The sequence below is a fragment of the Triticum aestivum genome, chromosome 2D (genome assembly GCF_018294505.1).
Source record: "Triticum aestivum cultivar Chinese Spring chromosome 2D, IWGSC CS RefSeq v2.1, whole genome shotgun sequence".
Lineage (NCBI taxonomy): Eukaryota > Viridiplantae > Streptophyta > Magnoliopsida > Poales > Poaceae > Triticum > Triticum aestivum.
Window position 1 is genome coordinate 130,743,669 of NC_057799.1, and position 53,621 is coordinate 130,797,289.

Consider the following 53,621-nt stretch of genomic DNA (forward strand, 5'->3'; position numbering starts at 1 on the left):
ATCATGGAGTTTCGTGGCATTTGGACTCCGTTTGATATTGATTTCCTGCTATGTAAAAAACATGGAAAAAACAGTGGCGCTTGGCACTATGTCAATAGGTTAGTACCAAAAAATGATATAAAATTACTATAAAATGATTATAAAACATGCAAGATTGATAATAAAACAGCATGGAACAATAAAAAATTATAGATACGTTGGAGACGTATCACCCGCCCACCGAACACAGGGGGACAAAAGAAATTCCCCCCTGAGGTGAAAATAGTGAATATGATATATGTCACGCATATTCCGAAGAGGGAGCGCAAACGCGCGCTAAGGGACGTCTACGCCGTAGAGCTTGTCACCCCTAAATTCAACCCGTGGTCGGCTTGTCTGATCACCTTCGATTGCAGGGACCACCCGACCAGTATCCGTTATGGAGGTTCGGCAGCCATGGTCCTCGATCCAATCATCGACGGATACCATCTCACTCGAGTCCTGATGGACGGCGGCAGCAGTCTTAACCTGATATATCAAGACACTATCCGTAAAATGGATATTGACCCGTCAAGAATCAAGCCTAGTAACACCGCCTTTAAAGGAGTGATACCCGGCGTCGAGGCCCGCTGCACGGGTTCCTTAACATTGAAAGTAGTCTTCGGTTCACCGGATAGCTTCCGAAGCGAAGACTTGATCTTCGACATTGTCCCCTTCCGCAGTGGTTATCATGCATTGCTCGAACGAACCGCCTTCGCCCGCTTCAATGCAGTCCTGCATTATGCTTACTTAAAGCTCAAAATGCCTGGACCCCGTGGCATTATCACTGTCAATGGAAACATGGAGCGCTCCCTCCGTACTGAGGAGCACACCGCGGCCCTTGCAGCCAAGGTACAGAGCGGCCTCATCAAGCCAAATAAATAATCGGCCATCAAGGCCCCGGACACTATTAAGCGAGTCCGGCCTACTCTTCAGAATGACAGCTCCGTCGATCCAGAGTTCGACTAGCAGTTTTGCCTCCGTCGATCGCCAAACATATCCATGGCATATGTACCGCGCGTGCATAATTACGCACTCAAAATACCCTGGGCAACGACGGAGGCACAATGCGGACAAGGTCTATAGTGCGGCTCGACCCTATTTGACCTTAACCTTTCTTCTTTGATCTTTTTTTTCATACCACAGGTGCACTAAAACCTAGCTATTCCACGGTCGTGCAAGGGCTCTTTCCGGGCCCGTTTTTGTATAAATGATCGTGGACCGCTCCTCTCAAAGGATTTTTTTCACAAAGGCGAAAGCGGAGCAGATGTGTGGCAGGGCATCAATGAGATCTTCAAGACCATCTTTTCTTTAGGCCCCGTATACAGCTCCCCCTTGTGTACAAATTTCGGCATGTAAAATAGCCTTGATCCTTATGGCATCATCTGTAATAGCACGTTTTGACGTATCAATCAGATTATAATGGAAACAGTTATTCACCAATCCCTGTCCGGTATTGGTTTATTCCACAAATTTGTATTCCTTCTTTGCGTCGGATTACCATATATACTTCGGTACGGCTTAAATGCCAGGGGCTCTATTCGGCCACACATATTTTCAAAAAGTCTGAAAACTTTTAGAGTATACTTCGGCGTCCCGAATATTGCATTATATGCATCAGCTCCGAATTATGTCTTTGGTGAATAGTTGGGTTGCCCGGCTCCTGTGGTTACTACCTTACGTTCTGCTTGTTCGGCTAGGGTAGTAAAGGGAGAAATACTGCGAGTGTGTTTCTGGTTCGTCCGGTCAAGCACCTCAGTAGAGAAAGCCGAAAACTGACTGTCATGATATGGCGAGAGCTGGTCTGTGATTCGGCGACTTACTATAAATCTCTTGCGATTTCTTCCGTATTATATGAAGGACTGGCCTTCGTCCAGTCATGCGCCTAAGGCATCCCGGTTCGGATAGCCGCATACGCACCAGGGGCTAGTACTTAGTCCCGCCGTCAAACTCCTATGGCTACGTGAAAGTGATAAAGCCACATAGTCTGATTGCCTAGTTCGCTGCGCAAACACCTCCTTCACGGACCAAGACGTTGGGTCAAGTGTGATCGTGTGCTATTCCGAACACCCCCGTAGCATCTACGTGGGGGCTGAAGCCGACAACTGGCAAACTCTCAGGGGGAAAACGGCCGCACAGGAGGAAAATAATTTCAGATATAAGCATGCATATATTACAGGCCTTGGTTCATAACACATAGTCTGGATAAATATATTACATTCACTCAAACATGATATCCTTTGAGCATTGGCCCTCTACTAATCGGGCACCCTCCAGGACATCGTCAAAATACCGCTCCGGCTTGCAGTGGTCCTTGCCTTCGGGTGGGCCCTCGGTCGCCACAACGGTGGCCTTCATCTTTGCTCAGTGCATCTTGACACGAGCAAAGGCCATCCGCTTACCCTCTATGCACGCCGAGCGCTTCACGGCTTCAACCCCGGGCAGCGTGTCGACGAGTCGCTTCACCAGGCCGAAGCAGCTGCTAGGAATGGGTTTGATTGGCCACAGCCGGACTATGACGTCCTTCATGGCCAAGCCGGACATCCTATGCAGCTCCGCAAGTTGCTTCATCTGGTTGTTCAAAAGCGCCGGGTGTTCCGGTGCCAAGAACTGCGACTAGAAGAGCTTCTCCGTTGAGCTCCCCTCATGGGCTCTGAAGAATTGCGCGGCGTCGGTGGCACTCCTCGGAAGATCCGCAAAGGCATCTGGAGAACTCCATAGTCGAGTGAGCAAGGCATATCTCTGACCCCCAAATATACTCTGCAAGAGAAAGGCTTACCAGTCGCTATCTGTTCGGCCTGCCGGATCTCCTCCCGAGCACCCCGGGCCTCGGTCCATGCTTCTTTAACCTCCTAAAGGGCCTTGGCGAGATCGGCCGCTTGGGCCATATTCTTCTCCTCCAAGGCCTCGCACTTGCCGGCGGCGTCCTTGAGCTCTTGCTCCACCTCGGCCACCCTCTCCTCGTACTGGTGGCGGGCGACCTGTTCGGTCTTTAAATCCACAGCCGCTTTGTCAGCGGCCGCTTTGCTCGCCTTCGCCTGCTCTTTGGCTTGCGCATGGGAGCTCTTGAGGGTCTCAACCTCGGCCGCGCTACCTGCAATCATATTCATCGCAATGCATGAGCTTAACTCTGAATTTATATATCACTTCAGGCATACATGAGCTCTTTTAAAACATACCTTGCGCCTCATCGAACCGCTTGTTAATGCGGTCGATATCATCATCAACCAGCTTCAGCTTCCGCTTGAGTTCGGAAACTTCAGCTGCCTGGGTGGTTGCCGCCAACAGGGAAGCCTGTTATCAAAATAGAAAAGTCCGTCACCTCTTCCGAATACTATGTGATCCTCTGTTCGGCTTTTTTCAATACTGAACACAGTCTCAGGGGCTACTATCTATATACATGCATATTTTTCTTCATATGAAAAGCGTCTAAGAATATTACGTCGCATACCTCGAAGCCTGTTAGCAGGCTGGTGAAGGCTTCGTTCAGCCCGCTCTTGGCGGACTGTGACGCCCCCGATTTGACCGTACACTAATCATGCACGCAAATGTGTATGATCAAGGTCAGGGACTCACGGGAAGATATCACAACACAACTCTACAACATAAATAAGTCATACAGGCATCATAATACAAGCCAGGGGCCTCGAGGGCTCGAATACAAGTGCTCGATCACAGACGAGTCAGCGGAAGCAACAATATCTGAGTACATACATAAGTTAAACAAGTTTGCCTTAAGAAGGCTAGCACAAACTGGGATACAGATCGAACGAGGCGCAGGCCTCCTGCCTGGGATCCTCCTAACTACTCCTGATCGTCGTCAGCGGCCTGCACGTAGTAGTAGGCACCTCCAGTGTTGTAGGAGTCGTCGTCGACGGTGGCGTCTGGCTCCTGGGCTCCAACATCTGGTTGCGACAACCAGATAGAAAGGAAAGGGGGAAAAGAGGGAGAGAAGCAACCGTGAGTACTCATCCAAAGTACTCGCAAGCAAGGAGCTACACTACATATGCATGGGTATATGTGTAAAGGGGCATATCAGTGGACTGAACTGCAGAATGCCAGAATAAAAGGGGATAGCTAGTCCTGTCGAAGACTACGCTTCTGGCCATCTCCATCTTGCAGCATGTAGAAGAGAGTAGATTGAAGTCCTCCAAGTAGTATCGCATAGCATAATCCTACCCGGCGATCCCCTCCTCGTCGCCCTGTTAGAGAGCGATCACCGGGTTGTATCTGGCACTTGGATGGGTGTATTTTATTCGGTATCCAGTTCTAGTTGTCATAAGGTCAAGGTACAACTCCGGGTCGTCCTTTTACCGAGGGACACGACTATTCGAATAGATAAACTTCCCTGCAGGGGTGCACCACATAACCCAACACGCTCGATCCCATTTGGCCGGACACACTTTCCTGGGTCATGCCCGGCCTCGTAAGATCAACGCGTCACAGCCCCACCTAAGCACAACAGAGAGGTCAGCACGCCGGTCTAACCCTATGCGCGCAGAGGTCTGGGCCCATCGCCCTATGCACACCTGCACGTTGCGTACGCGGCCGGAAGCAGACCTAGCCTAGTGGCGTTCCAGTCCAATCCGGCGCGCGCCACTCAGTCGCTGACGTCAAGAAGGCTTCGGCTGATACCACGACGCCGGGATACCCATAACTACTCCCGCGTAGATGGCTAGTGCGTATAGACCAAATGGCCAGACTCAGATCAAATACCAAGATCTCGTTAAGCATGTTAAGTAACCGCGAACGCCGACCAGGGCCAGGCCCACCTCTCACCTGGGTGGTCTCAACCTGCCCTGTCGCTCCGCCACAAAGATCCACTTGCGGGTACTCCTACGAGCCGACCTGACTTTAGTCATCACATGTGTCATGTATAAAGTATATAAGTATATACCCGTGATCACCGCCCAGGTGATCACGGCCCGATAGTATAGCACAGCAGACGGACAAGGATGTAGGGCCACTGATGGAAATCTAGCATCCTATACTAAGCATGTAGGATTGCAGGTAAAGGTAACAACAGTAGTAGCAAGGATAGGCTATGCATCAGGATAGGATATCGGAAAGCAGTAACATGCTACACTACTCTAATGCAAGCAGAATAGAGAAGAGTAGGCGATATCTGGTGATCAAGGGGGGGGGCTTGCCTGGTTGCTCTGGCAAGTAGGAGGGGTCGTCAACTCCGTAGTCGAACTGGACAGCAGCAGTGTCGGTCTCGTAGTCTACCAGAGAGAAGAAGGGGGAAGAAACAGTAAATACAATGCAAACATAAGCATGACGATGCGTGACATGACAATGAGCGGTGCTAGGTGTGCCCTAACGCGACAGTAGGTGGTACCGGCGAAGGGGGGAACATCCGGGAGGTATTCCCGATGTTTCGCGTTTTCGGACAGACGGACCGGAGGGGGAAATTTGCTAGTTCGATAGGTTAGGGGGTTGTGGTGGATGAACGGACTGCGTATTCGGATTCGTCTCGTCGTTCTGAGCAACTTTCATATAGAAAACATTTTCATCCGAGTTACGGTTTAAAAGATATGAATTTTCAAAGTTTATTTGAATTTTTGGAACTATTTAAATTAAGCAAAAATGAATTATGACGTCAGCATGAGGCAATGCTGACGTCAGCAGGTCAACAGGTCGGCTGACCAGTCAAACCAGACAGGTGGGTCCAGTGGGACCCACATGTCAGCCTCTGTTAGTCTAATATTAATTTAAACTAAACTAACAGTCTAATTAGAGGGGTGGGCCCCATATGTCAGTGAGTGATTAGTTAATCTAATTATTTTTATTTATAAAACATTTTTCTTTTTCTCTTTTTTTTTAAATTTTGCGGCGGGGCCCGCACAACTGGGACCCACGGGGCGCACTGGCAGTGGCCCTGGGGTGGCCCCAGGCCGGCCACGTCGGCGGCCGGCGCCGGAGCAACTCCGGCGACCAAAACAGCGGCGGCCCCTCGCCGGAGTTGGCCGGAATCGCGCTACGGGGCTCGGGGAGGAGCGGAGCTAGGCCCATTCGAAAGGGCTCGCAGCGCCGCATCCAGGGGTGGCCGGGGCTTCGCCGGACTTGGCCGGAATCGGCGCCGGCGAGCGGCGGAGGCGGCGGCGCGCACGGGTGCCCGACGGAAACGAGGCTACGACGGGCTATCGAGCAAGCGGAGGGGCTGGGGGGCATCTACGCGAGGTGGGGAGTGCAACGGGCTTGAGCCCGTGACCAACAGGTCACCGGAGCCTCGCCGGCGGCGAGCTCCGCGGCGCGGCGTTCGGGCGCGCGTGGGGAAGCAGCTAGGGGGCGCGCGAGAGAGAAAAGACAGGGGAGGAGGGGGGAGAGGCTCACCGCGCGGCACACGGAGGCCGGTGAGAGGCTTAGGAGCAGCAGGTCGGCGCCGGGGAAGAAGGGGGTCGCCGGCGTCCGAAGTTGAAGACGAGCTCGGTGTGCTCGTTGTAGGGGCTCCGGTCTCCAACGGGCTGCACCAGACGAAGCAGCGGGCGACGGCGGTCCTTGGAGACAACGTGGGGCGGCGAGGTGGGCACGGTGGCCGTGTGAACGACGGGAACGGCGGCGACCGCGTCGGGCGTGGGGAGGGAGAGATCGGCGCGGATCTGGGGGGGAAAGAGAGAGGCGCAGGGGCCGAGAGGTGAGCGGGGGGCGAGTGGGAGAGAGGCCCGAGGAGGCGGGGGGAGCTGGCGTCCTTATCCTCCCCGTCGCCGGCGAGGGGGTGCGGCGGGGACTGCCCCTGTTCCGACCCCGGTCGGGGGGAACAGGGAAGGGGGCGAGTGGGAGAGGTGGGCTGGGCCGGGGGTCGGCCCAGTCGGGCCAGGGGTCCAGTGGGGGGGGAGGGCCTCCTCCTTTTTTTTTCTTTGTCTGTTCTGTTTTCTGTTGTATTTTCTTTTTATTTATTTATTTTCTTTTCTGTTTTATTTCATTTAAAAGTATTTAGGTATTTTATAAAAATGTGTTTTCTCCACCATAATTATCAGTGCAATTTCTGGCATGGCCCGAACATTTTTGTTTAAATTTTTGAAAACTTTTATTTTCCACTTTAAATTTAATTGAAGTTTGAATTAGGAGTTTGAAAAGAAATGTGTTCCAAATGTGATCAAGCCCTGTTTAGCAACATGATTAGCTTAATCACAGAGGGTTACTGTAGCATGATCCTCAGGGTGTTACAAATCTCCTCCACTACAAGAAATCTCGTCCCGAGATTTAGGAGGTAGAAGGAAACAGTGCGGGGTATTCTTCGCGTAGACGATCCTCTCGTTCCCAAGTGGCCTCATCTTCAGAATGGTGCGACCACTGGACTTTGAGAAACTTGATCGCCTTCTGACGCGTGCGGCGTTCAGCTTGGTCGAGAATACGGACCGGATGCTCCTTATAGGAGAGGTCTTGCTGCAATTCGAGCACTTCATGATCCACAGCTCGGATTGGATCCTTGAAGCAACGGCGGAGCTGTGACACATGGAACACATCGTGAACCTGAGAAAGGTTCGGCGGTAGCTCCAGTTGGTATGCCACTTTTCCACGCCTTTCGAGAATAGTGAATGGGCCAATATAGCGAGGAGCTAGTTTGCCCTTGATCCCGAAGCGGTGAGCACCCTTCATAGGTGTGACTCGAAGATAAGCCTTTTCGCCAGGTTGATAGACCATGTCTTTATGATGACGGTCATACTGACTCTTCTGACGTGACTGAGCAGTCTTGAGATTCTCACGAATAATGCGGACTTGTTCTTCGGCATCTTGGATAATATCCGGACCGAAGAGTGGACGTTCCCCAGTTTCTGACCAGTTCAGAGGGGTTCGGCACTTTCGTCCATACAACACTTCGAAGGGGGCCATCTTCAGACTAGCTTGATAGCTATTATTATAAGAGAACTCAGCATACGGGAGAGATTCCTCCCATTTCTTGCCGAAGGAAATAACACAAGCTCGAAGCATATCTTCGAGGACTTGGTTGACGCGTTCAACTTGCCCTTGCGATTGAGGATGAAACGCAGTACTGAATGACAGATGAGTTCCCATAGCTTCTTGGAAACTTGCCCAGAATCTTGAAGTGAATAAGCTGCCACCGTCTGAGCTGATAACCAATGGAATACCGTGGAGTGAAACAATCCTGGACATATAGAGCGTTGCCAACTGGCTAGCAGTGATCGTTTCTTTGACTGCCAGGAAATGTGCAACTTTGGAAAGCCGGTCAATGACGACAAGAATAGCATCATTACCTTTCTGTGATTTGGGAAATCCAGTGACGAAGTCCATCTCAACATGGTCCCATTCCATTCAGGAATAGAGATAGGTTGCAGAGTTCCAGCAGGCCTTTGATGTTCTGCTTTGATACGACGGCAAACGTCACACTCAGCAACATAACGAGCAATGGCTTGCTTCATATTAGACCACCAGAATCTCTGACGGATGTCTTGGTACATCTTTGTACTACCAGGATGGATACACAGAGGCGTATCATGAGCTTCTTTCATAACTTCCTGTGTCATATCCAGGTTTTTCTCTGCACATGGCACCACTAGGCGGCCCTTGAAGTATAGGGTGCCATCTTTAGCAATGGTGAAGAATGAGGGCTTTCCTTCTGCGAGGTAGCGCTTAATCTTGTGGGCTTCAGAGTCATACTTCTGTAGCCTTTTGATGCTATCCACGAGATCTGGTTTAGCAACTAGGGTATTGAGGGAACCCTGGGTAACAACGTGGAGGTTCACCTTGCCAAACTCCTTAGGAGGGGGAGTGAGTGCACCCGAAGGAACAATATGGAGGTTCAGCTTCCTGAATTCTTCAACAAGCGAGGGCTGAACTTTATGAACCTGGAGGTGGTTGCAGTAAGACTTGCGGCTCAAGGCATCAGCCATTACATTAGCCTTGCCTGGCGTATAGGAAATACCCAAGTCAAAGTCTGCAACAAGCTCCATCCATCTCTGTTGACGGAGGTTCAGATCTGGCTGAGTAAACAGATACTTCAGACTTTGGTGGTCAGTGAAGATCTCGCAACGATTACCGAGAAGGTAATGTCGCCACTGCTTCAGCGCATGAATGACAGCAGCAAGTTCGAGGTCATGAACTGGGTAGTTCTCTTCGTGAGGGCGCAATTGCCGAGAGGCATAAGCAATCACTTTGCGGTCTTGCATTAGGACACAGCCTAATCCTTGACGGGAAGCGTCGCAGTAAATGACGAAGTCCTTCTTAGTATCAGGTGGAGCTAGAACTGGAGCAGAATCAACTTGTCTTTGAGTGCTTGGAAACTTTCCTGACATTTGTCTGTCCATTGGAACTTGACGCCCTTATGCAACAGGTTAGTCAGAGGCCTGGCGATCTTGGAGAAGTTCTCGACGAATCGACGGCAATAGCTGGCGAGACCGAGAAAACTTCTGACTTGCTTAACGTTCTTGGGAGGAGTCCAATCAAGAATAGCCTGAACTCGCTCGGGGTTGACGGCAATACCATCCTTAGAGATGACATGACCAAGATAGGTTACTTCCGGTAGCCAGAATTCACATTTGGAGAACTTGGCATATAGTTGATGTTCTCGTAGCTTTTCCAGCACAAGTCGAAGATGTTCAGCATGTTCTTCTTCGTTCTTGAGAATACCAGGATATCATCCAGATAAACCACGACGAACTTGTCGAGGTAATCCATGAATATATAGTTCATCAGACGAGAGAAGGTGGCTGGAGCATTGGTTAAACCGAAAGACATGACGGTGTACTCGTATGAACCATAGCGAGTCACGAAGGCGGTCTTTGGGATATCCTCTTCGCGAACACGGATCTGATGGTAGCCCAACCTCAAGTCGAGCTTAGAGAACACTGACGAACCCGCCAGTTGATCATACAGATCATTGATCCGAGGAAGAGGGTATTTATTCTGAATGGTAGCTTGGTTTATAGGACGGTAGTCTTGAACTAACCGGTTTGTCCCATCCTTCTTCTTGACAAAGAGAGAAGGTGCTCCCCAAGGAGAGCAACTTGGGCGAATGAATCCTTTGCGAAGAGATTTGTCGATTTCCTCCTTAAGCTCAAGGAGTTCATGCGGCGGCATTTTGTAGGGTCGCTTGGCTATAGGAGTGGTGCCTGGTTTCAAGTCGATGATGAATTCGACAGCTCTAGCAGGGGGAATCCCTGGAAGTTCTTCAGGGAAGACGTCGAGGAATTCACGCACGACGGGAATGTTTTCAATGCCCTCGAGTGGTGCAGCGTTCAATGCATTCAATGCATAGAGCCTTGCCTCGGCATTTTGCACCAGATGAGCTTGGTAAGCAACTATTTCATCTGAAGGGTGTAGCAGATGGACGGTCTTAGTGGCGCAAACTATAGAAGCAGTATGCGCTTTCAACCAATCCATACCCAAAATGAGGTCGATGTTAGACGTCTTCAGGATAATGGGAGAGGCATAGAATTCCAGCCCTTCGATTTCCACGGGGACATCGATGCCAACCAAGGAGGTTTGACACTGTCCCACGGGGGTTTTGACCAATACAGAGGTGTTCATCTCCTCACATTTAACGTCGTGCTTGTATGCAAAATCTTCTGACATGAATGAATGCGATGCACCTGTATCAAATAAAACGGATGCTGGTACTGAATTTACGAGGAGTGTACCCATCACAGTAGCAGGCTGGTCTTGAGCTTCGTTGAGATCAACGTGGTTGGCATGAGCACGACCATAAGACTTAGCATTGTTGTTGCGGGGCTGATTGTTACCACGGCCAGTTGCTGGAAGGGCCAGTTGATTCTGGTTCTGGTTGCATTCTTTAGCACGGTGTCCTGGTTGACCACACCTGAAGCACAAGCCATTATTCGGAGTGGGAACAGGAGCTTGGGATGGTGGAGCTGGAAGTCTTGACTGCCTAGATGGTGGTGGAGGCAGACGAGGTGCAGCATAGGTCTGCCTTGGGGCAGATGCATTTGGACGGTACATGCTGTTCGGGATCCATATCTTACGCTTCTGTGAGGGCGGGCCCGAAGATGAGCCCGTGTCACGGTTGCGCCTGTGAGAGCTCTGGTATTCCTGCAGACCAGTTTCGACATTGATGGCCTTGTTCACCAAGGTGGAGAAATCAGCAAAGTCATGCACTAGAAGTGCGAGCTTGATGTCAGCTTGAAGGCCATCACGGAACTTCTCCTGTCTGCGTGCATCAGTTGCAATGTCTTCTTCAGCATAGCGGGACAAGTCCAGAAACTCCCGCTGATAAGCTTCGACAGTTTTGTTGCCTTGGGTGAGGTTGCGGAACTCACGCTTCTTCCGGTCCATGACTCCTTGAGGAATGAAGCGGGCACGGAAAGCAGCTTGGAAGTCTGGCCATGTGATGATTGTTCCAGCTGGCAGAGTACGCCTGTGGCTGTCCCACCATTGAGCTGCGGGTCCCTTCAAGAAGAAGGAAGCAAAGGTGACATAGCTGGCAGGGGCTACATCAGCAGACTCCATCTCATAGGTGATGTCACGGAGCCAGTCATCAGCATCCAGAGGCTGAGTTGAGCTGCGGTAGATGGTTGGGTTGAGGCGTATGAAATCTTGAAGAGTCACTTGGGCTGGCTGCTGGTTCATATTGGGGCGAGGAAACTGAGCCATCATATTTTCCATGAATTGGCGGTTCAGTTCAAACTGTTGGATCATACCAGCCATGTACTCAGGTGGTGGTGGGGCATCGCCACCACGACCACGACCACCTGGTCTAACCATCCTGCTAATATATAACAGGGGTAGTTCAGCATTGAGAAATTTGCAAGACAAGAATCATTCATGATGAAACATGCATAACGAAAGGAGCACGATAGCTACTACATAGTAGTCGGCATAACTTACAAAAGGGGTCATGCATAGAGTTCAGTACACAGAGTTCAGTACATAGACTAAAACATCATAGGCGGCACACAGGCTCGCGGCGACTGCAACTAATACTACAAGCAAGCCTACATCAGTCCCAAGAGGTACTGTGGAGGTAATCGTAGCCCGACAGCTGGTAGTGAGGCAACGGATAGCCCTCCACGTCAGCAGACTGGGGGCCGCGGATACTCAGGTGTAGAGCCCGACGCTCAGGTGGCAGAAGAGGACCAAGTGCGGGAGAGTAGCCTCCCACCTCTGGCCAACCGACACCGTGGGGCATCACGGTCCTGGCTGGGTAGATCGCAGTACGCGGTACCTGTCCAGATCGGACAAAGGGGTGCAGCAGCGTCAGAGCACGGTAAAGGTGCTGACGGGTGGTGTACATCTCGTGGCGAAGAGCTCGGTTAGCTCGATCCAGCCCATCAGCATGCAGAACCAGGTGCTGATGGTAGAAGGGCTCTCGGGTGACAGTGGAGTAGGCAGCAGTATAGTATCCCTCCGCACCAACATCAGATGCGATAGCAATGTGCCTGAAAGGGGAGGTGTCCAACTCCTGATACTCTCCACGAAGACGTGTCAGAGCAGCATAGGCAGCATCGTGGACAGCCATATCGATGGTCACACCAACACCATGTGCGGTGTGCAGCACAGTAGTGGAGTCGTACTCCCGAGAGTAGAGGTGGACGATGGCACGGTACTGCTCCTGGTTAAAGTCCTGGTACTCCTCGTAGACGGTGTACTCAGGGTGCCAGCGATAACCCAGATAGGTCATCATCTCAGCTAGCACCGCAGGTGATCCCGAGGCACCAATGGCCATCGTGTGGCGAACGACCTGCCTCGTGGGTTCCATCTGAAAGCAAAGACGTTTCAAAGGAGTCAAATGACAGTGTGTGAATTGTTCAAAATACTACTCTAAGAAACAACTATGGCTTATCCAACTTTGGGGTGAATGCGGTCATGGGATCCTAGTGTTAAAGTTAGTAAATTCGTTTAACCCGAGTAGAAGAGAGTTCAGAGTCCCAGAGTAAAGGTCGAGGAGTAAAAGATACTAGTACCACCCAATGGCGACGTGGGCCCGTAAGACACACAGCCATGTTAGTAAAAGTTTTGTAATGTCTAGACTCGACTTCGGCCAAGGAGTGTGGAAAGGGGGATTCCTACAGGCAGTCGGCTCTGATACCAACTTGTGACGCCCCCGATTTGACCGTACACTAATCATGCACGCAAATGTGTACGATCAAGATCAGGGACTCACGGGAAGATATCACAACACAACTCTAAAACATAAATAAGTCATACAAGCATCATAATACAAGCCAGGGGCCTCGAGGGCTCGAATACAAGTGCTCGATCACAGACGAGTCAGCGGAAGCAACAATATCTGAGTACAGACATAAGTTAAACAAGTTTGCCTTAAGAAGGCTAGCACAAACTGGGATACAGATCGAACGAGGCGCAGGCCTCCTGCCTGGGATCCTCCTAACTACTCCTGGTCGTCGTCAGCGGCCTGCACGTAGTAGTAGGCACCTCCAGTGTCGTAGGTGTCGTCGTCGACGGTGGCGTCTGGCTCCTGGGCTCCAACATCTGGTTGCGACAACCAGATAGAAAGGAAAGGGGGAAAAGAGGGAGAGAAGCAACCGTGAGTACTCATCCAAAGTACTCGCAAGCAAGGAGCTATACTACATATGCATGGGTATATGTGTAAAGGGGCATATCAGTGGACTGAACTGCAGAATGCCAGAATAAAAGGGGGATAGCTAGTCCTGTCGAAGACTACGCTTCTGGCCATCTCCATCTTGCAGCATGTAGAAGAGAGTAGATTGAAGTCCTCCAAGTAGCATCGCATAGCATAATCCTACCCGGCGATCCCCTCCTCGTCGCCCTGTTAGAGAGCGATCACCGGGTTGTATCTGGCACTTGGAAGGGTGTATTTTATTCAGTATCCAGTTCTAGTTGTCATAAGGTCAAGGTACAACTCCGGGTCGTCCTTTTACCGAGGGACACGGCTATTCGAATAGATAAACTTCCCTGCAGGGGTGCACCACATAACCCAACACGCTCGATCCCATTTGGCCGGACACACTTTTCTGGGTCATGCCCGGCCTCGTAAGATCAACGCGTCGCAGCCCCACCTAAGCACAACAGAGAGGTCAGCACGCCGGTCTAACCCTATGCGCGCAGGGGTCTGGGCCCATCGCCCTATGCACACCTGCACGTTGCGTACGCGGCCGGAAGCAGACCTAGCCTAGTGGCGTTCCAGTCCAATCCGGCGCGCGCCACTCAGTCGCTGACGTCAAGAAGGCTTCGGCTGATACCACGACGCCGGGATACCCATAACTACTCCCGCGTAGATGGCTAGTGCGTATAGACCAATGGCCAGACTCAGATCAAATACCAAGATCTCGTTAAGCGTGTTAAGTAACCGCGAACGCCGACCAGGGCCAGGCCCACCTCTCACCTGGGTGGTCTCAACCTGCCCTGTCGCTCCGCCACAAAGATCCACTTGCGGGTACTCCTACGAGCCGACCCGACTTTAGTCATCACATGTGTCATGTATATAGTATATAAGTATATACCCGTGATCACCGCCCAGGTGATCATGGCCCGATAGTATAGCACAGCAGACGGACAAGAATGTAGGGCCACTGATGGAAATCTAGCATCCTATACTAAGCATGTAGGATTGCAGGTAAAGGTAACAACAGTAGTAGCAAGGATAGGCTATGCATCAGGATAGGATATCGGAAAGCAGTAACATGCTACACTACTCTAATGCAAGCAGAATAGAGAAGAGTAGGCGATATCTGGTGATCAAGGGGGGGGCTTGCCTGGTTGCTCTGGCAAGTAGGAGGGGTCGTCAACTCCGTAGTCGAACTGGACAGCAGCAGTGTCGGTCTCGTAGTCTACCGGAGAGAAGAGGGGGAAGAAACAGTAAATACAATGCAAACATAAGCATGACGATGCGTGACATGACAATGAGCGGTGCTAGGTGTGCCCTAACGCGACAGTAGGTGGTACCGGCGAAGGGGGGGAACATCCGGGAGGTATTCCCGATGTTTCGCGTTTTCGGACAGACGGACCGGAGGGGGAAAGTTGCTAGTTCGATAGGTTAGGGGGTTGTGGTGGACGAACGGACTGCGTATTCGGATTCGTCTCGTCGTTCTGAGCAACTTTCATATAGAAAACATTTTCATCCGAGTTACGGTTTAAAAGATATGAATTTTCAAAGTTTATTTGAATTTCTGGAATTATTTAAATTAAGCAAAAATGAATTATGACGTCAGCATGAGGCAATGCTGACGTCAGCAGGTCAACAGGTCGGCTGACCAGTCAAACCAGACAGGTGGGTCCAGTGGGACCCACATGTCAGCCTCTGTTAGTCTAATATTAATTTAAACTAAACTAACAGTCTAATTAGAGGGGTGGGCCCCATATGTCAGTGAGTGATTAGTTAATCTAATTATTTTTATTTATAAAACATTTTTCTTTTTCTCTTTTTTTTTAATTTTGCGGCGGGGCCCGCATGTCAGTGGCTGGGCCTGCCCAGTCAGCAGTTGACTGGGTCAACCCAGTCAACTGGGACCCACGGGGCCCACTGGCAGTGGCCCTGGGGTGGCCCCAGGCCGGCCACGTCGGCGGCCGGCGCCGGAGCAACTCCGGCGACCAAAACAGCGGCGGCCCCTCGCCGGAGTTGGCCGGAATCGCGCTACGGGGCTCGGGGAGGAGCGGGGCTAGGCCCATTCGAAAGGGCTCGCAGCGCCGCATCCAGGGGTGGCCGGGGCTTCGCCGGACTTGGCCGGAATCGGCGCCGGCGAGCGGCGGAGGCGGCGGCGCGCACGGGTGCCCGACGGAAACGAGGCTACGGCGGGCTATCGAGCAAGCGGAGGGGCTGGGGGGCATCTACGCGAGGTGGGGAGTGCAACGGGCTTGAGCCCGTGACCAACAGGTCACCGGAGCCTCGCCGGCGGCGAGCTCCGCGGCGCGGCGTTCGGGCGCGCGTGGGGAAGCAGCTAGGGGGCGCGCGAGAGAGAAAAGACAGGGGAGGAGGGGGAGAGGCTCACCGCGCGGCACACGGAGGCCGGTGGGAGGCTTAGGAGCAGCAGGTCGGCGCCGGGGAAGAAGGGGGGTCGCCGGCGTCCGAAGTTGAAGACGAGCTCGGTGTGCTCGTTGTAGGGGCTCCGGTCTCCAACGGGCTGCACCAGACGAAGCAGCGGGCGACGGCGGTCCTTGGAGACAACGTGGGGCGGCGAGGTGGGCACGGTGGCCGTGTGAACGACGGGAACGGCGGCGACCGCGTCGGGCGTGGGGAAGGAGAGAGCGGCGCGGATCTGGGGGGGGAAGAGAGAGGCGCAGGGGCCGAGAGGTGAGCGGGGGGCGAGTGGGAGAGAGGCCCGAGGAGGCGGGGGGAGCTGGCGTCCTTATCCTCCCCGTCGCCGGCGAGGGGGTGCGGCGGGGACTGCCCCTGTTCCGACCCCGGTCGGGGGAACAGGGAAGGGGGCGAGTGGGAGAGGTGGGCTGGGCCGGGGGTCGGCCCAGTCGGGCCAGGGGTCCAGTGGGGGGGAGGGCCTCCTCCTTTTTTTTTCTTTTTCTTTGTCTGTTCTGTTTTCTGTTGTATTTTCTTTTTATTTATTTATTTTCTTTTCTGTTTTATTTCATTTAAAAGTATTTAGGTATTTTATAAAATGTGTTTTCTCCACCATAATTATCAGTGCAATTTCTGGCATGGCCCGAACATTTTTGTTTAAATTTTTGAAAACTTTTATTTTCCACTTTAAATTTAATTGAAGTTTGAATTAGGAGTTTGAAAAGAAATGTGTTCCAAATGTGATCAAGCCCTGTTTAGCAACATGATTAGCTTAATCACAGAGGGTTACTGTAGCATGATCCTCAGGGTGTTACACGGACTGAACCTTCTCAACCACCACACCCATCAGGGTGCGGTGCTCCTCCACGATGGAAGCACATCGCAGTGCCTCCACCAGAGCGTTTGGCGCCTCTAGATTAGTGGAGGTCGCTGCCGGAGTTGGTGCTCCCCCTCCTTCAAAGGGGGTTGCTCGCTCGATTCCGGAGCCATATGGGTCTCCGGAATAGTGTTCGGCTGGGGGCCGGACTGGTCAAGGCCCCCACCGTCGGTCTCCATGGGGGTTGCACCCCGCATGTTCTCGGCAGCCAAGGCCTCACCCTCAGGCGCCGTATTGGCAGCCTTCCTCACCTCTCTGTGGCCTGAAGAGGCCCTTCGGGACAACACTTCGGTGTCATCCACGATGGCTGGCGGAGAGGCTTGCGGAGGCGTCTCGTTCTCCACCATCTCCGGTGCCAGAGAGTTTCCCTCAGATGATGATGGTTGGGGGAGGTCGCGGGCCGGACTGAAACACACAACATAATATGTTATATTACAATTATAAAAGACCGGATATCTGTAAAGTATCCTTTGTCACTTACGATGTGGCCAGGGGCTTTTTCCTGGGGCGCCTCTTGGGGGTGTGTTGGGCATCCATGTCCGAACCATCGGAGAGGGTTATCTTCTCTCTCTTGGACGCCCCCTCCTCCAGGTCTGCGGAGGCCGCTCTCTTCTTTTTCCTCCCCTTGAGGGGAGAGTCACTTTCCGCCTCCTCCTCCTCTTCGTCTTCATCTCCCTTGTGGGAGGAGGGGACTTCGGTCTCTCCGGACACTGCGTCCGAAGTACCTTTACGACGGAGGCCGGCCTTGGTCTCCTTGCTCTTCTTCTTGGCCTTCTTCTCCAGCGTCTGTGAGAGGCACCAGAACCAGCATCTTCGAGAGCTGGGGCATGGCCGGGTCTTCAGGCAGCGGTGCCGGACTCTTGATCCGCTCCGCCTTCGCTGTCCAGCCCTGTGAGAGGGACGGAAAACTCATTATCCCTAAGAATTTATGGACCAAAGTATATGTTCGGATAAAATACTTACCGGAGTGGCCGGATTCGCGCTGTCGAGGCCGATGTCTTCAGTCTTCTTTGGCCACGTTTTCTGGGCCTTGAAGAGTAGCTTCCAGATCTCTTCGTGCATTGTGCCGAGGAAGCGCTGAAAGGTCCAGGGACCTTCCGGATTGAACTCCCACATATGGAGAGGCCGGTGTTGGCAGGGGAGGATCCGGTGGAAGAGCATCACCTGAATCACGTCAGTGAGACTGGTGTTCTTGCTTATCATGTTCTTGATGCACTTTTTCAGCGTCATCACTTCCGCGGTCGACCCCCAGTCCAGACCCTTGTTGGTCCATGACGCGAGCCGCATTGGGGGTCCGGATCTAAACTCAGGAGTGGCCGCCCATCTGGCGCCGCGGGGTTCGGTGATGTATAACCACTCCTGTTGACACACCTTTACGGTCTCCACGAAGGCCCCTTTAGGCCAAGTGGTGTTGGGGAGTTTGCTCACCATGGCGCCGCCGCAGTCCGCATGCTGCCCTTCGACCACCTTCGGTTTCACATTGAAGACTTTTAGCTAGAGGCCAAAGTGTGGGGGGATGCGGAGTAGCGCCTCGCACACGACGATAAACGCCGAGATGTGGAGGAAAGAATTTGGGGCTAGATCATGGAAATCTAGCCCGTGATAGAACATGAGGCCGCAGACAAAGGGTGGAGGGGAAACCCTAGCCCGCGAAGGAAGTGAGGGATGAACACAACCCTCTCGCCGGGCTCCGGGGTGGGGATGACCTGCTCCTTGGCAGGGAGCCTGTGTGCGATGTCCGCAGACAGATACCCCGCCTCCCGGAGATCCTTTACATCCTTCTTCGTAACGGAGGAGGCCTCCCACTTGCCTTTCGAGCCAGATCCGGACATGGCCAGAGAGGTTGGCGGCGGTGGGAAGGATCAAAGCTTGGGAGCTGGAGCTTGAGATTGGAAAAGCAGGAGAAGGAAGAAGGCGTGGGGAGAAAAGAGGGATCTTTATCCACTTATATAGGCAGTGAATATCAAACGCCCCCCTCAAGCCTTAAAACTCGCCTGTTCCCAAGGGGCCGTGCGAATGGCACGATTGGATTACCCAAACCCGTATTGATGAGGATCTCGCAATAAGCGGACACGATATCTGTTTTGACAAGACGTGTCAATAGAGGCCGCGCCTCGAAACGCGAAGCGGGAGGCAAAAAACGGTTCGAAATGTTAAAGAGCCCAAACGTGGCGTTTCACTGAAAAAGTTGTCAGTTGACAGACATTATTTTGATTAAGTATTTCGCCTTCGTGGTTGAGGGTTGTGACTATAATGCAGAGCCGGATATAATTCTTTTATTCAGAAGATTGCTTTGAAGTGTTCGGGAGGAGGAACCCGCCTTGCAATGCTGAAAACAATCCGCGTACCGAACATATCGTCATTGAAGACTGGTTCAGGGGCTACTGAAGGAGTCCTGGATTAGGGGGTCCTCGGGTGTCCGGGCTGTATGATATGGGCCGGATTGATGGGCCGTGGAGATACAAGGTAGAAGGCCTTCCTCCGTGTCTGGATAGGACTCTCCTATGCGTGGATGGCAAGATTGGTGTCTGCATATGTAATTTCCTTCTTCTGCAAGCCGACTCTGTACAACCCTAGGCCCCTCCGGTGTCTATATAAACCGGAGGGTTTAGTCCGTAGAGGCTATCAGAATTCATATAGACTAGACATCTAGGGTTTAGCCATTACGATCTCGAGGTAGATCAACTCTTGTAACCCCTATACTCATCAAAGTCAATCAAGCAGGAAGTAGGGTTTTACCTCCATTAGGAGGGCCCGAACCTGGGTAAACATCGTGCCCCCTTTGTCTCCTGTTACCTTCGATCATCAGACGCACAGTTCGGGACCCCCTACCCGAGATCGGTCGGTTTTGACACCGATAGTCGGATCTAGAAGAAGTTCGACTACATCAACCGCGTTATCAAATGCTTTCGCTTTCGGTCTACAAGGGTACGTGGACACACTCTCCCCCTCTCGTTGCTATGCATCTCCTAGATAGATCTTGCGTGAGCGTAGGATTTTTTTTGAAATTGCATGCTACGTTCCCCAACAGATTTAACACCGCTGCTCCTCTTGTCCCCTCCAGCCAGCACTTGCTCCAAAACGATGCCACCAGGAGGGAGAACGACACCAATGTCACCGTCATCGTCCGATTCAGTAGATCCAGATCTAGGGTTTCCCCTGGAACATACTGATCGAGTTAACGTGACCTGCAATGACGATGCCTCGAGAAGGGAACAACGCCAGATAGCTTAAACAACACCTTTTTTCGTAAATGCAAATGGCATGCACATAAAGGTAATGTTTTCTAAACATTTTAATATCTTATTTGCATTTTATGAGTTTATATAATTTGCTATGAATTTTTAAAGTATCAGTCAAATGATCAAAAGGCACTCAAACGACCTTGGAGACAAATCTAAGGGCAAAACTTAGCAAAGCCGAAGAATAAGGACAAACCCCACGGACTAGCACAACTGAAGGCAAAAATGTAATTGTCCCTTGGTTTTGTTTTTACTCGCCTCATATTTGCTCTCAAGTGAAAATACTGGGTATTTTTGTCTTGTGACACACCCATTTTGCCCTTTGCTTCCACATCACTTCTTCCCTCCAGTATAGTTCCGTGAATTCCTCTTTGATTTTCAGCTTGTGTAGCGATAGCCCAACCCGAAAGTCATCTTTTGATCCGAGCTCATATGCTCCCGCATGAACAGTAAAATCGAAAAAATATCAAAAAAAATTCAAAAAATTCCAATTTTTTTTTTGAGAGAAACATTGACAAAAGTTCTAAGTGCCTGCAAAAATTCATCATGAAATCACATTCCTATAAGGCGTGGCAAAAAAAAACAAATTTAGTGCTTCAAAATGCTTTTGAAAGTAGCTTTTTCGGAGTACTATTTTTTATTTTTTTGCCATGCCTTCTAGGAATGTGATTTCACGACGAATTTTTGCAGGCACTTAGAACTTTTGTCAATGTTTCTCTCAAAAAAATTAGGAATTTTTTGAATTTTTTTTGATATTTTTTTGATTTTACTGTTCATGCGGGAGCATATGAGCTCGGGATCAATTCCTCCGCGTCCCAGCCCAACCCTGCGTTGTCTGTTATGTAGTACCTCCAGGTCACGGCGTCTACTACTGCAACGACCACGACTCTGATGGTTCATTCACTACGATCTAACTATTGTTATGGTTTTATTATACTTATATATGTCGTGGTTCTAATTAGTGGTCTAATTGGGCGTTTGAGCTTGTTGCATGGGCATGGGCTAAATAAATTGGATAATCCTATTAGATAACCTCGGATAATCCTATTAGATAACCTCAGATAATCCGCAAAAATACCGGAAATCCAAATTCGTCGGATATTATCAATACCCTATCCGCTACCATAGCTGTCAGATATCCAATGGACCAAAATCCGTATCCACATCCATATTCTCAAAAAACAGATGCGGGTGCGGATTCAGAACGGAAATTATCTGTACCATCTACATCCCTACATGCCAGACATGTTCAATGAGGGTCGAGGCGTGCTGAGTCGTACCGGCCCAATTGGACAGGTCTCTCCGCATTTGTTTCGTATGAGATTAGGATATGGGCCGGAGGAAAAGAAGCCCAACAAACAATGCACACCACCACCACTGCCTCCCACCCAGAGAGCCTGGCCAAATGGGCTGTGCCAACTAGGTCGGCCCAGCAGCACGCATGCACGACACGACATGGGCTAAACGGGTCGTGCCCAGCACACGACACGCCAGGGGCCGTGCCTTGGGGGGCTGGAGGCTGGGAACAAGGGCCAGCATGTCATGACCTGTTTATTTATTTATTTATGTTTTTTATATCTATATCTATACCGAATAATAAATAGGTTATTGCTTCTGGCGGTATGTCATGAAAATTGCACCCAAAGTTACAAAATATTACCCACCAATGCCACCTATAAGTGATAAAAACGTTTTACACACGAGAATCCCCCTACCTGGGCCGGCCCATGTACTAGGAACCTCCTATACCGCGCTCTGGGCGTTGGGAGAAGATGCAGCACGCCCGTTTGGGCAGCCCCATGTCCGGGCGACCTGTTTTTAAAACTTTGTTTTTTATTTTTCTTTTTCTTTTCTGTTTTCGTTGTTTCTACTTTAAATAATTTGGTGTTTGAAAAAATTTCCATTTTTTTAAATGAGGTTTTTAAAATAAAATGTTTAGTAAATCATAAAATTCTTGTGGATTCAAAAAATGTTTGCGATTTTGTAAAAAAGTTTGCTTATTTGAAAAATGTTCAAAAATTAGAAAACTAATGCTCGAAAATAAAAAATGTTCATGATTTTTTTAAAAGTTCGTGTATTAAAAATGTTAATGAATTTGAACAAAACTTTGCCAATTCAAAATATGTTCATGAATGGAAAAATATCCTAAAAATTCAAAAGTTGTTCATGACTTACAAAATAGTTTATTCATTCATAAAGTGTTCGCTTATTAAAAAAATGATCATGCATTTCAAAAAACGTTTGTTAATTCAAAAAAATGTTCGTGAATTACAAAATTATTCCACCAATTTGCAAAAACTGTTCGTCGATTCTAGAAATGTTCGCCAATTCAAGAAAATTGTTTAAAATTCTTTCACATTTTTTTGAAAATATTTGCACACAGTATAAAATGTTCATGAATCCAAAAAATTGTATGGAATAAAAAATGTTCGAAAAATTGTAAAAGTATTCATAATTTGAAAAATGTTCATGAGTTTAAAAAAAGTTCATGATTTAAAAAATTGTTCATGATTTAATGAAATGTAGAGTGATAGTGTATCTTGGTGATGCAGCAATATGTGGTCATGACCATTGGAGAATATGATTTTTTTCCTGTTGCACCGCACGGATCCTTTTGCTATGCTAGTATGCCCTTAATAAAAGGTAAAAATCACACGACCCGACGTGCTAAAACGTGCCACGGGCCGGCTCGTTTACTAAATGTGCCGCGCAAGCAAGTGGCCGGCACGGCACGGCAAGGGTGGTTAGCGATCTCATCTAAAAAAAAAAGGCACGGCACGGCCCGTCTAATAAACTTGTGTTTGTGGGCCGTGCCGTGCTGGCCCTTTTGGCTAGCTCTGCTCCCCAGCTAAAAAAAAAGGAGAAACCCACTGACTCCCGAATCCGACTCCCGTCCCCGATTCTCCTCCCGATCTCGCAGGCTCGCCGCCTGCCTCGCCGGACGCCGTCGCCACCACCGGACGCCAGGAGGCAAAGAGCCGGCCCTGCCCGCAGCGCTCACCCAGCGCCCCTGCCCGCCCCACTCACCGGTCGCCCACCGCCGCAGCGCGGCCTTGCCAGTCGGTCCCCGGCAGCCGCCCATTCCGCACTCGGCAGCAGTCCTGCCCTGCGGCCGGCGGTGTGCAGTTGCAGGGGCCAGCCGATTTGAGGTACCTTTTGTCCGTTCCCCAAGTTTTGGTTGGTCTCATTACGAATTTAAGGTTTATATTGATGGATTATCTATCAGGTGGATTATGACAGTGCTATCTGCCACGTACATTAGCACACACACATAATTTTGCACATAATTTCTTGTGTCCAGTTATGTCATCATGATTGATACTTTTTTTAGGGAATTATGATTGATACTAGAATGTAAATTTTCGCTGTGTCCAGTTATGTTATCATGATTGATACTAGAATGTAAATTTTCGCTCTGTCCAATCAGGTGAATCATGATTTTACACAGAATTTGCTGTGTAGAATCAGGTGGATTATGATAGTGCTATTCGTAAATTATAATTAGTATGTTAACATGTCATATTTGCCCTAGATCCGCCACTGATCAGCGGCGATGGAGATCCGACACTACTGGTCGATGGCTGTCGCGGCCGTCGGGTTCCGCCTCGTTCTGGTGCTCTTCGGCGGAGACCTCCACCTTGCCTCCCGCCCGGAGGTCTCCACCCCCCTCACGTCCCTCCGCCGCCGTAAGCACACCTCCTTGCTCTCAGTCCTTCCCCTGCAAACCCCAGCCCTTTTGTGATGTCAGCGTTCTCGTTTGGCTCCTGTGTATGTTGCAGTGGCAGAAGGATACTGGCTGAAGCAGGTGTCCATGTCACCCTATTCTGGTACGTTACGCACCTCCCCTCTTTGATCGCTTTGCTAACTTTTAGCACTTCACATTTGCAACAGAATGACCCAAATTTTGAGGCCAGGATAGTCGGGTGGGAGGTGGTATTATTAGGTAGTACGAGTATTACAGAGCAATCTTTAAAATGCTTGACTGGGTTTCTACTGAATACTGATAGACATTATTTCATGTTAATTTTTCTGTAATGAACTACTGATAATTCCTGATGGATGAAATATGATATGACTGAATGACTCCTACTTAACATCAGAGGCCTAGACGCTTCTTGCGATTACATCATAAATCTTAGCAATTAGCCATGATATTTTGCTCTTTTTTAATGTTGATGTGTTAACAGTTTGAACTTGTAAATGATGGTCCAGCCTGTTGAATGATCTGTTTTTCAGGTTCGATGTATCATGGTTCCCCTTTGCTTCTATCAGTTCTTGGTCCGCTAACCAGTAAAAGGTGATTGGTCCTTCGGTTTGATGCTTCTTTGATCATTTCTTTGATGTTGCCACTGTTGCTATGTCTCTTCATTTGACCAGATCACCATATGAAATGTTAGCATTCTAACACTCCATGATGTCACAGGTCAGGTGGACACCATTCTCATATATATTGCAGGTAAATAAGTTGCTATGTACTTTTCTTTTAAACCAGTATATATTTGTCTAAGATTAATAACTTGTTCAAGTATACCTGATATTCATAGAAGAAAATCAGTTTTCTTAGGCTTTACTTTTTATGTTCTTTATCTTGCCCATGGTATCATTCAAACCAAAAAAAATGTAACCATGAACATTTCCACGACTTTTGCATTTTGCTGGCAGTCATGTAATATTACACTCATGAATGCACAACACAGTTTGGTTTTTGTGGCTGTAGATTTTATAGCTGCTATGCTCATTCGATCAACTGGGCGTACACTCCAAATGGCACGTAACAGAAGTTTGAAGTCTCTTGACCTCACAAAATCAGTTAACAATTCTGGTGAGTCATACTAGTTAATGTTATACTTGAGATGTGCTTTATTGAATCTTGAGCCAAAATTGCCTTTTGTTTGCACCACCCTCTACTTATTTTCCCAAGTACCAACGATCAGAAAGGTTTTGAAATTTTTGATACTTGTGATGGGCAGCTCCGGAAGTGAAATCTTAAGAGATGTTTTATTTGTCAAGTAGTTGTTGTCATTCTAAGCTTTATATTTTCTTAAAGAAGGAAACCCACTTTTTCGACTTTTCCTTTACAAGGAATAAAAAGGGTTATGAATTTGCCTCGTGGAATTTAATGTGTATAGTCCTCTGTGTTAGAGTTATAATATAAGTCATGTATACCCCTTTGTATTTATCCCGTAGTATAAGGGGTTTCCTGCATATGTACCACACCTGTACATGTATATATATCGGCCTATGGCCTCATGGGAATATAAGTTGCTTATTCCTAACATGGTATTAGAGCTAGGTCAATTTTTTGCACGCCGCAACTCGTGCTATTGATCTGTCCCGATCGAGTCGACCGTGGCTGCTCCCGCTCGAAGCTCTCTCCCGCTCGAAGTCGGCCTCCGCTGCAGCTCTCCCCGTCGACCGTGGCTGCTCCCGCTCGAAGCTCTCTCCCGCTCGAAGTCGGCCTCCGCTGCAGCTCTCCCCGTGCTCGTCCGCTCCTCCCGCGGCCGTCCGTGCTCGGCCCCGCGGTCGCCCGTGCAGGTCCGCTCCTCCCGCGGCCGCCAGTGCTCGCCCGTGCTGGTCCGCTGCTCCGCGCCGCTCGTTCCCTCCTTCGCCCGCCCGTTCCCGCCAGGACTTGCGGTCCTTCGCCCGTCTGCTCCCGTCTAGCCTGCTCTGATCGAGATCCCGTGCCGCTCGGCCTCTGCTGATTTCGATCTTATTCCTAAAAAAAAAAGTCTGCTGCATCGGGCTATGTCGCTGTCCCTCGCTGTCCGGTGATCTTCGACGGCACTAACTATACCGAGTTCGCTGGCTTCATGCGCATTCACATGCGTGGCATCCGTCTCTGGGGTGTTCTTTCTGGCGAGGTCTGTTGTCCGCCACGTCCGGTTCCTCCGGTGGCCCCTACTCCGCCGACTCCACTGGTTCTTCCTCCGGATGCTAATCAGGCCGCCAAGGATGCGGCTAAGGTTGCTGATGAGGCTGCTGATCGTGCCTATGATGAGAGGGCTCTGGCTTATGAGGAGGCTCTTCAGACGTATCATGGTGCTTTGTCTGTTTACACCCAGTGGCTTGATGATGATGCTCGTGCTGCCGCTGTTCTCACTGCTAGTGTTCTGCCTCAGTTTGCTTCTGAGTTTCTGGGTCTTCCTACTGTCTTCCAGATGTGGACCTGTCTTCGTCAGCGCTATGAGCCCTCTGGTGATGCCTTATACCTGTCTGTGGTTCGTCAGGAGCATGCTCTTCAGCAGGGTGACTCTACTGTTGATGACTTTTATGCACAGAGTTCTGCTATCTGGCGCCAGCTTGATTCTCTCCGCAGTGCTGGTTGTCGTACTTGCCCCTGCTGCCAGGCTGTCCAGGCCGATTTGGAGTTTCATCGCGTCTACGAGTTCCTGTCTCGGCTCCGTAAGGAGTTTGAGCCCCGGCGTGCTCAGTTGCTTGCTCGTGGTCGTATTTCTCTCATGGAGGCGCTTTCGGAGATTCGTGCTGAGGAGACTCGCCTACGCGGTGCTGGTTTGCTGGAGGTTCCCTCGGTGCTCGCTACTCGGGCTTCTTCCACTCCACCTGCTGCACCGCCCCATTCTCGCTCGAGTGCTCCGCCGCTCTTGCCCACTCCTTCTGGCGGCTCAGGTCGGCCCCGTTCACATTGTGATTACTGCAACAATGATGGTCATATTGAGTCCCAGTGCTACACAAAGCGGAAACACCTGCGCAAGGCGCGATCATCCTCCTCAGGGACTTCGTCATCTCCCTCGCCAGCTTCAGCCATTGCTTTGACCGAGCAGGATATTCTGAGACTTAAGCGTCTGCTCGCGGCTTCAGGTTCTTCCTCGACGGGTACTGCTGGTTCTGTGACTGATGCTTCCCGCACTGAGCACCCGCCCTCTACACAGTCAGGTACATCCCCATGGGTTCTGGATTCTGGAGCTTCTTTTGATATGTCTTCTCATTCTTCCGCTTTGTCTTCTCTTCGCTCGCTGGATTCTCCTGTTCATGTCTTCACTGCTGATGGTACTCCACTTTCTGTTGCTAGTAGAGGCCATCTTTCTACTCCTTCTTATTCTGTTCCTGATGTTGCTCATGTTCCTCGACTTACCATGAATCTGTTTTCTGCCGGTCAACTTACTGATTCTGGTTGTCGTGTCATCCTTGATGTTGACTCTTGTTTTGTTCAGGATCGTCGCACGCACACTCTGGTTGGGGCTGGCCCTCGCCGCCGTGATTCTCAGGGTCTTTGGGAGTTGGACTGGCTTCATGTTCCTTCCGCTGCCACCACCATCGCCAGTTCCTCCGCTGATGTCGCTTCTGTTACTGGTTCCTTCAAGCAATGGCATCATCGACTTGGTCATCTGTGTGGTTCTCGATTATCGTCTTTAGTTCGTCGAGGTCTTCTGGGGTCTGTCTCAGGAGATGTCTCTTTAGAGTGTCAGGGTTGTCGTCTTGGCAAGCAGATTCAGCTACCATATTCTCATAGTGAGTCAGTGTCTCAGCGTCCTTTTGATTTAGTCCATTCTGATGTATGGGGTCCGGCTCCTTTCCCTTCGAAAGGTGGTCATAAATACTATATTATTTTCATCGATGATTTTTCTCGTTACACATGGCTTTATTTCATGACTTCACGTAGTGAGGTGTTGTCTATTTATAAGCGTTTTGCTGCCATGGTTCATACTCAGTTCTCTTCACCCATTCGTGTTTTTCGTGCTGACTCCGCTGGTGAGTATATCTCTAAGATGTTGCGTGGTGTCCTTGCTGAGCAGGGTACTCTTGCCCAGTTCTCTTGTCCTGGTGCTCATGCTCAGAATGGTGTGTCTGAGCGCAAGCATCGTCACCTTCTTGAGACGGCTCGTGCTATGATGATCGCCGCCTCTCTTCCGCCTCATTTTTGGGCCGAGGCTATCTCCACTTCTGTCTATCTCATCAACCTTCAGCCATCTGCTGCTTTGCAGGGTGGTGTTCCTTTTGAGCGTCTGTTTGATCGCTCTCCCGATTATTCGATGCTTCGCTTGTTTGGTTGTGTTTGCTATGTTCTTCTTGCCCCTCGCGAACGCACCAAACTGACCGCTCAGTCTGTTGAGTGTGTCTTCTTAGGCTACAGTGATGAGCATAAGGGCTATCGTTGTTGGGATCCTGTCGGTCGTCGGATGCGTATCTCTCGAGATGTGACTTTTGATGAGTCTCGTCCTTTTTACCCACGCCCATCTTCCTCGGTCTTTTCCGTGGAGGATATCTCTTTTCTCACTTTTCCCGACTCCCCTATCCCTCCTGTTGCGCCTGTGCCTATTCGTCCCACTCCCTCTGCTTCTCCACCCCTTGTCGATTCACCGCCACCATCTTCCCCGGTCTCCTCACCTAGCATGTCACCGGATTCTACACCTTCATCTCCGGTGACTTCTTCGTCGCCTCCCCCTGATTCTACCTTGGCGATTCCTCCTTCTCTTGTTCCATCTCTTCCTCAGCATTACACTCGTCGTTCACGGCCTGTGGATGCTTCCTTGGATGAGTCGTCCTCTTCCTCTCAGCCTACTTATGGCTTGCGTTCTCGTCCTCGTCCGCCTATTGATCGCTTTGGATTTCCCACCACTGGTGCTGCTGTTCTTGAGCCGACTTCTTACCGTCAGGCTGTTGTTCATCCTGAATGGCAGTTTGCGATGGCAGAGGAGATTGCTGCTCTTGAACGCACTGGTACCTGGGATCTTGTTTCTCTTCCTCCCGGAGTCCGTCCCATCACTTGTAAGTGGGTCTACAAGGTTAAGACTCGCTCCGATGGTTCTCTTGAGCGTCACAAAGCTCGTCTCGTGGCTCGTGGTTTTCAGCAGGAGCATGGTCGTGATTATGACGAGACTTTTGCTCCTGTGGCCCATATGACCACTATTCGTACACTTCTTGCCGTTGCCTCTGCACGCCACTGGTCTATATCTCAGCTTGATGTTAAGAATGCCTTTCTTAATGGTGAGCTGCGTGAGGAGGTGTACATGCAGCCACCACCTGGGTATTCTGTTCCTGATGGCATGGTGTGTCGTCTTCGTCGCTCTCTCTATGGCCTTAAGCAAGCCCCTCGCGCCTGGTTTGAGCGTTTTGCTTCTGTGGTCACTACTGCTGGTTTTTCAGCAAGTGCTCATGATCCCGCATTGTTTATTCACCTTTCTCCTCGTGGCCGGACTCTTCTTCTTCTCTATGTTGATGATATGGTCATCACTGGGGATGACCCCGAGTATATTGCCTTTGTAAAGGCCCGTCTTAGTGAGCAGTTTCTTATGTCTGATCTTGGACCTCTTCGCTATTTTCTTGGGATTGAAGTCTCTTCTACCTCTGATGGCTTTTTTATATCCCAGGAAAAGTATATCCAGGATCTTCTTGCTCGTGCTGCTCTTTCTGACGAGCGCACTGTTGAGACTCCTATGGAGCTCAATGTTCACCTCCGTGCTACTGATGGTGATCCTCTCCCTGACCCGACGCGTTATCGTCATCTCGTTGGCAGTCTTGTCTATCTAGCTGTCACTCGTCCGGACATCTCTTATCCGGTTCATATTCTGAGTCAGTTTGTTTCTGCTCCCACATCGGTTCATTACAGTCATCTCCTTCGTGTTCTCCGATATCTTCGGGGCACGATCTCTCACCGTCTCTTCTTTCCTAGCTCCAGTTCTTTACAGCTTCAGGCCTATGCGGATGCTACGTGGGCTAGTGATCCTTCTGATCGCCGTTCGCTTTCTGCTTACTGTGTTTTTCTTGGCGGTTCTCTCATTGCCTGGAAGACGAAGAAACAGATTGCAGTTTCCCGTTCGAGTGCAGAGGCTGAGTTGCGAGCTATGGCTCTTTTGACGGCAGAGGTGACTTGGTTACGGTGGTTACTTCAGGACTTTGGTGTTTCTGTCACTACACCGACTATGCTCTTATCTGACAGTACAGGTGCTATTAGCATTGCGCGCGATCCTGTGAAGCATGAGCTCACCAAGCATATTGGTGTTGATGCTTTCTATGTGCGCGCTGCTGTGCAGGATCAGGTTGTTGCTCTTCAGTATGTGCCTTCCGAGTTACAGTTGGCGGATTTCCTGACGAAGGCCCAGACTAGAGCACAACATGGCTTTTATCTCTCCAAACTTAGTGTTGTTCCTCCACCATGAGTTTGAGGGGGGGTGTTAGAGTTATAATATAAGTCATGTATACCCCTTTGTATTTATCCCGTAGTATAAGGGGTTTCCTGCATATGTACCACACCTGTACATGTATATATATCGGCCTATGGCCTCATGGGAATATAAGTTGCTTATTCCTAACACTCTGCTTGCCTGATAGTGTGAATTTGTTGTTGGTAAGCAAAAAATATACAATTTTGTCTGGAAAGGTGAATGGAACATTACTCTTTGAGTCAGATGCTTTGTGCTTGTGATGCTTACTAATTGTTTATAGTACTAATTATCATGTTTGTTGACACTTACAGTGAACGTAAGCGCAGGAGATACTGCTTCTCTAATATATCTGTGGAACCCTTGGACAATAATCACCTGTGTCGGTTCATGTACATCACCAATTGAGAATTTAATGGTCGTGATAATGTTACATGGAGCCTGTTCACGTAAGTTAAACTCGCCGTGTTTCCCTCTAGCCTTCTCGGTTTTTCGATATATCTCTTATACTTCCTCCGTCCCAAAATAAGTGTCGCTGACTTAGTACAATTTTGCACTAAAGTTGTACTAGATCAGCGACACTTATTTTGGGACGGAAGGAGTATTACTTAAACTAGTTGTTTGCCTCATTGTTTGGCCTTTATTTGGAAAATCCTCAGTTAATAACATTTTTATGGAAGATAGTACAGTGATCTTCAGACAACCTAGAATTGCCCAAGTCTAATGCAACATCCTTGCAATTTTTGTAGGTCTTGCGCCGCTTGCTGCCTTTGGATATGTTATGGCAACACACCTTTCTCTTTATCCTGCAATTCTCATTCTACCTGTATGTGTCACAACCATTTTTTTCAATGTTCAATGGGTTTAGGGTTTAGTACATGCCATTTATCTGCATTGCTGATCAACTATTAGTTTTTCAGGTTGCTCTTTTATTGGGTTATGGTCCAGATACTCCTCCAACTAAAGTATTTCTTCAAAAAGGCTTGAGTGCCAATAAAATTGACATGTCAGATAATGGAAAAGGTACTAGCCAAAAAGGTTTTGGACAATTCTCATGGAAACCAATACTCCACTTCATATTGTGGGTGTTTATCTGGTCATGTTATGTGCTGTCATTGAACAGCATTATTCTAAATAAAGTGGGTGGCCTTCAGGAGATGTTTGAAAAGTAAGTTGTTCGACCATTTAATTCTTTTGTAGTCATCAAAACCGTGTGAAAGAGTGTCATATTTTCTGTTAACTTTTTTTTAATGAAAGGGGTTTCCCCCGCTCCATTTTATAGAATGAAGCACATTTTCTGTTAACTTCCCCCATTCATGGTGAATTTTAAAGGAGAAATGAATACAACTCTTATTTATGAATTCAATTTAATTTTGGTTATTTGCATACTCTCATCAGCATTATCGCCTATCCTCAACATCCTCTCCATTTCCCCAACATTTCAACTTTGTGTTGGGCCTCATTTAGTCAAAATCGTCCTTTGTTGCAATTGATTGCCTTTATCTGTTACCAAATGCCTAGTATCGACTTGTGTGCGTTGCAATTGACTGGCTTTTATCTGTTACCAAATGCCTATTATTGACTTGTGTGCATTGGTTTTGCAGGACATATGGTTTTATCCTTACAGTGAAAGATTTATCACCAAATATTGGTGTGTTATGGTAAGTCTTAAGAAAGTGTGATTGGAACCCAAGTATAGTTTGACTAATCTAATTCGTTTGAGAATTAATGCAGGTATTTCTTTGCCGAAGTCTTCGACTTCTTCAGAAGCTTCTTTCTTATAGTCTTTAATATGAACATCATTTTTATGGTCTTGCCATTGGCTATCCGTTTGAAGCATCGACCGTGCTTCCTTGCCTTTGTTTACACAGCAATTGTCGCAATGCTGAAATCTTATCCCTCGGTGAGTATATTTTACATGGTATTTCTGATGGATTTAATCCCTTGACTGCATAAGGTTGATGTTTAGTTTTGTTCTCTTGTTTTTATTCCTAAATTCATGCTTATCTTGAAGGCTGGAGATTCAGCTCTATATCTAGGACTTCTAGGCCTATTCGCCAATGAATTAGCGGGTACCTAAACTTCCGGTATCGAATATTTTTGAATTAGTGTGTAGCACTGTAAGAAGTTAATGCTCTTTAACTTTCCATCCTGCAGAGATGCAATTCACCTTCTTCTTGTTTTTTGGATATATTGGAGTCTCTCTCCTTAGCCCTGTCATGCATAACCTATGGATCTGGAGGGTCTCTCTCTCTCTCTATCTCTATCTCTATCTCTCTCTCTCTCTTTCTACACACACATGTTGTGTACTGTTACTAACATGACAGTGTTCACAGGGTACTGGGAACGCAAATTTCTACTTCGCGACTGGTTTAGCTTATACCTGCCTTCAGGTAACTATCCCTTTGTGTGAGCACAATATTGAATGTTCCTTAGAATGCTGACTGATTGTTCCTTCAGCTAGAATAGTCATGTTTCTTAACTTAGAATGCTGAGGGATTGTAGTATGTACAGTTTCTCTTACTTGCCCTTTTGACATATTTATTATATAATTAATGTTTGCCTTTTCTTTTTTACAGACCGTGTTGGTCGTAGAGACTGTAAGTTCAATGATAAAGCATGACAGGAAACTAAGGCTACTTACAAAAGCCTAACATCATTCCTCAGAAGGTCAGCACGTCAGATTCTTTTCTTGCTGGTTCCCTATGATGCGAACTTGCGACCAGTTTGTCGTTCTGGGATTCTGGGTAGATGTAGTGGATGATGTTTCATGTCATGTTGTATTGTACCTCCCACATTTGTACAATATGGACCAGATTGCTTAGCCAGGATTAGAGAAAGAATATATGTTTCTCCCTCGAAGCTAACTATAGTCTGGCACTGAATTTCTCCATGGATCCCTTGATTATTGCCTTGACTGATCTTGGTGAAATTTATCGCTGGTAGTAATCAGCTTGTCAGGTAGCCTTTGGATGCTTCTGCTTTCGTTGTCAAGCCTATTTTCTTTCATGTTGGTAAAGCCGAGGTCATTGTCAGTCACACGTTGCAGTTTCTTACTCCCTATGTACTGCAAACCAATTGTCAGAGATGTTCGTGGCACAGAAACCTTTGAACTGCAACAGAATTTCCTTCCGATCCCAGATAGTAAGTTGAGTTGTTGATAACTGATCGAGCATACTATACCTATTTATTTTGCGTTAATTGTAGTTATTTTCGAGCTTAATTTAGGCTTACCTGTAACCTCATGCGATGATTTTGTCCATATGCTCCAGTTTGTGTGCGTGTTACTCGTGTGCCATGTTGGTTGGTAAATGAAAGACGGGTAGCTTTGTTTGATGTTGATTTCTATGGGCTGACACACGTTTGGGTCTGTCTTTGATACATTCTTTTCTACTAGTCTGTAATCTTGTGACTCCAGCAATTGCATTTGTGTTTTTGAGCTCCTTTTCAGTTGACTAATGCTTACGTAGGTAATCCCTAAAGTCACCTTTGTAGCTAGCGTCATCAGAGCATGAGTACAGCTATACGATGTTGTCACATCATCTATAGCCAATCTTATAGCTATATTTTAGATAGAGAGTAGACGTAATAAAGCTTGTTTGGTGTTGTACTCCCTCCGCCCGGAAATACTTGTCATCAAAATGGATAAAAGGGGATGTATCTAGACGTATTTTAATTCTAGATCCATCTCTTTTTATCCATTTTGATGACAAGTATTTTCGGACGGAGGGAGTAGATATTAAGTATATTTTCTGCTCCCTCTGTTCCATAATGTAAGATGTTTTTGCGAGCTAACATAGCTTGCAAAGACGTCTTATATTGTGGGACGGAGGGAATAGTATAATAAATATAATCAACCTTGAAAATGTCACCACCTAACGAGCTTGGACCGGCAAAGAATCCATTGGCAGCGGCGGCCAGGGTCTGCTCGCGGGGAGCGACGTTTCCACATTCGCTACCAGGCAGAATCCATTGACTCAAACCTGTGGGAAAATCGTATAATATGTGCCTTTTATGAACCCGAGCACACTTTTACCGGATAAGCGAGGCGCTCTTTTCTTTCAGCGAGGCGCTGAAACCTCACTCTCGCGGCCTGCGTGAGTGGATGCTTCCCCATCCACCCATGTGTCCAAGAGGAGTTGTTGTCGTGCAAGTTACATCCACTTTCTCCGTGCGGCGTCCACCCATTCCCCATCCCAGCCATGATTCCCTCCGTCCCCCTCGGGCGACACATGTTCCCAGTTAACCCCGTGGATGGCTACGTTCGTTCGTCCGATCCTTCCCGGTCACGCCATGCCGATATTTCCTGGATTCTCCTGACCGGCAGGCGCCACGCTCCTTCCCCACGCGCCCCTTTCCTTTGGTCTTTGTCCGAATTTTTCTAGAGCGTGCTACACCGTGCCGTCGACGTGTGGCCACTCCATCGACCATTTGGTTCATGCATCCTCATGGCAGAAAAATAATAAGAAAAAAAAAAGGAGGAAGGAACAAACCTACGTACTACACAGTACACACTCATAACTTCATAAGGCTCTGAACCGTCCATCATGCATCATGTGCGAATGGGCTGCATGCACAAGACTACAATAATGGCTGATGAGCACTCGTGTTCCGTTTTCTACATGCTAGCACGAGACGGAGCCACAAGTTGCGCCTACAATATTCGCCGGGGGAGAGGTTCATGCACGGCGTGGGCCGGGGACACACGGCGCCGGCCGACCCCGACGCCGATTTGGCTGGCGTCGTGGAGGTGGTGGCCTGGTCTGGTCTGGTCGGTGGATAACATAAACTACTTGTCAAGTGGCGGTACAACAAGTACATGGATATTTGGGTGAGAGCATGAGGCGATGTGAAATGAGAGGAGAGGGTGGCCTGATTGATTTCTGGCGGCGAGCAAGTTGGCCAAATTGAGAGGCGCCCAGTATGGCCTCGTGGACCTTTCTGCGCTTTTACACGTCCCCTGTCTGCTGCTAGTTGCTCTTGCTTCCTTCCTTTCATTTTTTTTTCCTTTGCCTTGGACAGGCAGGCCCACGAGAAATTCCCTTGCGCATGCATGTGCCTGCGCTTTTACCACATGCAGCTGCATATTCCCGTTAGCACCTTCTGGTTAAAAGGACATTTGAGGGGAGATTGTTCCCGGAATACCTCCTGTGTTAGAGATAAGTGCAGAATTAGTTCCCTCTGACAGGTTATCATCATGAAATCATCACTGTACCCCCGCAAAAAAAAAATCATCACTGTACGCGGGGGTATAGCATGGACGTAATGGGATGACGTCGCTATATATATGGTCGGTGGTAATTGCCCGTACGACTAACGACACTAGGGGGAGTCGTGCCGGTTAAAATAATAGAAGAAATAAAAAATACTACTAGTGCATTAGATTGAACCTTTCCGGAAAAGTAGATTCACGAGGCGAGAGGAGTAATTTAGCCCAGGATTAAAAAATTAGCCGGTGTCAATTCAAACTAACTTCAAAATAGGTAAATTTTCCTGACATACAATCTATTAAATATCAAGTTGTTTCAGTGAAGTCCAAATTTTCATGTAACCAAAAAAAGTTAAACCTTGATCTACACCGCCGTGGCAGAGAGCCATATCAGTTGCAGGGGGGCGGTCGAAGAGGAGCACTCAACTCAAGCAAAGGCTTCGACCGAACTCTGCCAACAAACATTGCCTTGCGCCCTTGCGCCCTCGCCATCATCTAATTTCTGCCATGTTTAACGGAAGATAGACAACATCAGCAGCCGAACACACACGGAGTCGCACCAAGCACCTGACCAATGGCGTTTCTGTCAGGATGCATAGTTTCATTTATTTATTTATTTGCGATGGAGGATGCATAGTTCCCCAGAGAAACTGAGACTGGCAGAGGTCAGCACTCAGCGGTACTATGCCACCATACCACGTACGCGTCAATTATGGCCTGCAAGTTGGGGATTAACAAAAAACTAATCCCTACGCTAACCATGAGCCGTACGCTACAATGAGATGCAAACAAGCCTCGTCGTATTAGCAACTTGCTCTCTTCTTTTTATTTTACACATAGCAAAAGTACGCCGTGTACGTGTCGTCCAACAGCTGCGATCGACTCGACCCGATCGGTTGCGTGCTGGATCCAAGTCTTTTTGTCGAGAGAAAAGTGCCCAAGAAACCACATCATTGTCATCGCCAAATACACAAATGGTTGTCATGTGGTTTTTGTTGTTTCAATCAGATCGCCATCATCGTAAGTCATGTATACGTTAACCCACTCAAAAGTTGACAATTACCCGATCGTCGAAAAGAAAATTCTCTGCTGTTTGTTTCGCTTTGGATCCGTGCTCTGCCGGGATCGCAAGCTCCCGGCCATAGGTTTTCCAGGTCTTTTTAGCTGAAGATTTAGCCCATCAAGGAGTGTAACCGTGCATACACATGGATTATCTGCTCCGAGCACAAATACACCCACATAAACAGTAAATTCTAGAAAAATAGTAAACACAATATAAAAAAACGATCCATTTTTGTAGACGAACATGGACAGATGTTCTAAGATTCTGAAACATTTCACCTTGAGGAAACATCCGTTGAGGCCTATACAAAAAATAATCATAATGCGGGACTCAAAAAGACGCATTTTGGAGCACTCAATTTTGGTCTAGTTGCGGATGTCAGGTCTTTTTGACGGAGGATTTAGTTCATCAAGGTGTGTAAGAGTGTATATACCAGGACTATCTGCTCCTGGGCACAAATATATATGTATGAACGGTAAATTCTAAAAAAAAGTAACGAAAAAATTAACGCCCACACGTGTGGCATCTTGCACATCGCCCACACGCCTCCATCACCACTCATTTTGCCACATAGGAACAAATGACATCAGCAGGAATCTTTTTGATTTTCAGCTTAAAAATGTTTTATCTCCTAATTAAAAAACCAAAACAAAAATCCGTTTTCACCATTAAATCCATCTCGACGAGATCTACAAAACTAGACCCCATGTTGATATGTTTCGACGATTTTTTTTTGCCCAAAAGTTGCCATGATGTTTACACTGTAGTTGCCATAGTGTTTAAACTAAAGTTGCCATGTGGCAATTTTAGTTTGTAGAGCATGACAATTTCAGTTTTTTTAATGATGACAATTCTAGTATTTTGACGATGAAATTTATTTTTTGTATGAACCATGACAATTTTAAGTACATGTACATGGCAATTTTAGTTTATGGTTCATGGTAAGTCTAGTTTCTTAATTTCCCGTTTTATAATATGTCAAAATTACTTTTAAGTGTAGAAGAAAATAGCTGAAACATATCATGGCAACTTCAGTGTAAACATCATGGCAATTCATGTGCAATAGACATGGCAACTTTTAACTAAAAAAAATCGTCGAAATATATTGATATGTGATCTAGTTTCGAAGATCTCGTCGCGAGAGATTTAATGATGAAAACGGATCTTCAATCAAAATTTTCATTTAAGAGATAAAACATTTTAAAAACTGAAAATCCAAAAAGATTCCCACATACATGCATGCGGTGACGTGGTACAGTCCGTGTGTTATAAGGCTGTTGGCGATTTTGCCTCCCACCACATGTGTGGGCGTTAGCGTTATCCAAAAGTAAATAAAAATAAAAAAAGTCAGAAATTTTTGTAGATGAAACATTAACAAATGTTCTGACATTCTGAAACAAATTACCTTGAAAAGAATCCGTGGAGGCCTATACCAAAAATAAAATAAAATTCAAGACTCAAAAAGTCTCATTTTGGAGCACTCAATTTTGGTTTTTGGCGCGCACACCTCTGCGGTTGTCCCTTTGTGGCGAAACTTTGTTGGATGTCAAAACTTCTGTTTTTTTTTACTGGTATGTCAAAACTTCTGTTGATGTTCATAAATTTTTTTTATACTATTTTTCGGAATTTAGTGTTCCTACAGGTTCATGTATATATATACTCCCTCGGAGGGAGTAGATTAGTGACGTGGTGCAGATACCAAGTTAGGCAAGAGTGAGGTTGGACAACTCTGGAGTGCACATGATTGGCTATGAAAAGAGTCTGGGTCAGCAAAGTGTACAAGCTTACAATAATATTTTTCATTCTAGAGTACAATGTACCCCAAGCTTAGGATTGAAGAAACCCAAGCGCCCAGCTAATGTTTCTTGTGATAAAGTTATAAACTCAAATTATAGAATATCTTGGGTCAAAATGGAGGATTTGTGCATATCTACCACACTAATAGATCCAGACTTGCTTGCTTTAAGATCATCTTTACAAGCTAATCCGCCTCACAAATATAACTAGGAGTAGATAATTAAGCAAGCCACAATACCGACTTGGGGAGAAAAAAACACTTCGCACGGTCGTCCTCAAAGGGGTCGCACCAGCAAGACCTCGGCCCTCCTCATCCTCCTCCCTAGCTCCCCTCGCCACCACCTTAGGACGCCAGCGGGCGAAGCTCGCTTGATTGGAGGGGCCGATCGGGGCTATCCACGAGACGTGGTGGCCTGATCGGCACGGATCATACCGTGGGGTTCCCGAGGGCGGCCCTAGCATGGATTGATCTGGTGGTGGTGCTCCTGGACGTCGTGGTGTGGGGAAGCCGGTGGGTGTGGCAGAGGTCCGGGTTGGTGATGGCAATAGTTCACTACTGGAATCAGCTTCTTTGCCGTCCGCCATGGCGGACGGCAAATGCATAGATCATGGACGGCAAACTGTCCGGATGAACGCCTGCCAGCAAAGGCCTTCTTTGCCGTCCGCTTCTTTGAAACGGACGGCAAAGGATTACGCCGTCCGCCATCCGAGGCCAGCAGACGGCAAAGACAGCTGACGGCAGTGCGGTGGCGTGAGAGCCGTTAGGGGGTTAACGACGCTCTTTGCCGCCTGCCAGCGGACGGCAAAGAGTCAAAGATCTTTGCCGTCCGCTAACAGACGACAAAGAGCCCAGCTAGCCAGCACTGGGAAGCTGCCACGTGTCCAGATATGCCGTCCGCTAGCAGACGGCAAAGAGGTTTGAATCATTGCCATCTCCTGGCAGACGGCATAGCTGGTCACTTTGCCGTCTGCCAGCAGACGGCAAAATGACCAAATAGGCAGCCAGTGTTCCCAGTTTGCACAGGTGACTGCCACGTGTCCTCTTTGCCGTCTGCTAGCAGACGGCAAAGCTCTTTGCCGTCTGCTAGCGGGCGGCAAAGAGGCTATATATCCCCTGATTTTATTTAAATCCCATTAATTAGACATGGTTTCAAACACAGATATACATGCATACATATCCAACATATCCAACAGCATGTCCAACAACATATTTCATCCAATCCAACAACATAGTTCAAGAAAGTCCAATATATCCCTATATACATAACCAGAAACAAGTTTCCAACAACATATCCATATAGACATACATATCCAAACAAGTTTTCATAAACAACAAGGAAGCACCAGAAGAATAGTACACTCCATGAATCCAAACTTCCTCATGTAAAGCAAATCTGCAAATTGGGAAAGATGAAAGTTAGAAGAAGAAGAAGAAGAAGAAGAAGAAGAATAAGACTAGTTAGAAGAAGAAGAAGACTAGTTAGAAGAAGAAGAAGACGATTTTTTTTTCTTCTCTTTCTTTTTCTCCTGTCCTCTTCTTTATCTTCTTCTTCTTCTAACTAAGGTAGGTAAAAATGTCATTTTATTGCTAAGCTAGGTAAAATGCTAAGTGTAGGTCATTTTAGAGCTAAGGTAGGTAAATAGGTCATTTTGGAGCTTAGTAAGGTTATTATGTCATTTTCGAGGAAAATAAGCTAAGTCTATATCATTTTAGAGCTAACAAAGATTATCATGCCATTTTTTACCTAAGTATGCTAAGTATGTCATAAATGAACTGAATAAGCTAAGTATAGCTTATTTTTTATCTAACTTAGGTAATTGTGCCATTTAGGAGGAAAATAAGCTAAGTATCCATTTGTAAAGCAAAACACTAGAGAAAACTTACCCTCATCACAACAAATGTGATGAAGATCGCAACTAAGGTAACAATTGATCCAAGGACATAATGATACCAAGCCTCATTATCAATGTCATATTTTCTAATCTTCTTAAGCTTCAGGCGCATTGCATCCATCTTCAAGCACATTGCATTCATCTTCATCTTGTGATCATCGATGGCATCGGCAACATACAACTCCAATGTCATCTTATCTTCTTCAATTATTTTAATTTGTTCTTTCAAATACTCATTTTCTTTTTCAACTAAATTTAACTTCTCGACAAGAGAGTCCGTTTCAAATTCTGGTTCACATACCTCCTAGATTAAAATATCTCTATGTCAACTTGATGGCCATAATTGTCATAAATGCGAAATGCAACAAATAGTTATGAAAGAGAATTTACCACATCTGAGTCATAAAGCGGGCGAGGGCCGACCTGGACGGAAATCAAGACCATGGCACTATGTATAAGAAACAATCATACAAAGTAAGAAAATTATAAATACCAACTATATAAATCATACAAATAACTATATACATCAAGTACAACATAAAAATTTGAATACCTAATAATCATTATCGGTAATGACGTGCTCATCATCATCATTAATAAAAGCATCATCATCATCACTATCGGTAATGACGTGCTCATCATCATCATTAATAAATGCATCATCATGTGGAAGGCCATCTTTACGTAATCGTTCAAGCATTGACAGGTCATCTGCAGCAGTAACTTCTTCTTCTTCCGGCTCTTCTTTTTCCGGCTCAGGGGTTAAGTCGGATTCACTATCGTTGTCTACTTCAATGTTCTGGGGTGAGTAGAGCGGTTCTTGAAACGATTTTTGGAAAGACGTGTTTCTTGGAAGAATTCTCCTTCGTCATATGTGTCTTGGTTAATGTGAGGTTCATAATCCTTTTCATTGGGGGGAGGTGGTCTAACACGTGGCGTCACTTCATAAACGATGTCCCAACCACTGAGATTTGGATCACTTTGACAGGCCCACGGTAGATAGAAAACTTGGGTTGCCTGTTGAGCCGTAATATAGACATAGGGAACATCCAAATGGGTGCTTTGTTTGATTTCGACTAGCCCTATATGTTCATGAGTCCTTCTAGTCTCCCTCGGCTGGAACCAATAACATCTGAAGACTACGACGTTTGGTGGGTTTTCACCATAGAATTCAAGTTCATAAATTGCTTCAACTCTTCCATAATACTCGATACCTCCTTCGCCGATAGCAGAGACACAACAATTTGTAGACTTTCGGTCGGCCATAGATAGCTCTTTGCCATAGGTACGAAAGCGATACCCGTTGATGTCGTATTTGTCAAATGAACAGACCTTATACTCAAAACCATTAGCTACTTGTCTCAATTCGGCATCCATAATCTCTGAATTAGCCTACAAGTTTAATACGAAAGGATTGTTGCATTAGTCGCAAATTAGCCAAAGAAAAGAAAGGGTCTAATGGAAATTACCCTTTTTTTGAACCAAGAGATGAAACCGGTAAATTTGGCTCCTTGTTTTGCCAGAAGCTCATACTCTTCGACGGAATCCTTTTGGATCACTGCTCCATACGAGAATATGGCGACGTATCGACTGCATCAAATATCCAGGAATAAGAGAAGTTCAAAGGAATTAGAAGTTGTGAAACAATGTACCGAGATCTTACTCGATGTACGGCCGCACTTATGTTAGGTTGTTGAAGAGATACATAGAAATGGCCCGCCATTCTTCAACATCCAACCTTACTGGTTTCCAACCACCGGCTGGTGCGAGATTCCCTTTGAATAGGCTGAGGTTGGATTGACCCTTTTGAGGTTCGTCAACATTGTACCGAGGCTTCGGATTATGCAAATGACGATTTTTGGCTTCGTAGTGTGCTGTCACGAAGTTTGCCGCCTCCTCAGTGATGAATGCCTCCGCCATCGATGCTTCTATTCTACGTTTATTTTTACATTTTGCTCGAAGCGTCTTCTGCATCCTCTCAGTTGAGTAGCACCAACGATTTTGCACGCCCCCCCCCCCAATCGTGCCTCGGTCGGGAGATGCAAAATCAAGTGTTGCATTGGATTAAAGAAGCCTGGCGGAAAGATCTTCTCTAACTTGCAGATCAACTCCGGCGCCAACTGTTCCATTTCTTCTAGGAGGCCAGGCGATAGTTCTTTTGTACAAAGAACACGGAAGAAGTAGCTCAGCTCTGCCAGTACTAGCCATTCATCCTCAGGGATGAAGCCACGCAACATCACCGGCATTATCCGCTCAATCCATATGTGCCAATCATGACTTTTTAGACCAAATATTTTCAATTTTTGAAGACTCGCTCCCCTCTTTAGATTTGCTGCATACCCATCGGGGAACATCAACTGCATTTTCACCCACAAAATAATTTCCTTCATAGCTGGCCTTCCAAGATTGAACCATGCCTTTCGCTTCGTCCAGTTGATCCCCTTTCCTTTCGGTTCTTTCATGTTTTGTAACGGTCTATCACATAGCTCCTCTTGATCGACTCTAGCCTTAGTATTATCCTTTGATTTCCCCTCTATGCCGAACAATGTATCAAAAATGGCTTCGGCGATATTCTTTTCAGTGTGCATCACGTCGATGTTGTGTGGGCAAAGGAGGTCTTTGAAGTAAGGCAGATCCCAGAAGCATGTCTTGTGAGTCCAGGCGTGTTCCTTATTATACCCCTTGAAATACCCTGGACGCTCTGGATCTGGCTCGAGAGCGTTTAACTGATCTAGGGTCTATTGGCCTATCAACGCAGGTGGTGCAGAGTGTTTGACAACTCTACCTTTGATGGAGTTCTTCTTGTCTTTCCTGAACTTATGGCCAGGATGTAGAAACGGTGTATGCAAGTCGAAGCAACAATACTTGCGCCCTGCCGTCAGCCAACGAAATCCAAGAGCTCCCTTGCATGTGGGGCACGGGAACCTTCCATGCACACACCAGCCAACGAATAGCGCACACGCCGGCAAGTCATGCGTCGAGTACATGTACCAGGCACGCATTATGAAGTTCTGTTTGCTAAAGGTGTCGTATGTCTTGAACCCATTATCCCAAGCTTCTTGCAATTCGTCCTTAAGCGGCTGCATGTACACATTCATATTCTTCCCCGGATAGTTGGGCCCTAGAATTATCAACGTCAAGAAAATATTCTTTCGTTGCATAATCTGCCGGGGGGGGGGGGAGATTGAGTGGAATGACAAACACGGGCCAACAGTTGTATGGGGCTGCCATCTGACCAAACACATTGAACCCATCCGTGCTGACGGCGACTCGAGGATGCCTTGGATCTGCCGTTTTTTCCTTATGTAATGCATCGAAGTGCTTCCACGCTTCACCATCCGATGTGTGCACCATCATCACATTCCCATCTGCATCTAGTCCGGTTCTTTTGCCCGTTTTGTGCCATGTCATCTGTCTGGCCGTCTCTTCGACCATGAAAACACGTTGAAGTCTTGGTACGATTGGCATATACCGAAGAACATTAACGGGTATTTTGGTTTGTGTCTTCTCACCCATACCGTTGTCTACCACAACATACCTGGAAGAATTGCAAATGGAACAATAGTTCAAGTCCTCATACTGAAGCCTAAATAAGACACATCCTTTCTCACAGGCATGTATCTTCTCATAGGGCATCTTAAGAGCACGGAGGATTTTGTCTGACTGGTACAGGTTTGGAGGTAGCACATGGCCTTTGGGTAGAAATCGTCTGAATACTGTCATCATCGCGTCGTAGCATTCTCTGCCCAAGTTGAATTGAGCCTTCAAAGCCATTATTTGTGAGATGGCATCCAGCTGACAAAGCTCAGTGTGCTTGTGGACAGGACGTTTTGAGGACTCCAACATTTCAGTGAAGGCCTTTGCAGATTCCTCCATCTCCTTGTCCGAGTCCCGAGCATCGTCAAAGTCTTGCACCATGTCTGCGGTCCCGGTACCATGCTCGTCGGTGCGACGACGAACCTCGGCTCTGGCACGTTGGGCAGACTCACCATGTAATGTCCAGACCGTGTAACCAGGCGTAAAACCAAACTTATGCAGGTCTTTACTCATTTCAAGCTCGTCCCTGTTTTTATAGTTGTCGCAACGGGCACAGGGGCACCAGCTAAATTCCTGGCCATTTGCAAATGCGGCTCTAACAAACCCCTTGGTTTTTGTTAACCATTCCTTGGTCCAAACTTTCTGACTAGTGTAACTGGTGTACATCCATGCACGATCACTCATATTGACTTCCTACTGGACACACAAGAAATATGTACATAATTAAGCAAACCATATCCATCAGTTAATGGAGTTTGTTAGTTTTATTACGTCCATGCAACCTACACGCTAATAGGTAAAGATAGGTCCTAATCCCACCCGAGTATGTGTAGATCGGGTTCGTTTTCCCATGCTCTGCTCCGGATCCGACACAAAATTTCGGTAGCACCTCCCCGCTGTTCTCCTGATACACGTCTCGGCAATAAGCAGAGAGAATGTGTACCCGGAGAACAACAGGGAGGCACTGACGAAATTCTGCATTGGATCCGGAGCTGAGCATATGGGAAAACGAACCCAATCTACACATACTCGGGCTGTCCATGGATAACGTTGGACAATTCGAAAGAATCAGGATTATAAATATGCAAATGCATGCATATTTATAGATGTAACCCTTTCGAACGGGAGACGCATAGTGGTTACGCATACTGATGATTGACACCTATAGCTAGCAAGTTTCATCGGCACGAAGACCGGAACAGAGCAAATGAGGGGGGGAGGAGGAGATGTCATTTGTGCTCACCAACGAACGCAGGGGCGGAGCTCGTCGAACACTAGACCCTCGCAGCGACGAAATACCTGCATATTTAAATCGAAAGATGAGTAACATAGCAAGTATTCGACACCGACGACCACATGTACCTCGCACTGACGATACTTGCTATTTACGGTACCATCGACACCGAGGAACCCTCTAACCCGCTCGTCCCCGGGTAAACTAAATAGCAACTACCATCGGTGCAAGGTCCATGAGGCGGTCGGTGTTGAACACTAGATCCACATCCCACAAGTGAAGCCGGCACCCGGCGTCCCGCAACAATAGTTCTGGTGGCCGATGACGGTCGAACACCTTGGCGAATTTGTCTGGCAGCCTCTGCGATGAGGATTAAAGCCAAGTTTTGAAATTTCAAACAACCAAACCGACTTGAGTTAGTTTGGGTGTTTCAAGTTTCAACACTTAGCTTTCAATGGTCATCTCTGAGGCTGCCAGACAAATTTGCAATGGTGTTCGACCGCCATCGACGCCGAGAACTGTTGCTGCTAGACGCAGGACCCCTGTGTCACTTGTGGGACGTGGATGTAGTATTCGTCACCGACGGCCACATGTACCTCGCATTGACGATACTTGCTATTTAGGGTACCATCGACACCGAGGAACCCTCTTCTTCTTCTTCTTCTTCTTCTTCTTATTCTTCTTCCTCCTCCTCCTCCTCCTCCTCCTTCTCCTTCTCCCCTCCTCCTCCTTCTCCTTCTCCTTCTTCTTCTCCTTCTCCTTCTTCTTCTTCTTCTTCTCCTCCTCCTTCTTCTCCTCCTTCTTCTTCTTCTCCTTCTTCCTCTTCTTAAACCTAGCACTAACCTAAAACAAAACAGGAAAAAACTACACCTAAACCTAAAAACACAAAACTACACCTAAACCTAGCACTAACCTAAACCTAAAAACTCAAAACTACACCTAATTAAACCTAGCACTAACCTAAAACAAATCAAGAAAATAGAGAACAAAAAAACAGGAAAAAAACAAAAAAATACCTCTTGCTCCGGCTAGGTCGGCCGGTTGGGCGGGGTGGCGCAGGGGCCGCAGGGAGGAGGACGGCAGCGGGGCGGGGCGGCGCAGGGACCTCGGGGAGGGGTCCGACACCGGGGCAGCCCGGCGCAGGCCACTCCGGTGACGGGGCGGCGGGGCGCGGCGGCGCGGTGGGGTGGCGGGGCGGGGATGGCCGTCGGCGGCGACAGAGGAGAGAGGTAGGCGCACGGGAGGGAGGGAGAGAGAGAAAGAGAGAGAGAGAGGGGGGAGACGGCTCAGCCCGTTAAGTGGGCCTTCTTTGCCGTCTGTTAGCAGACGGCAACGAGGGCCACCGTTAGGGCTGGCCCACGTCTCCTCTTTACCGTCCGCAAGCAGACGACAAAGGACTAACATTGTTGTCCGCCAGCAGACGGCAAAGTAATCACCTCTTTTGCCGTCCGCTGGCGAACGGCAAAGAATCTGACCTAGCCACGCCATGCCCCGTGGGGCCCACCTGGCTCTTTGCCGTCTGCCTTCTAGCTCTTTGCCGTCAGCTGGCCAACGGCAAAGAAGCAGCTGACGACAAATAGCATTTTTGCCATCTGCCCTTTCTTTGCCGTCCGCTTTGTGGAAGCGGACGACAAAGAGGCTCTTTGCCGTCAGCTGGTAGACGACAAAGAAGTGGCGGACGGCAAAGAAGTGGATTCCAGTAGTGGTTGGGCTCTCGGTCGGTGATGTAAGCATCTTGGCATGGACGAGGTGGCTGCAGCCGAGGATCCTTTTGTCCACCGGTCGTTCCTCTCCCACGACGGGAACGAACTGGTGGGGATGTTAGCCATGGCTAGATTCAGGGAGGTGAGATCATCAACATGATTCTAGTGTTTTCTCCAATGGCATAGGTGGGCCTTGGGGCTCTCTAAGCGCCAGGATCCGGCCAACGAGAGGGCGTCAGCTAGTAGAAAAGTTGCTTGTAGTGACGGTTTCAACAAAAAATATGTAGTCTCTCAAAGTGCGTTATATCGACTAGAGGGGGGGTGAATAGGCGATTTTTATAAATTCTTCACCGAGGAATTTGTGGGTGAGGAAATTCTTTAGCGAAGAACTACTTGCAGCGGAATAAGTACTCAAAAGTATGCATAGCAGAGCACAATCATAGTCATCATGATGAAATGAAAACAAGCACAGAGTACAGAAAGCGTAAACACAGGATAACACAGGATGAAGACAAACAGACTGAGGAAATTGAACTGAGGAAATTGAGAAAGTCTTTAGTCAAAGTCTTCATACACAGATATGAACAAGTGCACAACACAGGAATGAGGAAATGAAAGAGTTGAGGAAATAGAACCAGTTGGCTTGGTGAAGACAATGATTTGGTAGACCAGTTCCAACTGCTGTCTCAGTTTTACGTCTGGTTGGAGCGGCTAGTTATTTAAACATGAGGGCACCTAGTCCCGGACACACAGTCCTCACCATATTCTCCTTGAAATAAGGTCACACAGACCTCGTCCAATCACTCGTGGTAAGTCTTCAGGTGACTTCCAAACCTTTACAAACTCGGTTACTCGGCGATCCACAATTTCCTCTTGGATGCTCTAGACCATGACGCCTAACCGTCTAGAAGAAGCACAGTCTTCAAAGGTAACAAGCATCGGATCCACGCAGGATCAATCTCTTTAGTGATGCTCAATCACTTTGGGTTTGTAGGTGTTTGGGGTTGGGGTTTTCCTCACTTGATGATTTTCGCTCAAAGTCCTCGGAGGATGGGATGCTCTCAAATGACAAGTGTCAGTTTCTCTCGGAGCAGCCAACCAGCTAGTGGTTGTAGGGGGCGGCTATTTATAGCCTAGGGAGCAGCCCGACATGATAATACATAAATGCCCTTCAATGATATGACCCTTAGGTGGGTAGATATTTTGGGACAGCTGGCGCGCAACACAACAACGGTTGGAAATTTGAGGTTCAAATTCCTCAGGGCTATCATGTTCCTCACTGTATAGGCAATCCGCACTAGCGAATTCCTAACTCCTCAGTCAGAACAAATTCCTCAGAGACCACAAGAACTTCGTCTCTGTCACTGAAGAATATGACTGAACTGTATGAGATTTCCAATGGCTTCACTCGAAGGGATTGGTAGGTGTAGGATTTTGAGTTGAGCATCACATGGAAATTTTTCCTTAGTATTTCCTCGACCCCCTTTAACAGTACGGTGTTTCCTATGACTTAAGAAAGAGAAAATGAAACTACGAAAACAAAAGTCTTCACGCTTCATGTTCGTCAAATGAATACCAAGTCTTCAAGGTCACACCAATTTCTTCACTTTCAAGGTCTTCAGAAATTCTTCAGTCGAAGAACTTCATTTTTAGGGGTCGACTTTGTCTGTAAATATCAAACTCCTCATAGACTTATAGACCTGTGTACACTCATAAACGCATCAGTCCCTTAACCTATAAGTCTTCAATACACCAAAATCACTAAGGGGCACTAGATGCACTTACAATCTCCCCCTTTTTGGTGATTGATGACAATATAGGTTAAGTTTTCAACGGGGATAAACATATGAAGTGTAAATACTGATATTGAGGAATTTGATTGCAAGATATAGAAGAACTCCCCCTGAAGATGTGCATAGTGAGGAATTTGCTTTTGAAGCAATGCACACTTGAAGAGTTGAATCATGGAGATCTCCCCCTATATCTTGTAATTCATACATGCATTTGACATAGTATATGAAGAATTTGAAATGCATGATGAAATATGGTGACTGATGTAATTCAGCATGCGTGCAATAACATTAACGAGGAATAAGCATGCAGAAGAAACAACAAAAGTATCAAGCCACCATAGAGTTTAAGTTTACAACTCGATCCAGCAAAGTCTTCAAAAGAACGAGAGTTGCAACTTAGAAAAAAACGCCCATATAAGATAGACCCGCTTGAAGACTAACTCAAATTTCTCCCCCTTTGTCATCAAATGACCAAAAGGTCCGAAACTGAGGACTAACGCCCCTGAAGAATATCAAGGTGATGAAGGAGCGTCAGCGTTGTTGGGGTCGTTTGTTGGAGTAGGGCCTGCCGCAGTGTCGTCCAAATCTTCATGTCCATCAGTGTCACGTGATGAAGAATAGGAGCTGGCCACCAAGGAGGGAACCTTGACCTTCTTGTACTTCTTCGGAGGAGGTGCAGCCCAGTCAAGATCTTCCTTGAGACCCATTTTCTTCAGATCTTCTTCACTATAGACTTGAGATAGAATAGCCCAGGTGCGGTTGAGGGTTTCATGAAGGTAGTAGTGGTTTTTCCTCACTGCATTGTGGGTAGCAGTCATGTTGTGAAGAATTGAACCAAACTGACGCTTGACCCATTTATGATTGCGATCAACCTTCTGGTGAAGACTGAGGAGAAGCTCACGGTCAGTCATCACCCTGGGTGCTGTGCCTTGAGGATTTTGCTTGGGTGCGTTGGCGGCAGAGTCATCATTGGTGGAGTAGGATGCAGCCTTGCGAAATTGTCCATCCAATGGACGAATGCCTTCATCAATTACAGCAGTAGCCTTGCCCTTTTCATCAGCTGAGGAAAATGTCCGTTTGAGGACTTCGATCGGGGGCAAGTAGCTGCAATGGTTCAGTGCATCAGCCTTGTAGTTGAGTGAAGACCTTTTTCTGATGAATCTCATAATCCACGGTGCATAAGGCTTCAACTCAAATGGTGACATGGCGACATTGGCCAGAGTCCTCATGACGAAATCATGGAAGTTTATGGGAATGCCATGAATGATATTGAAAAGCAGATTCTTCATGATGCCAATGACTTCTTCTTCATTCGAGTCATGGCCCTTGATTGGACTCAATGTCTTCATCAGAATGCGATAGACAGTCCGAGGCACATACAACAATTCCTTCACAAGGAATTTTGTTCTTGGGGTCTGACCTGGCTTCAAAGGCTTCATCAGCACTTGCATGTAGTGATCGGTTAGCTCAGGTTCATTGTAGACGCAACAAGCACCTTCAAGGGGCGGACTGAGTGGTAAGGCACGAAGCAATTCAGTAGCTGGTGCCTTGTAGTGAGTGTTTTCAGACATCCAGTCCAGCACCCATGAATTCACATCTTCAGAATTTACGGTGATGTGCGGTGTTGCATAAAATTGAAGAATTAGTTCTTCGTTCCAATCACAGATGTCAGTGCAGAAGTTTAACAATCCAGCGTCGTGAAGAACACTGAGGACTGGCTCGAAGCACGGCAGAGATTCCATATCCACGTGAGGAATGTGCTCATGGTCGAAGACTTTGTCTTTGTTGAACAACACTGAGGAATAGAAATTTGCCTGGCTGGCAGTCCAGAAATGCCTCTTCCTTATGCGAGCAGAGTCATAAGGGTTGTAATCAGTGAAGAATACATGCTCGCCAAAGAAGGCATCAGTCTTGAATTTTTGCTTCCTGGAGAATGGATCCTTTGGCTTGGGCAGAGGAGTGTCAGTGAGTTGCATCACAACCTCAGGAATCGCAATCTCAGGTTCTTCAGGCTGAGGAATTTCTGGTTCCTCTTCAGTGGCAGCCTGGTTCTTGAATTCTTCATTTTCATTTTCTTCAGCACTAGCGGCTAGAATGTCTTCATGAGCTTCATCATATCCCATTTGAACTGTAGTGATTGGGGACTGAGGAATTTGCTGCAGTGGAGTGAAGAGTGGAGAATTGGGGTGCTGACTTTCCCAAAAGTCATCATTCATCACAGGTGTGGTACAGCCAATGTCCACATCTTCTTCTTCAATTTCTTCAACGCCGGCCTCTTCAGCAGTAAACTGAGGCATAGGCGAGGAAACAACTGGTGTTGAAGGGATTTCATCCACTTCAATTTCTTCATCCATCTGCTCTGACGTAGCAGCAGAAGGAGTTTCTTCATCAGATCCGCTAGGGATCACATATTCTTCATCAAAAGGAACAAGGTCCTTTGATGGCATGGTTGAGATCGGAACAACATCAATCGGGTTTGCAAAAGAGCTGGTCATAGGCTTCATTTTCTTCGGAGCAGAAGAATCTGAAGAAGCTGATGCTTTCCTTTTCTTCACAGTTGCACACTCTGCAGCCTTGGTCTTCTTCACATCCGATGCAGATGGAAGGATTGGAGTTGGAGTAGGCGCAGGAGGAGCAGAGGAATTTGGTTCAGTTTCTTCAGGCACAACTGATGCAGTTGCCCTGACTTCTTCATTTTCTTCAGGCGCACCACTAGTGGGTGCCCTGGGAATTTCTTTAGTGGCTGGAATGCAGTCATCAGCTTTGGAACTCACATTGTCTTCAGCAGCCTGATTGTCATCAGCGGTGCTGGCATGTTCTTTAGTTGGCTGAGCAGATGCTTCAGCTGGAGTGACTTCAATATGCACAGGTGCAGCGGCACTTGAAGTGAGTGTCTTCGTCAGATTGACGAACCTGACCTTGGCTCCTTTCCAATCAGCATAGTAAGCGTTGAAATCATCGCTGAGGACTTTGATTTCAGACTAGATCTTTACAAGTTCATCAGTTGTCATAGAGACAATGTTGTTCTTCAGGAACTTCTTCTTCCTGTACTGTGCTTTCTTGAGCTGCCTGGCCTTCTCATATTTCCATTTTTCTTCACTGATGAAATGGGTCAGCATGTGACTTTGGCCAGGTGTCAACTTGAAATCAGGCATAGGAGTGTTTGGTTCCTTGCGCCAGAGATCAATATAGTCGAGGATCAACTTTGGATCCAAAAGCAGTGGCACATTTGTGCCCTTGGCTCTAGCGGCCCTGACTTGCCTGTCTCTGATGATTTCAGCAAGTTCTTCATCATCAGCTTCGTCTACTTCAGACAGTACTTGGAAGGCGACCTGCTTCTTCTGAGGACTTGGGCGAGAGCCTCGTCCAGCAGTGGTCTTTGTCTTCAACAGAGAGGGTCCTGTTGAAGAATTTGGTGCAGCTGAGGAACTAGCCAAAGCTCCTGAGGCAATAGAGATGCCTGTAGTCCTTTGGCACGTGGCGAGATGCACAGGTGCTGAGGATTTTGTCGGAGCAACTGAGGACTTTGGATGAGCAGGAGCGGCTTGAGGAATTGGCCGTGAGGGCTTAGCTGAGGAAATTGGCCGTGAGGGCATTGAAGAAGAGACACTTGGCTTGTGTGCAGGCTTCTTTTCCATGGATTTCTTCGGCCTTACAGAGGCCTCAGCAGCAGCAGTGGAATCTTTGTTGAATTTCTTCACTGCATCTTTAGCCTGTTTGGCCAACTTGGCCTGGCGCTTGGCCCATTCTTTAGGAAATTCCTCACCGCGCTTGATGCTAGTGGGATCTGCCTCTTGGCCAGGTGCCAATGGAGGTCTTGAGCATGGAGGAGTAACAACGAATTTCTTCATGTATTTTGGAGTCACATACCTGTACTCCCTCCACTCTTTTGCCCATCTCCTTTCTATCCTCTGAATGTGCACCTTGCGCTGATTTTAATCTTCCTCAGGGGGTGTGCAGTACCCAGCATAAATGTCCTTAGGGATTTCAAAGGCAGTATTGACCTCAGGCCTCTTTCCTCCTTTGTGTGGCTTCTTTGCATTAGCCATTTTCTTCAGTTGAGGAATTTGAACAATTGAACTCTCTGAAGAAGTATGCAACTTTTCTTCAAGGAACGCTGCAAATGAGTTAAGTTGATGAGAACCTAGTGATTCAGCAGCGGACATGAGTACCTGTGAACATAGTATAGTTGCGAGGAATTTGGAGAGGTCATATGCGTTCTCAGAAGGTTTTTCAAGAAGAACAAGTTTGAGGAATTTGACCAGATGAGTCTTGAAGAATTTCACTAAGCGTTCTTTGTCTTAGGTTCCAGAGTTGTATAGATCGAAGATCCACACAATTGAGGAATCTTGAAGAAAAATTATTGCTTAGAGAAACGAATCAAGAACAGATGCCACGTGAGGTGTTTAGTGTGTGAGGATTTGAAGAAAAAAACACCTTTGAAGATTTTGTAGTAAACATTTGAATCAAAGAGGGCAGTAAAAGTAACTTTTAATTACGCTGGACGAAGAACACGACGAACTAGGATGTGGAGAAGTGAAGCTCGTCTGTGCAGATCTTCCACGCCCTAACTCGGCGGAGGAAGACGGCTACGGCGGCGGCGGAGTGAAGATTTCTGCGGCCGGCGTGAGTACGGTGGCGACGAGGTCGAGGCAGTGAAGCTCTTCCTCATCGGCGACGATGATGTAGCGGCGGCGCTAGGGTTTGAGAAGCTCGAGCGGGAGAGAGGTCGAGCGGAGTAAAAGAAGTGAGGAAGGGGAGAGGGGGTATTTATAGCCACGATGAAAAACAGTTCGCCCGAAGAAATTGGACGAATATGCCCCTGACCCCTTCACATTCACATGACATGTGTCACCCATGTACTGAGAAGTGGAGATCATGTTAGATCGTGGGTGAATAGATAAGTATATCGTGGGAAGCGGAACGGTTTGAGCGGAAAGCCGAAAATTTGGATAAGATAAGTTAAAAAGTTCCGCTCGCAAATTCTTCAGCTAACAAGGACACTGTGAAGATTTTGAACGAGTTTCAAATCGAACGCACATGAAGAATTTGTGAATAGATTGGGTTGAGTATAGCATAGAGGGGGAAGGGTCCGATCACATTCACTTAGCAGAAAAACCAACTTGAAGAATTAGCCATAAGTGAATGCTGTAGAGGACATAAACTCATATATATATATATATATATATATATATATATATATATATATATATATATATATATA

General features: G+C 47.5%; 1 protein-coding gene across 1 annotated transcript; it reads left to right on the forward strand.

The window, feature by feature from the left end:
* The first annotated feature begins 22,896 nt into the window (after positions 1 to 22,896).
* On the forward strand, positions 22,897 to 33,147 carry LOC123052162 (phosphatidylinositol glycan anchor biosynthesis class U protein). The gene is made up of 15 exons (XM_044475265.1): positions 22,897 to 23,196; positions 23,580 to 23,733; positions 23,827 to 23,874; positions 24,284 to 24,344; positions 24,471 to 24,503; positions 24,745 to 24,869; positions 30,483 to 30,617; positions 30,918 to 30,994; positions 31,089 to 31,336; positions 31,773 to 31,829; positions 31,903 to 32,071; positions 32,183 to 32,240; positions 32,326 to 32,411; positions 32,505 to 32,561; positions 32,748 to 33,147. Exons 2-15 carry the CDS (start codon positions 23,601 to 23,603, stop codon positions 32,820 to 32,822), a joined length of 1,362 nt encoding a protein of 453 aa, XP_044331200.1. The 5' UTR covers positions 22,897 to 23,196; positions 23,580 to 23,600; the 3' UTR covers positions 32,823 to 33,147.
* The last annotated feature ends 20,474 nt before the right edge of the window (positions 33,148 to 53,621 follow it).

What these genes read in the sequence shown, in the direction of transcription:
- LOC123052162 (XM_044475265.1), top strand. Translation starts at nt 23,601, where the DNA reads ATGGAGATCCGACACTACTGGTCGATGGCTGTCGCGGCCGTCGGGTTC. An exon ending in TGCTGAAATCTTATCCCTCG is followed by an intron (nt 32,072 to 32,182) that starts GTGAGTATATTT and finishes CTTATCTTGAAG; the next exon opens with GCTGGAGATTCAGCTCTATA. An exon ending in ATAACCTATGGATCTGGAGG is followed by an intron (nt 32,412 to 32,504) that starts GTCTCTCTCTCT and finishes CAGTGTTCACAG; the next exon opens with GGTACTGGGAACGCAAATTT.